Consider the following 71,922-nt stretch of genomic DNA (forward strand, 5'->3'; position numbering starts at 1 on the left):
CAAAGTGCGGATGCATTCATTAAAGCGATGGATTCGTGTTTTTTATCTAATATAGACATTGATATCGCCAGAAAAGACATACATGGTTTGAAACAAGGAAGAGCCACTGTAAGGCAGTATCATTCTCGCTTTTTTGCATTGGTCAACGCGCTGGGTTGGGAGAAACATTCTGCTCCAGTCAGAGACCTTTTTTGGGAAGGATTGAATGCAAATTTGAAAGACGAAATTGCAAGGGGGGAGAGACCCCAGAGCACTCAGGAAGTGGTCCAGAAGGCTCTGACAATCGGGGTGCGTCTGGAAGAACGTCCATGGAGCAAAGAAGAAGGGCGTTGGGGACGCACGCCAGCGAGAGTGCCCGCCCTCTTGCCCAGGGATGCAGCACGTGCGCAATCCACGCCTCCGCTGGGAGGAGGAGAAGAGCCGATGGAGATTGGCGGTGCTAGGGCTCAGTCAGCAACCAGAGCCTTAACACCGGGAGCAGTCAAAGCGAAGCCGCCTAGAGGGAACAGGAAGTGCTACATCTGCGACAGTGCTCAGCACATGGCGAAAGAGTGTCCCCAGAGGCTCCACAAGCACACTGCAGCCTCCGCAACAGTAACGGAAGCAAATCAGCAGAGAGAACCACAGCAGGGAAACAACAGAGTCTGGCTGGAAACAGAGGCACTGGGGCCCAGCCAGATGAGTCAGTGAAGCAGTCCCCAGAAATTTTGCAGCCCACAGACCCCCTCCCGCCCAAACCAGTGGTGCAGCTCACCGCATCGCTCCAGCTACCCAATGGCCTCACAATGGAAGTGCCTATTACTATTGACTCTGGCAGTAATGCAGACTTTATAGGACTGGAGTTCATTCAACAACACAACATAGCGCTACTGCCAGCCACGCTGCCCCTGAAGGTTGTCACGGTGGGTGGCAGGGAGTTGCTGGGGGGGCAGGTGGTACAGCAAACGCCGCCGATGGTGATGCAAATTGGGAATCACAGGGAAGTCATCAGCTTCAATGTCACCCAATTGTCGGACACGCCTGTAGTATTGGGCATGAGTTGGCTGTACAGGCACAGTCCAGCATTGGCTTGGTACCAACGCCAACTGACTTTCGGCTCCTCCTACTGTGCGGAACATTGCATTATACCTAGCCCAGAAGGGGAAGAGGATGACCCGCAGTTACAATTGGGCACGCTGCAAGCAGTGCCACTCAAGTACGCGGAGTTTTTGGAGGTTTTCTGCGAGAAGGAAGCGGACAAGCTACCTCCCCACAGGTCCTATGACTGCCAGATTGACCTCCTGCCGGGGGCGACGCTGCCGACCGGGAAACTGTATTCCATGTCTGAAGACGAACTGCAGGAACTCAGGGAGTTCATAAATCACAATTTGAAGCGCGGTTTCATCCGGGAGTCGAGAGCAGTGGGGGGCAGTCCCGTATTCTTTGTGAAGAAAAAGGACACGCCCCAAAAAAGACTTGTGGTGGACTATAGAATTTTGAACTCGAAAACCAAGCCCTCAGCCTTCCCCATGCCCAAGATAGACGACCTGCTCGCGACTGTGAGGAAAGGACGCGTTTTCACCAAGTTGGACCTGCGAGGGGCGTACAACCTGATTCGCATACGGGAGGGCGACGAGTGGAAGACGGCCATGTTCACGCCACTGGGCACCTATGAATACAGAGTTATGCCCTTCGGATTACAAAATGGCTCTCACTGCTTTCAAGCCTTCATGCATCATGTGTTGGCGGGACTCCTCTACAAGAAGTGCGTCTGCTTCCTGGACGACATCCTGATATTTTCAGCATCGCGAGAGGCTCATGAGAGGGATGTCAAGGAAGTTCTGCAGAGACTGCAGGAGCACAGACTGTACGCCAAGCTGGAGAAGTGCCAGTTCGACATGACGGAGGTGGATTTCCTGGGCTACAAATTGTCGGACAAGGGGCTCGCCATGGACAGCGCCAAGGTTCGCTCAGTATTGGACTGGAAGAGCCCACGCAATCGGAAGGAAGTCCAGCGGTTTGTCGGCTTTGCCAACTTTTACCGCAAGTTCATCAAGGGGTTCGCTATGCAGACGGCGGCCATCACCGACACGCTCAGCTCCAAGAAGAAGAAATTCACCTGGACGGAGCAAGCGGAGCAGTCCTTTCAGAAACTCAAGCGTCTCTTCGCGTCCGAAGAGCAGCTACTGCATGTGAATCCCAGCAGACCGATGAGGGTGGAGACAGACGCCTCAGACAGGGCCGTGGGAGCTGTCCTGTTGCAACAAGACCCGCATGGGGACTGGAGACCGTGCGCCTTCTACTCCAGGAAGCTCAGCAAGTCAGAGCAGAACTACACCATCTGGGACAGGGAGTTGCTAGCTATTCATGCAGCGTTCAAGGCATGGCGGCACTTCCTTATCGGAGCCAAACACACAGTGCAGGTCCGCACGGACCACAAGAACCTGGAGTACTGGCGCACGGCAAGGTTCCTGAACCAGAGGCACATTAGATGGGCGGAGTTCTTCGCGGACTTCGACTTCAGGATAGAGTACATCCCAGGCGACAACAACGTCATGGCGGATGCACTGTCCAGGAAGCCGCAATACCTCGAGGAGGCGGCACCGTCGGCGGCCAAGCACATTTTCGCACCGGAAGCGTGGGCGTGCGCTTCGGCAACCGTGGACCTGGATGCCGTACGTCGCGCGCTGCAGGAGGACCCCTTCGCACAAGCCAAGATGGAGGAGGTGCACAGGGGCAAGGCGAAGGACGACGAGTTCCAGATAAGAGACGGGTTGCTCATCCGCAAGGGGGCACTCTACGTACCGGGAGACGACCTCCGCGCAAGGGTACTGCAGCAGTTACACGACGCTCCCACCGCCGGGCACTTTGGCAAAGAGAAGACTGTAGAATTAGTAGCCAGAGATTTTTGGTGGCCCAAGATGTGGGGGGAAGTCGCAGATTACGTCTCGAGGTGCGACACCTGCCAGAGGGCCAAGTCAGTGCACAAACCGCCGGCGGGACTGCTGGAACCGCTGCAGACACCGCTCGAACCGTGGGAGAGGGTGGCCCTGGACTTTGTCACGGATCTGCCCAGTTCGAGGGGCAAGACAGCAGTGCTAGTGGTGGTGGACATGTTCACCAAAATGGCACACTTCATTCCGTGAGCGAAGGTGGCCACGGCGGAACAGACCGCCAAACTGTTCATAGACCACGTGTTCAAGGTCCACGGTCTACCAAGGTCTATCCTGTCCGACCGGGGGCGGCAGTTCATCTCGAACTTCTGGCAGAAGCTGATGGGCATCCTGAACGTCAAGATCAATCTAGCGTCGGCGAGACACCCACAGACCAATGGACAAGCGGAGAGGGTCAACGCCATCATGCAGCAGTACCTGAGATGCTACGCTAACCAGCAACCTGCAACATGGGTAGACTACCTACCACTCGCCGAGTTTGCTTACAACAATACGAAGCACGTGTCTACGGGGGTGACACCGTTCTTCGCCAACAACGGGAGGCATCCCAGAACCTTCCCGGGATTAGAGAGAGTGGGGGAGGGGGAGCCACAGGCAGCGGAAGCCTTAGCGTCAGAGTTGCAGGAGGTCCACGAACAGCTTAGGAGGCAGTTAGAACTAGCAAAGCATGCATACAAACTGCAGGCTGACAGACACAGAAGAGCGGGGGAAGACATACAGGTGGGAGACTGGGTTTGGTTAGCAGCTCAGGCAGTGCCGGCCAGATCGTTAGCCAAGAAGAAGCTCGGGCATAAGCAGCTAGGGCCTTACCAAGTCCAGGCACAGGTCAATCCAGTGGCCTTCTGGTTGACACTTCCGGAGGGATCCAGAATGCACCCGGTTTTCCATAGATCAGTGCTCACGCCTTATAAAGCACCTCACAGATTTCAGGAGCCAGGCACGGCACCAGACCCGCTCAGAGAAACGCCCAGAAAGGGGGGGTCGCCAACGGGGGAGCACATCAATGAGGTCACAGAGATTTTAGACTCGAGATGGGGGGAAGAGGGAGTAGAATATCTCCTCGCCAGAGAAGGTACCCCGGCCAGTGCCAACAGTTGGGTGCCGGACTATGCCTTGGAGGAGCCTCTGCTCAAAGAAGAATTTCATGCCCTCTTCCCACACAGGCCAATGCCAGCCGAGTATTTCGACGACTGGCTTTTCACACCCACACTTTCAACCAGCACATTCCAGGGGTTCGCCTCGGACGAGGAACCGGCACCAGACACACGCTCTCCGGAGGGATCACCCTCGGGGTCTGCCTCAGACCGCTCTTATTGGTGGGACGATCAACCAGAGGAGCAGTGGCGCAGGAAGTGGCTGGGGGGTCCTTGGCAGGCAACACCCTCAGATGAGAACGGGGGAGAGACGGACATGGACGTGTTGGGGGAGGACGTTGGGTTCGAGCACGGAGGCAGAGAGATGGAGGCAGAGGAGATCGACGTCGACGAGAGCACGGAGAACGAGCCGGACTTATCCGGCTGGATGTACGACACGGGGGATGAACTGTATCCGGCACTCACCCCCACAACGACGGAGCACCCAGTACCCACACCGGAAGGAGGGGAGGGGGGAAGGGGGGGCTTCGAGGGGGGGTGGATGTCAGGGGCTCAGGAGCAGAGGCACAGGAGAGGGAGGAAATAGAGACCGAGGTGAAGGAATCTGAAGGAAATGTTAGCGATGACAGCCGTCCGAGGTCTCTGAGTCTCTCCAGCGACTCGGAGGATTCACAGAAAGGGGCTCCCATGGTCAGAGCAAGGGGGGTGCCTAGGGGGACACCCCAGGAAGAAGGGGCTAGAGGGGACTCAGAGAGCAGCAGTTGGAAATCAGGACCAGCTTATCCACCAGAGCGCAGTAGGGGGGAGGAGTCCCAGGCATCGGGATCAGGCGGCGCACCGCCAGCGGGAGGACATGAGTCAGGATTGGCCACGCCTCCATCGGAGAGCGAGGAAACGGTCAAAAGGAAGGTCGGAGACTGGGCGCGCGCGCCAAGTTCAAATGTACAAGAGGGCGGCGCAGTGGGCAGCCCGGATAGGGAGCCAGGTCCTAAAGTTCGCCGAAAGGAGGGAGGAGACTCAGGGGGGTCAGCGTCAGAAGAGTCCAGGAAGGAAGGGACCCCGGGGGGTAGAAGGACCCAGAGGAGAAAGGAGAGACGGAAGAGGTGGAGTAAGGTTAGAGTCTTAAACTGGTGTACAGGGGGCAGAGACTCAGATGGAGCTTCGCCGGTCTAGCCTCTAGACGTAGAGATGCACGCTAGGGCTTGAAAATGGAAACTGTACTTCAATAAAGATTTTTGTACATTACTACCGGCTAGCGTTGGTCCTCTGTGAGCTGGGACCTGGAGGCAGTCTCTGACAGATACCCTTAATTATCCTGGTTCTGTAAAATCAACGCCAACTAGCTTGGATTATATGCGTGAGCTACGAGCAATAACACGGTAGTTCAGTATTGTCTGCACTGGTAAGTTTAAAGGACCCAAAGATGCCTATAATATAAGCAGCTATGCAGCAAGCTAGAGGTAGAATTATAAATTGTAACCCAGCAATACAGCAGTGAAAAATGATAAATTGACTTATGCAACAAACCTATAAGCAAAGCAAAGCTCCCCAGAGCCCTTAAGCACTATTATCAAAATCAACCAAATGAATTAAATTGCCAGATTAAATATATACTTACAAACTAACAGATGAAATGCCAGAAAGAGATGAACGTAGAAGAGGCATGAGCTATTTACTTTAAACCTGTATGCACAGATTATTTTGCAGGCGAAGAAGCCCTTTAATAAATCAAATGATATAAAACCCGGATCTCTTTTTCCTTATAACTATGAATTGACTATACCAAATTATAAAACTTAATGCCTAGGCAGAGAGTAAATGACACAGCTCCTCAGAGCACCGCAAGCTGAATGAAATAATTTGAATTCCAATATACTGTGCACTAATGCTTCAATTTAATTTAAATGCGTTTCGTATATTCCCAGAATGAAATTCTCAAGAGTGTAAGTATAAACAAAAGCAGTCAAATTAATTAGAGGATATCAATTCTAAGATCAGCCTAGCCAGAGACGCTGTAGCCAGCTCTATACAAGCTTATGGGGCTCCCTGCAGCCCCTTGTGCGCTCTTATTTAAGCTAGGCTCTTTTAGTAATTGCGCTATCATCCTTTGTTTATATTGCTTATGTTTATTACCTTTGTTTATATTGCTTTTGAATTTAAAACCAACGAGAAAGTGAGGGGCACTCGAAAAGGAGATAGCTCCCACGTGGTTTTGCCTCTCCTAAAATGGCTGCCACCGCAAGGCCACGTGGGCAATCAAAATGGCGGCTGTGATGCGTTCCCGTTGCCTAGCGACAATGAACACGTGCGAAAACACTTAACGCTAGCCCTTTAACACTGAAAAATTCCGCAGCCTCAAGAGCAAAACCTGCAGGCATTCCCCATGTACCCCTTATGAACGTTAATTATTCCCCTGGTTTTCTCGCCGGTTAAGCTTAAAAGGGAGGGTTTGTAAAATTACTTCCCACGTGGAATGCCTATAGTAAAATGGCGGCCGCGCGGAAAGGCACGTGGGCAGATGAAATGGCGGCCGAGGCATGCTGGTTGCCCGGCAACGGCATAGCTGCTTTCCAAGTCTAAACTTCCGCGCGAAATTAAAACAGCCTGTAGAGGAAGCGATGCTCTGCGGAAGCCACTCACCCCCTCAAGAATGCTGCTTTGGGTTTGGGTTCCATCTGCATAAAAAGAAGATGATAAAGCTCTGATGGGGCTTATATCAAATTGGTGTTTTGGCGGTTAGAATGCACATTCACCAAAAATCGCAGTAAAATGTTTGTTATCAGCCCAAATCAATTATAGGTGATTTGCTTCCATCTCAATCAAAAGAGCATGAATAAGCTTTAATTGTTCTTTCCGTGTTCATTCACAAACAAATAGCAAAGCAAATAAGTCTAAACTAGGAAAAAGAGGATGTTTTGGGTTCCAACTACATAGAAAGAAGAATCTTGGCTTTCGCTTATTTCAAGTTGTGTTCTTTAGTGTTAATGCAACATTGACCCAGAAATCGCAAAGTGCATGTAATGAGACAAAAATAACAAAACACCAGCTTTTCGCTTCCATATGTGTAGAAAGAAGACGAATAAGCTTTGGGGTTAGAAAGCACATTCTCCCAAAAATCAAACTGAAGTGTATGTTATAAGCCAAAATCGGGCATAGGTGTTTTAGTTCCATCTCAATGAAAAGGGGATGAATAAACTTGGATTGTTTTATTCGGTGTTCACTCACCCACAAGTAGCAAAACAAAGTGTAATAAGTCTAAACTAGGCAAAAGAGGATGGTTTGGGTTTCATCTACTTAGAAAGAAGAATCTTGGCTTTCACTTATTTCAAGTCGTGTTCTTTGGTGAAAATGCAACATTAACCCAGAAATCGCAAAGTGTATGTAAGGAGACGAAAATAACAAAACACCGTCTTTTCGCTTCCATATGTGAAGAAATAAGACAAATAAGCTTTGATTGAGCTTATTTCAATTCGTATGGTGATTTTTGGGTGTGCACTAGAATCACCTCCAACCAAATAAAAATGGTGTTGTCGGTTCCATCTGCATAAGAAGAAGATGATAAAGCTGTGTTTGGGCTTATTTCCAATTGTTGTTTTTGGGGTTAGAAAGCACATTCACCCAAAATCAAACTGAAGTGTATGTTGTAAGCCAAAATCAAGCATAGGTGTTTTAGTTCCATCTCAATCGAAAGAGCACGAATACGATTTAATTGTTCTTTCCGTGTACATTCACACATAATTAGCAAAGCAAAGTGTAATGTCTAAACTAGGCAAAAGAGGATGTTTTGTGTTTCATCTTCTTAGAAAGAAGAATCTTGGCTTTCACATATTTCAAGTCGTGTTCTTTGGTGAAAATGCAACATTAGCCCAGAAATCGCAGTGTTTGTAATGAGACCAAAATAACAAAACACCGTCTTTTCGCTTCCATATGTGAAGAAAGAAGACAAATAAGCTTCGATTGAGCTTATTTCAATTCGCAAGGTGTTTTTTGGGTGTGCACTAGAATCACCTCGAACCAAAGCAAAAAGGAGTTTTGGCTTCCATCTACATAAAAACAAGATGATAAAGCTCTGATTGGGCTCATTTCCAATTGTTGTTTTTGGGGTTAGAAAGCACATTCACCCAAATATCAAACTGAAGTGTATGTTGTAAGCCAAAATCAAGCATAGGTGTTTTAGTTCCATCTCAATCGAAAGAGCACGAATAAGCTTTAATTGTTCTTTCCGTATATTCACACATAATTAGCAAAGCAAAGTGTAATAAGTCTAAACTAGGCAAAAGAGGATGTTTTGGGTTTCATGTACTTAGAAAGAAGAATCTTGGCTTTCACTTATTTCAAGTCGTGTTCTTTGGTGAAAATGCAACATTAGCCCAGAAATCGCAAAGTGTATGTAATGAGACCAAAATAACAAAACACCCTCTTTTCGCTTCCATATGTGAAGAAAGAAGACAAATAAGTTTTGATTGAACTTATTTCAATTCGCATGGTGCTTCTTGGGCTTGCACCAGAATCACCCCTAACAAAATAAAAATGGTGTTTTCGGTTCCATCTGCATAAGAAGAAGATGATAAAGCTGTGATTGGGTTTATTTCCCGTTACTGTTTTTGGGTTTAGAATGCATTCACCCAAAAATCGCAGTTAAATGTTTGTTAGCAGCCCAAATCAAGCATAGCTGCTTTGGTTCCATCTTTCCGTGTTCATTCACACACAATTAGCAAAGCAAAGTGTAATGTCTAAACTAGGCAAAAGAGGATGTTTTGGGTTTCATTTACTTAGAAAGAAGAATATTGGATTTCACTGATTTCAAGTTGTGTTCTTTGGTGAAAATGCAACATTAGCCCAGAAATCGCAAAGTGTATGTAATGAGACCAAAATAACAAAACACCGTCTTTTCGCATCCATATGTGATGAAAGAAGACAAATAAGCTTTAATTGAAATTTCAATTCGCATGGTGCTTCTTGGGTGTGCACCAGAATCACCCCTAACCAAATCAAAAATGGTTTTTTCGGTTCCATCTGCATAAGAAGAAGATGATAAAGCTGTGATGGGGTTTATTTCCCGTTGCTGTTTTTGGGTTTAGAATGCATTCACCCAAAACTCGCAGTTAAATGTTTGTTAGCAGCCCAAATCAAGCATAGCTACTTTGGTTCCATCTCAATCGAAAGAGCACGAATAAGCTTTAATTGTTCTTTCCGTGTTCATTCACACACAATTTAGCAAAGCAAAGTGTAATAAGTCTAAACTTATCACCTCCAATCACCTCCAATCAAATAAAATGGTGTTTTCTGTTCCATCTGCATAAGAAGAAGCTGTGATTGGGTTTATTTCCCGTCGCTGTTTTTGGGGTTAGAATGCATTCACCCAAAAATCGCAGTTAAATGTTTGTTAGCAGCCGAAATCAATCATAGCTGCTTTGGTTCCATCTCAATCGAAAGAGCACGAATAAGCTTTAATTGTTCTTTCCGTGTTCATTCACACACAATTAGCAAAGCAAAGTGTAATAAGTCTAAACTAGGCAAAAGAGGATGTTTTGGGTTTCATTTACTTAGAAAGAAGAATAATGGATTTCACTTATTTCAAGTTGTGTTCTTTGGTGAAAATGCAACATTAGCCCAGAAATCGCAAAGTGTATGTAATGAGACCAAAATAACAAAACACCGTCTTTTCGCTTCCATATGTGAAGAAATAAGACAAATAAGCTTTGATTGAGCTTATTTCAATTCGTATGGTGTTTTTTGGGTGTGCACTAGAATCACCTCCAACCAAATAAAAATGGTGTTTTCGGTTCCATCTGCATAAGAAGAAGATGATAAAGCTGCGGTTTATTTCCCGTTGCTGTTTTTGGGTTTAGAATGCATTCACCCAAAAATCGCAGTTAAATGTTTGTTAGCAGCCCAAATCAAGCATAGCTGCTTTGGTTCCATCTCAATCGAAAGAGGACGAATAAACGTGGATTGTTTCATTCGGTGTTCACTCACCCACAAGTAGCAGAGCAAAGTGTAATAAGTCTAAACTAGGCAAAAGAGGATGGTTTGGGTTTCATCTACTTAGAAAGAAGAATCTTGGATTTCACTTATTTCAAGTTGTGTTCTTTGGTGAAAATGCAACATTAGCCCAGGAATCGCAAAGTGTATGTAATGAGACCAAAATAACAAAACAACGTCTTTTCGCTTCCATATGTGAAGAAAGAAGACAAATAAGCTTTCATTGAGCTTATTTCAATTCGCAAGATGTTTTTTGGGTGTGCACTAGAATCACCTCCAACCAAAGCAAAAAGGAGGTTTGGGTTCCATTTGTAGATGGAAGAAAAAGAAGATGATAAAGCTTATTTCCAATTGTTGTTTTTGGCGTTAGAAAGCACACTCACCCCAAAATCAAACTGAAGTGTATAAGCCAAAATCAATATATAGGTGTTTTAGTTCCCTCTCAATGAAAAGAGGACGAATAAACTTGGATTGTTTTATTCGGTGTTCACACACCCACAAGTAGCAAAGCAAAGTGTAATAAGTCTAAGCTAGGCAAAAGAGGATGGTTTGGGTTTCATCTACTTAGAAAGAAGAATCTTGGATTTCACTTATTTCAAGTTGTGTTCTTTGGTGAAAATGCAACATTAGCCCAGGAATCGCAAAGTGTATGTAATGAGACGAAAATAACAAAACACCGCCTTTTCGCTTCCATATGTGAAGAAAGAAGACAAATAAGCTTTGATTGAGCTTATTTCAATTCGTGTGGTGTTTTTTGGGTGTGCACTAGAATCACCTCCAATCAAATAAAAATGGTGTTGTCGGTTCCATCTGCATAAGAAGAAGATGATAAAGCTGTGTTTGGGCTTATTTCCAATTGTTGTTTTTGGGGTTAGAAAGCACATTCACCCAAAATCAAACTGAAGTGTATGTTGTAAGCCAAAATCAAGCATAGGTGTTTTAGTTCCATCTCAATCGAAAGAGCACGAATACGATTTAATTGTTCTTTCCGTGTACATTCACACATAATTAGCAAAGCAAAGTGTAATGTCTAAACTAGGCAAAAGAGGATGTTTTGTGTTTCATCTTCTTAGAAAGAAGAATCTTGGCTTTCACATATTTCAAGTCGTGTTCTTTGGTGAAAATGCAACATTAGCCCAGAAATCGCAGTGTTTGTAATGAGACCAAAATAACAAAACACCGTCTTTTCGCTTCCATATGTGAAGAAAGAAGACAAATAAGCTTCGATTGAGCTTATTTCAATTCGCAAGGTGTTTTTTGGGTGTGCACTAGAATCACCTCGAACCAAAGCAAAAAGGAGTTTTGGCTTCCATCTACATAAAAACAAGATGATAAAGCTCTGATTGGGCTCATTTCCAATTGTTGTTTTTGGGGTTAGAAAGCACATTCACCCAAATATCAAACTGAAGTGTATGTTGTAAGCCAAAATCAAGCATAGGTGTTTTAGTTCCATCTCAATCGAAAGAGCACGAATAAGCTTTAATTGTTCTTTCCGTATATTCACACATAATTAGCAAAGCAAAGTGTAATAAGTCTAAACTAGGCAAAAGAGGATGTTTTGGGTTTCATGTACTTAGAAAGAAGAATCTTGGCTTTCACTTATTTCAAGTCGTGTTCTTTGGTGAAAATGCAACATTAGCCCAGAAATCGCAAAGTGTATGTAATGAGACCAAAATAACAAAACACCCTCTTTTCGCTTCCATATGTGAAGAAAGAAGACAAATAAGTTTTGATTGAACTTATTTCAATTCGCATGGTGCTTCTTGGGCTTGCACCAGAATCACCCCTAACAAAATAAAAATGGTGTTTTCGGTTCCATCTGCATAAGAAGAAGCTGTGATTGGGTTTATTTCCCGTTGCTGTTTTTGGGGTTAGAATGCATTCACCCAAAAATCGCAGTTAAATGTTTGTTAGCAGCCCAAATCAAGCATAGCTGCTTTGGTTCCATCTTTCCGTGTTCATTCACACACAATTAGCAAAGCAAAGTGTAATGTCTAAACTAGGCAAAAGAGGATGTTTTGGGTTTCATTTACTTAGAAAGAAGAATATTGGATTTCACTGATTTCAAGTTGTGTTCTTTGGTGAAAATGCAACATTAGCCCAGAAATCGCAAAGTGTATGTAATGAGACCAAAATAACAAAACACCGTCTTTTCGCATCCATATGTGATGAAAGAAGACAAATAAGCTTTAATTGAAATTTCAATTCGCATGGTGCTTCTTGGGTGTGCACCAGAATCACCCCTAACCAAATCAAAAATGGTTTTTTCGGTTCCATCTGCATAAGAAGAAGATGATAAAGCTGTGATGGGGTTTATTTCCCGTTGCTGTTTTTGGGTTTAGAATGCATTCACCCAAAAATCGCAGTTAAATGTTTGTTAGCAGCCCAAATCAAGCATAGCTACTTTGGTTCCATCTCAATCGAAAGAGCACGAATAAGCTTTAATTGTTCTTTCCGTGTTCATTCACACACAATTTAGCAAAGCAAAGTGTAATAAGTCTAAACTTATCACCTCCAATCACCTCCAATCAAATAAAATGGTGTTTTCTGTTCCATCTGCATAAGAAGAAGCTGTGATTGGGTTTATTTCCCGTCGCTGTTTTTGGGGTTAGAATGCATTCACCCAAAAATCGCAGTTAAATGTTTGTTAGCAGCCGAAATCAATCATAGCTGCTTTGGTTCCATCTCAATCGAAAGAGCACGAATAAGCTTTAATTGTTCTTTCCGTGTTCATTCACACACAATTAGCAAAGCAAAGTGTAATAAGTCTAAACTAGGCAAAAGAGGATGTTTTGGGTTTCATTTACTTAGAAAGAAGAATAATGGATTTCACTTATTTCAAGTTGTGTTCTTTGGTGAAAATGCAACATTAGCCCAGAAATCGCAAAGTGTATGTAATGAGACCAAAATAACAAAACACCGTCTTTTCGCTTCCATATGTGAAGAAATAAGACAAATAAGCTTTGATTGAGCTTATTTCAATTCGTATGGTGTTTTTTGGGTGTGCACTAGAATCACCTCCAACCAAATAAAAATGGTGTTTTCGGTTCCATCTGCATAAGAAGAAGATGATAAAGCTGCGGTTTATTTCCCGTTGCTGTTTTTGGGTTTAGAATGCATTCACCCAAAAATCGCAGTTAAATGTTTGTTAGCAGCCCAAATCAAGCATAGCTGCTTTGGTTCCATCTCAATCGAAAGAGGACGAATAAACGTGGATTGTTTCATTCGGTGTTCACTCACCCACAAGTAGCAGAGCAAAGTGTAATAAGTCTAAACTAGGCAAAAGAGGATGGTTTGGGTTTCATCTACTTAGAAAGAAGAATCTTGGATTTCACTTATTTCAAGTTGTGTTCTTTGGTGAAAATGCAACATTAGCCCAGGAATCGCAAAGTGTATGTAATGAGACCAAAATAACAAAACAACGTCTTTTCGCTTCCATATGTGAAGAAAGAAGACAAATAAGCTTTCATTGAGCTTATTTCAATTCGCAAGATGTTTTTTGGGTGTGCACTAGAATCTCCTCCAACCAAAGCAAAAAGGAGGTTTGGGTTCCATTTGTAGATGGAAGAAAAAGAAGATGATAAAGCTTATTTCCAATTGTTGTTTTTGGCGTTAGAAAGCACACTCACCCCAAAATCAAACTGAAGTGTATAAGCCAAAATCAATATATAGGTGTTTTAGTTCCCTCTCAATGAAAAGAGGACGAATAAACTTGGATTGTTTTATTCGGTGTTCACACACCCACAAGTAGCAAAGCAAAGTGTAATAAGTCTAAGCTAGGCAAAAGAGGATGGTTTGGGTTTCATCTACTTAGAAAGAAGAATCTTGGATTTCACTTATTTCAAGTTGTGTTCTTTGGTGAAAATGCAACATTAGCCCAGGAATCGCAAAGTGTATGTAATGAGACGAAAATAACAAAACACCGCCTTTTCGCTTCCATATGTGAAGAAAGAAGACAAATAAGCTTTGATTGAGCTTATTTCAATTCGTGTGGTGTTTTTTGGGTGTGCACTAGAATCACCTCCAATCAAATAAAAATGGTGTTGTCGGTTCCATCTGCATAAGAAGAAGATGATAAAGCTGTGTTTGGGCTTATTTCCAATTGTTGTTTTTGGGGTTAGAAAGCACATTCACCCAAAATCAAACTGAAGTGTATGTTGTAAGCCAAAATCAAGCATAGGTGTTTTAGTTCCATCTCAATCGAAAGAGCACGAATACGATTTAATTGTTCTTTCCGTGTACATTCACACATAATTAGCAAAGCAAAGTGTAATGTCTAAACTAGGCAAAAGAGGATGTTTTGTGTTTCATCTTCTTAGAAAGAAGAATCTTGGCTTTCACATATTTCAAGTCGTGTTCTTTGGTGAAAATGCAACATTAGCCCAGAAATCGCAGTGTTTGTAATGAGACCAAAATAACAAAACACCGTCTTTTCGCTTCCATATGTGAAGAAAGAAGACAAATAAGCTTCGATTGAGCTTATTTCAATTCGCAAGGTGTTTTTTGGGTGTGCACTAGAATCACCTCGAACCAAAGCAAAAAGGAGTTTTGGCTTCCATCTACATAAAAACAAGATGATAAAGCTCTGATTGGGCTCATTTCCAATTGTTGTTTTTGGGGTTAGAAAGCACATTCACCCAAATATCAAACTGAAGTGTATGTTGTAAGCCAAAATCAAGCATAGGTGTTTTAGTTCCATCTCAATCGAAAGAGCACGAATAAGCTTTAATTGTTCTTTCCGTATATTCACACATAATTAGCAAAGCAAAGTGTAATAAGTCTAAACTAGGCAAAAGAGGATGTTTTGGGTTTCATGTACTTAGAAAGAAGAATCTTGGCTTTCACTTATTTCAAGTCGTGTTCTTTGGTGAAAATGCAACATTAGCCCAGAAATCGCAAAGTGTATGTAATGAGACCAAAATAACAAAACACCCTCTTTTCGCTTCCATATGTGAAGAAAGAAGACAAATAAGTTTTGATTGAACTTATTTCAATTCGCATGGTGCTTCTTGGGCTTGCACCAGAATCACCCCTAACAAAATAAAAATGGTGTTTTCGGTTCCATCTGCATAAGAAGAAGCTGTGATTGGGTTTATTTCCCGTTGCTGTTTTTGGGGTTAGAATGCATTCACCCAAAAATCGCAGTTAAATGTTTGTTAGCAGCCCAAATCAAGCATAGCTGCTTTGGTTCCATCTTTCCGTGTTCATTCACACACAATTAGCAAAGCAAAGTGTAATGTCTAAACTAGGCAAAAGAGGATGTTTTGGGTTTCATTTACTTAGAAAGAAGAATATTGGATTTCACTGATTTCAAGTTGTGTTCTTTGGTGAAAATGCAACATTAGCCCAGAAATCGCAAAGTGTATGTAATGAGACCAAAATAACAAAACACCGTCTTTTCGCATCCATATGTGATGAAAGAAGACAAATAAGCTTTAATTGAAATTTCAATTCGCATGGTGCTTCTTGGGTGTGCACCAGAATCACCCCTAACCAAATCAAAAATGGTTTTTTCGGTTCCATCTGCATAAGAAGAAGATGATAAAGCTGTGATGGGGTTTATTTCCCGTTGCTGTTTTTGGGTTTAGAATGCATTCACCCAAAAATCGCAGTTAAATGTTTGTTAGCAGCCCAAATCAAGCATAGCTACTTTGGTTCCATCTCAATCGAAAGAGCACGAATAAGCTTTAATTGTTCTTTCCGTGTTCATTCACACACAATTTAGCAAAGCAAAGTGTAATAAGTCTAAACTTATCACCTCCAATCACCTCCAATCAAATAAAATGGTGTTTTCTGTTCCATCTGCATAAGAAGAAGCTGTGATTGGGTTTATTTCCCGTCGCTGTTTTTGGGGTTAGAATGCATTCACCCAAAAATCGCAGTTAAATGTTTGTTAGCAGCCGAAATCAATCATAGCTGCTTTGGTTCCATCTCAATCGAAAGAGCACGAATAAGCTTTAATTGTTCTTTCCGTGTTCATTCACACACAATTAGCAAAGCAAAGTGTAATAAGTCTAAACTAGGCAAAAGAGGATGTTTTGGGTTTCATTTACTTAGAAAGAAGAATAATGGATTTCACTTATTTCAAGTTGTGTTCTTTGGTGAAAATGCAACATTAGCCCAGAAATCGCAAAGTGTATGTAATGAGACCAAAATAACAAAACACCGTCTTTTCGCTTCCATATGTGAAGAAATAAGACAAATAAGCTTTGATTGAGCTTATTTCAATTCGTATGGTGTTTTTTGGGTGTGCACTAGAATCACCTCCAACCAAATAAAAATGGTGTTTTCGGTTCCATCTGCATAAGAAGAAGATGATAAAGCTGCGGTTTATTTCCCGTTGCTGTTTTTGGGTTTAGAATGCATTCACCCAAAAATCGCAGTTAAATGTTTGTTAGCAGCCCAAATCAAGCATAGCTGCTTTGGTTCCATCTCAATCGAAAGAGGACGAATAAACGTGGATTGTTTCATTCGGTGTTCACTCACCCACAAGTAGCAGAGCAAAGTGTAATAAGTCTAAACTAGGCAAAAGAGGATGGTTTGGGTTTCATCTACTTAGAAAGAAGAATCTTGGATTTCACTTATTTCAAGTTGTGTTCTTTGGTGAAAATGCAACATTAGCCCAGGAATCGCAAAGTGTATGTAATGAGACCAAAATAACAAAACAACGTCTTTTCGCTTCCATATGTGAAGAAAGAAGACAAATAAGCTTTCATTGAGCTTATTTCAATTCGCAAGATGTTTTTTGGGTGTGCACTAGAATCACCTCCAACCAAAGCAAAAAGGAGGTTTGGGTTCCATTTGTAGATGGAAGAAAAAGAAGATGATAAAGCTTATTTCCAATTGTTGTTTTTGGCGTTAGAAAGCACACTCACCCCAAAATCAAACTGAAGTGTATAAGCCAAAATCAATATATAGGTGTTTTAGTTCCCTCTCAATGAAAAGAGGACGAATAAACTTGGATTGTTTTATTCGGTGTTCACACACCCACAAGTAGCAAAGCAAAGTGTAATAAGTCTAAGCTAGGCAAAAGAGGATGGTTTGGGTTTCATCTACTTAGAAAGAAGAATCTTGGATTTCACTTATTTCAAGTTGTGTTCTTTGGTGAAAATGCAACATTAGCCCAGGAATCGCAAAGTGTATGTAATGAGACGAAAATAACAAAACACCGCCTTTTCGCTTCCATATGTGAAGAAAGAAGACAAATAAGCTTTGATTGAGCTTATTTCAATTCGTGTGGTGTTTTTTGGGTGTGCACTAGAATCACCTCCAATCAAATAAAAATGGTGTTGTCGGTTCCATCTGCATAAGAAGAAGATGATAAAGCTGTGTTTGGGCTTATTTCCAATTGTTGTTTTTGGGGTTAGAAAGCACATTCACCCAAAATCAAACTGAAGTGTATGTTGTAAGCCAAAATCAAGCATAGGTGTTTTAGTTCCATCTCAATCGAAAGAGCACGAATACGATTTAATTGTTCTTTCCGTGTACATTCACACATAATTAGCAAAGCAAAGTGTAATGTCTAAACTAGGCAAAAGAGGATGTTTTGTGTTTCATCTTCTTAGAAAGAAGAATCTTGGCTTTCACATATTTCAAGTCGTGTTCTTTGGTGAAAATGCAACATTAGCCCAGAAATCGCAGTGTTTGTAATGAGACCAAAATAACAAAACACCGTCTTTTCGCTTCCATATGTGAAGAAAGAAGACAAATAAGCTTCGATTGAGCTTATTTCAATTCGCAAGGTGTTTTTTGGGTGTGCACTAGAATCACCTCGAACCAAAGCAAAAAGGAGTTTTGGCTTCCATCTACATAAAAACAAGATGATAAAGCTCTGATTGGGCTCATTTCCAATTGTTGTTTTTGGGGTTAGAAAGCACATTCACCCAAATATCAAACTGAAGTGTATGTTGTAAGCCAAAATCAAGCATAGGTGTTTTAGTTCCATCTCAATCGAAAGAGCACGAATAAGCTTTAATTGTTCTTTCCGTATATTCACACATAATTAGCAAAGCAAAGTGTAATAAGTCTAAACTAGGCAAAAGAGGATGTTTTGGGTTTCATGTACTTAGAAAGAAGAATCTTGGCTTTCACTTATTTCAAGTCGTGTTCTTTGGTGAAAATGCAACATTAGCCCAGAAATCGCAAAGTGTATGTAATGAGACCAAAATAACAAAACACCCTCTTTTCGCTTCCATATGTGAAGAAAGAAGACAAATAAGTTTTGATTGAACTTATTTCAATTCGCATGGTGCTTCTTGGGCTTGCACCAGAATCACCCCTAACAAAATAAAAATGGTGTTTTCGGTTCCATCTGCATAAGAAGAAGCTGTGATTGGGTTTATTTCCCGTTGCTGTTTTTGGGGTTAGAATGCATTCACCCAAAAATCGCAGTTAAATGTTTGTTAGCAGCCGAAATCAAGCATAGCTGCTTTGGTTCCATCTCAATCGAAAGAGCACGAATAAGCTTTAATTGTTCTTTCCGTGTTCATTCACACACAATTAGCAAAGCAAAGTGTAATAAGTCTAAACTAGGCAAAAGAGGATGTTTTGGGTTTCATTTACTTAGAAAGAAGAATAATGGATTTCACTTATTTCAAGTTGTGTTCTTTGGTGAAAATGCAACATCAAACTGAAGTATGCTTGTTTTGGGCTGCTAACAAATATTTAACTGCGAATTTTGACCAAAACACCTTTTTGCTTTGGTTGGAGGTGATTCTAGTGCACACCCAAAAAACATCTTTCGAATGGAAATAAGCTCAATCAAAGCTTATTTTTCTTCTTTCTTCACATATGGAAGCGAAAGGACGGTTTTGTTATTTTCGTCTCATTACATACACTTTGCAATTTCTGGGCTAACGTTGCATTTTCACCAAAGAACACAACTTGAAATAAGTGAAATCCAAGATTCTTCTTTCTAAGTAAATGAATCCCAAAACATCCTCTTTTGCCTAGTTTAGACTTATTACACTTTGCTCTGCTACTTGTGGGTGAGTGAACACCGAATGAAACAATCCACGTTTATTCGTCCTCTTTCGATTGAGATGGAACCAAAGCAGCTATGCTTGATTTGGGCTGATAACAAACATTTAACTGCGATTTTTGGGTGAATGCATTCTAACCCCAAAAACAGCAACGGGAAATAAACCCCATCACAGCTTTATCATCTTCTTCTTATGCAGATGGAACTGAAAACACCATTTTGATTTGGTTAGGGGTGATTCTGGTGCACACCCAAGAAGCACCATGCATATTCAAATAAGTTCAATCAAAGCTTATTTGTCTTCTTTCTACACATATGGAAGCGAAAAGACGGTGTTTTGTTTTTTTGGTCTCATTACATACACTTTGCAATTTCTGGGTTAATGTTGCATTAACACTAAAGAACACAATTTGAATCTTGGCGAAAGCCAAGATTCTTCTTTCTATGTAGTTGGAACCCAAAACATCCTCTTTTGCCTAGTTTAGACATTACACTTTGCTTTGCTATTTGTTTGTGAATGAACACGGATAGAACAATTAAAGCTTATTCGTGCTCTTTCGATTGAGATGGAACCAAAACACCTATAATTGATTTGGGCTTATAACAAACATTTAACTGCGATTTTTGGTGAATGTGCATTCTAACCACTAAAACACCAATTTGATATAAGCCCACTCAGAGCTTTATCATCTTCTTTTTATGCAGATGGAACCCAAAACGCCATCTCTCTCGCTGCTCTACCTGGAGCTCCGGGCAGCTGAAGGGGAGATTGTGTGCGACTCCTCTCTGGAATGCTATAATTTGTGTTTTGTATGCCTGCTGCTATCTGTTAACCTTATGCAAATAAAGCATTGCTTATTCTTCATCCACTGGCGTGCTTATTGGCTCCAGATCCAGAAATAACCCTGCCCTTGACGGAACATATACAGTGCTTTTTTCGGGGGGGGGGGGGACGCAGAGGAATGCATAAAACATTTTGTGAATGTACTTTTGTCCATTTACTATATTTATTTTTCCCGGTTTGAACTATAAAATGGTTATTTTCTTGAGTCAAAATGAGAGTAGACCCAATCATTTTTTTAGAAAAGAAGCACTGCATATATATACACACATATACATATATCCATTTTATTTTTATATATTTATTATATATATACACACACATATACATATATCCATTTTATTTTTATATATTTACAAACGGACACCTATATCTAGGTATGTATATTCTTGTATATAAACTTCCGTGGCCCACCCGCACCATCCCTCCGCCAAGGTGCACGAGAGGAAGGCCACTGGGGGAGAAAGGCAGGTGAGGGCGGGGCGGGGGGCAGGGCTGCACCCTGGGGAGAGCGGGGTCGAGAGAGCAACGTCGCAGCGCCTCTTCCGCTCTTTCCCCTCCCCTTACTGTGCTCATGCCTCTCCTCCGCTGGCACCTCCTTCCGGTAATCCTACCCTCGCCAAACATGGCGGCAGCACAGCCTCTTCCGCCCTTTACTCTCCCCTTCCTGTCCTCTTGCCTCTCCTCCAGTGGCACCTCCTTCCGGTAATCCTACCCTCGCCAAACATGGCGGCAGCACAGCCTCTTCCGCCCTTTCCTCTCCCCTTCCTGTCCTCTTGCCTCTCCTCCGGTGGCACCTCCTTCCGGTACCCCTGCCCTCGCCCAACATGGCGGCAGCACAGCCTCCTCCGCCCTTCCGAACAAGGAGTGCAGAAAAAGGTGAAACTGCCATGAAAAGGAGAGGAGGAGTGTGTGAGTGAGAGTGAGACAGGGAGCATCCTAGTAGAGATGGAAGGGGAACCCAAGGGTCATCTAGTCCAACCCTCTGCAAAGAAGCTCAGAGCTACAATTCCCAGGTCTTCTTTGGGAATTCTATGGGAAGTAAGAGTTTCTACATTCATGAGCATTCACTTAGAGTGCGCTCATGTTTTTACCTTTTATTGAAAGTGGCCACTAGTGACTTGGGTGGAGTATAAATAATAAAATTATATTGCTAATTTAACCCTAACCCTAAGTAATAAAATTAAATTTCTCCTTCTGCTGTTCTTCTCTTACCGTAACGCAACCCCAACTCTAACTCCTAATCCTATTCCAACTCAAACCCAACTCTCACTGTAACCCTCTGCTTCTTTATGATTTGTTTCTGTGTTTCTGGTGTTTTGGCTTGGTTATGTCATAAAATTGAAGAAATACCACCAGAAGCACAAAAACCAAGAAATATTCCCAAAATGAGGCAAAACCAGGAGACATGAAAACCAAGCCAAATCAATGGAAAAGAAACAATCTCACCCAAAACCGCAGAACCATTCAAAGTAAAAGAAGCAAAACAATTAAATGCAAAAAAAAGCAAAACCACCCCAAATTAAACAAACCAGCAGAAAACAAAAAAGAAGCAGTAAAGCCACCAATTACAAAGAAACTGGAAACCAGTTTTTAAAAAGCAAAATGCAATTTATGGGAGTCCAAAAGCACTTCAAGCAACAGAAATTAACCAACATAGCATACTAGTTTTCACTTAGTCTTGGGTTTCTGGTGAATGTGCTTTGTTTGCAGCTGGCTTCATTTCTTTTCCATTGGTTTAGCTTGTTTTTTGGACTTTTGCTTTATTGCTTCTTTTGAGAAGTTTTCTTGTTTTTGCATTCTGGTGGTGTCAGGGCCGCCCCTGAACCCCTGACAGGTGGTAATACTTTTGAATGCTTTGGGGGTTTCTGGTGAATCTGCTTTGTTTGGGATTAGTTGGCTTCTTTGCCAGTTTCCATTGATGTTGCTTTTACATGGTTCTTCTGCTTCTTTTCAGTAGGTTTTTGTGTTTTTAGTGGTTGACTTCATTGTTGGAATGGTCATTTCTGGTGGTTTTGCTTCATTTCTGGTGGTTTTCCTTTTATTCTTGGGATTATCAGATCTCATACAAATTAATATTCTCAAAGGTGCAAAACCCAAAAAACCTAGAAAGGAAGCAAACTCACCATCAATCCAGCACCCAATCTGTTATGTACTAACCTTGGGTCCTAGAATGCAACAACTGATTGGTCTTTTCCTGCAGGCCAATCAGGCTCCAAGAGGGAAGCAGAGTTAGCCAGTCAGACGGTACTCATTGTGTAAATAATGTATATAAAAGCATGAGGGGGGGGGCAATAAAGAGCATGAAATACATACAAGACTCTGAGTATATTTCACAATTGTAATTTATATAAAAGAATCTATGAAACGAAAACCACAGAAAAAATTCAACATAATCCCCAAAACAAACAAGAAACAACAGAAACAAACCACATCCACAAAAGATGAGAAAACCAATTGAATAGAACCACAAGAAACCCACGCAGTAAACATCTCAGGGAAAAGCGAAATCACCCCAGGCACCATGCAAAACTAAGGTTTAACTGGCTTTGGGGTTTCTGCACAATTTACTTTTTCCCTCTTGTTGGGGGTTTCTGGTGGTATTTCTTCTGCTTCTCACATTTCTGCTTCTTTTCAATTGGTTTTGGGATTCTGGTGAATTTGGTAATGATTTGATTGAAGTCTCTGTCTGGCAATTTTCCTTTTTCATGAATTCCTTCCTTGTTGGGTTTCTGGTATCTCACTTTTGGTTTTCACATTTCTCTTAGTTTTGCTACGTTTCAGGTAGTTTGCTTACTTTTGGGAATTATCCAGTCTCATAAAAATGAAGTGTCAGAGCTGCCCGAGGTCCCAGCTCACAAAGGACCAACGCCAGTTCATTGTTATATAAAACAGTCTTTATTGAAGTTCAATTTCACTTTCACAGCCGCGGCGCGCAGCTCTACGTCTCAAACTCTAGACCTCCGAAGCTCCGTCTGAATCTCCTCCCCCCAGACACCAGTTTAAGACTCTAGCCTTGCTCCACCTCTTCCTTTGCTCTTTCCTCCTTTGGTTCCGCCTGTCCGCTGGGGTCTTGCCCTTCCTAGACTCTTCTGACGCTGAGTCCCCTGAGTCTTCCCCCTGCTTCCGGCGGGCTTTAGGACCTGGTTCCCAATCCGGGTTTTCTGCTGTCCTGTGCGCCTGTACATTCGAACTTGGCGCGCGCGCCCAGCCCGCCACCTTCCTCCTGACCGTTACACTGCTCCTGTCACTGCTTCCCCCTTCGGGGAGGTTAGCTGGACCTGATGTCCACTCCATTCCCCCGCTCTCCGATAGAGGCGTGGTCAGCCCTGACTCATCTTCTCTCTCTGCTGGAGGAGACGCTGGCCCTGACACATGGGACTCTTCCCCCCCCCCCACTGCGCTCTGGTGGGGAAGCTGGTCCTGATCTCCCACTGCTGCTTTGGGAGTCTCCGCTGGCCCCTTGCTTCTGTTGCGTCTCCCCTGGGACCCCCCTTGCCCTGACCATAGGCGCTCCCTTCTGGGAATCTTCTGATTCGCTGGAGAGGCTAATGGAATCTCTCGGGTCACTGTCATTCTCCCCTCCACTGCCCTCAGATTCTTCCCCTTCGCTCTCCATTTCCTCTCTCCCCTGTGCCTCTGCTCCTGAGCCCCTGACATCCATCACCCCCTCGAAGCCCCCCTCCCCCTCTTCGGGTGTGGGTTCCGGGTGCTCCAGTGCTGTGGGGGTGAGTGCGGGATACCGTTATTTCCCCCTGGTATGCAGCCGGCCAGCTGGATCCGGCCAGCCCGTAGTGGTCTCGTCGACATCGATCTCCTCTGCTTCCATCTCTCTGCAGTTGTGCTCGAACCCAGGGTCTTCCCCCAAGACGTCCATGTCCTTCCCTCCCCCTGTCTCCTCGGGTGATGCTGCGTGTAAGGGTCCCCTCAGCAGTTCCCTGCTCCACCCCACCTCCGGTTGATTGTCCCACCAATAAGAGCGGTCTGTGCCAAACCCCGAGAGTGACCCCTCTGGGGAGCTTGTGTCTGGCGCCGTTTCCTCAGCTGATGAGAACCCCTGGAACGTGCTGGCTGAGAGTGTGGGTGTGAAAAGCCAGTCATCGAAAAAATCTGCTGGCATAGGTCTGTGTGGGAAGAGTGCATGGAACTCGTCTTTGAGGTAGTGCTCCTCCACGGCATAGTACGGTACCCACCTGTTGGCGCTGGCCGGGGCACCTTCCCTGGCGAGGAGATATTCAACTCCCTCTTTCCCCCATCTCAAGTCTAAAATCTCCGTGACCTCGTTGAGTGGCGCCGCCCTCGGTGACCCCTCCCCTGTTGGCGATTTGCTGAGTAGGTCTGGTGCGTCCCTTCGCGCCTGAAACCTGTGGGGTTCCTTGTAGGGTGTGAGCACTGACCTATGAAAGACCGGGTGCATTCTGGAGCCCTCCGGGAGCGTTAACCGGTAGGCCACTGGATTGATTTGTGCCTCAACTTGGTAAGGCCCTAGCTGCTTGTGTCTGAGCTTCTTCTTAGCTAACGTTCTGGCCGGCACTGCCTGGGCTGCTAACCAGACCCAGTCCCCCACCAGGATGTCTTCCCCGACTCTCCTGTGCCTGTCTGCCTGCATTTTGTAGGCGTGTTTTGCTAGTTCCAAGTGCCTTCGGAGTTGCTCGTGGACCTCCTACAACTCTGCTGCCAAGTGTTCTGCTCCCCGTGGCTCCCCCTCCCCCGTCGTCTCTAACCCGGGAAGGTTCTGGGATGCCGCCCATTGTTGGCGAAGAACGGTGTCACCCCTGTAGACCCGTGCTTCGTGTTGTTGTAGGCAAACTCGGCCAGCGGTAGGTAGTCCACCCAGGTCGAGCGCTGTTGGTTCGCGTAGCATCGCAGATACTGCTGCATGATGGCGTTGACCCTCTCCACTTGTCCGTTGGTCTGCGGGTGTCGTGCCGACGCTAAGTTGATCTTGACGTTCAGGATGCCCAGCAGCTTCTGCCAGAAGCTCGAGATGAATTGGCGACCGCGGTCAGACAGGATGAACAGCTTGGCGGTCTGTTCCGCTGTGGCCACCTTCACGCAAGGAATGAAGTGCGCCATCTTGGTGAACAGGTCTACGACCACGAGTACCGCTGTCTTGCCTCGCGAGCTGGGCAGATCTGTGACAAAGTCCAGGGCCACTTTCTCCCACGGTTCGAGCGGCGTCTGTAGCGGTTCCAGCAGTCCCGCCGGCGCCCTGTGTACTGGTTTGGCCCTTTGGCATGTGTCGCACCGAGCGACGTAATCCGCGACTTCTCCCCTCATCTTGGGCCACCAAAAGTCTCTGGCTACTAATTCCGCCGTCTTGTCCTTGCCGAAGTGCCCAGCGCTGGGCGCGTCGTGTAACTGCTGCAGGACTTTCGCGCGGAGGTCGTCTCCTGGCACATAGAGAGCCCCTTTGCGGATGAGCAGTCCGTCGCGTATCTGGAACTCTCCGTCCTTCACTGTGCCTCTTTGCACCTCCTCCATCTTGGATTGAGCGAACGAATCCGTCTGCAGCGCGTGACGCACCGCGTCCAGGTCCACGGTGGCTGAAGCGCACGCCCACGCTTTCGGTGCGAAAATGTGTTTGGCCGCCACCAGTGCCGCTTCCTCGAGATACTGCGGCTTCCTGGATAGTGCATCCGCCATGATGTTGTTGTCTCCCGGGATGTATTCTATTCGGAAGTCGAAATCCGCAAAGAACTCCGCCCAGCGGATGTGTCTCTGGTTCAGGAACCGTGCCGTGCGCCAGTACTCCAGGTTCTTATGGTCCGTGCGGACCTGCACTGTGTGTCTGGCTCCAATGAGGAAGTGCCGCCACGCCTTGAAGGCTGCATGAATGGCCAGCAACTCTCGGTCCCAGATGGTGTAGTTCTGTTCCGACTTGCTGAGTTTCCTGGAGTAGAATGTGCATGGCCTCCAATCCCCTTGCGGGTCTTGCTGCAACAGGACCGCCCCACCGCTCTGTCCGAGGCGTCCGTTTCAACCCTCATTGGTTTGCTGGGGTTTATGTGTAGCAGCTGTTCTTCGGACGCGAAGAGACGCTTGAGCCTCCGAAAGGACTGCTCCGCCTGGTCCGTCCAGGTGAACTTCTTCTTTTTGGAGCTGAGGGTGTCCGTGATGGCCGCCGTCTCCATCGCGAACCCCTTGATGAATTTGCAATAAAAGTTGGCGAATCCGACGAACTTCTGGACCTCCTTCCGATTGTGCGGGCTCTTCCAGTCCAACACCGAGCGGACCTTGGTGCTGTCCATGGCGAGTCCCTTGTCGGACAGCTTGTAGCCCAGGAAATCCACCTCCGTCATGTCGAACTGGCACTTTTCCAGTTTGGCGTAAAGTCTGTGCTCCCGTAGTCTCTGCAGGACCTCCTTGACGTCTCCCTCGTGAGCCTCTTGTGATTCCGAGAAGATCAGGATGTCGTCTAGGAAGCAGACGCACTTTTTGTAGAGGAGTCCCGCTAACACGTGGTGCATAAAAGCTTGGAAACAATGGGAGCCATTTTGGAGACCAAACGGCATAACTCGATATTCATAGGTGCCTAAAGGCGTAAACATGGCCGTCTTCCACTCATCGCCCTCCCGCATGCATATAAGGTTGTACGCCCCTCGTAGATCCAACTTGGTGAAGATTCGTCCCTCCCTCACCGTCACGAGCAGGTCGTCAATCTTGGGCATGGGGAATGCTGTGGGCTTTGTCCTGGAATTGATGATTCTATAATCAACTACCAGCCTCCGTTGGGGCGTGTCTTTCTTCTTCACGAAGAACACGGGACTGCCCCCCCACTGCTTTGGATTCTTGGATGAATCCCCGCTTCAAGTTGTGATCTATGAACTCCCTCAGTTCTTGCAGTTCGTCTTCAGACATGGAATACAGTTTTCCAGTCGGCAGCGTCGCCCCCGGCAGGAGGCCAATCTTGCAGTCGTAGGGCCTGTGGGGAGGCAGCTTGTCCGCTTCCTTCTCGCAGAAGACCTCCAAAAACGCCTTGTACTTGTTCAGTACCGCTTGCACCATGCCTAGGTGTAGCTGTGGTTCATCCTCTTGCCCTTCCTCTTCCTGGCTGGTCCGGATGCAGTGTTCCGCGCAGTAGGAGGAGCAGAAGGTCAATTGACGCTGGTACCATGCTAAAGCCGGGCTGTGCCTATCCAGCCAACTCATGCCCAACACTATGGGCGTGTCCGACAGGTGGGTGACGTTGAAGCTGATGACTTCGCGGTGATTTCCAATTTGCATTACCATAGGGGGTGTTTGCTGTACCACCTGTCCTCCCAGTAGCTTTCTGCCATCGACCGTGACTACGTTTAGGGGCATCGTGGCTGGTAGGAGCGCTATGCGATGTTGCTTGATGAAGTTCACTCCTACAAAGTCTGCGTTACTGCCAGAGTCAATGGTAATAGGGACTTCCAGGGTGAGTCCATTGGGCAGCTGGAGCGATGCGGTGAGTTGTACCACTGGTTTGGGTGGGAGGGGGTCTGTGGGCTGTAAAATCTCTGGGGACTGCTTCACTGACTCGCCTGGCTGGGCCCCAGTGCCTCTGCCTCCAACCAGGCTTCGTCGTTTCCCTGTAGCTGTTCCCCCTGCTGAACTGCTCCTCTTACTGTTGCTGAGGCTGCAGTGTGCCTCTGGATCCTCTGGGGACACTCTTTGGCCATGTGTTGTGCACTGTCGCAGATATAGCACTTCCTGTTCCCTCTAGGAGCCTTCACCTTGACTGCTCCTGGTGTTTGGGCTCTGGTCGCTGTCTGATCCCTAGCACCACCTATCTCCATCGGCTCCTCTCCCCGCCCCAGGGGAGGCGTGGATTGCGCGCACCCTGTCTCTCTGGGTAGGAAGGGAGTTGTTCTGGCTGGTGTGCGCGCCATACCTCCCTCATTCCTGCTCCAAGGGCGTTCTTCCAGGCGCACGCCTATCGCCAGCGCTCTCTGGACGACTTCTGTGGTGCTGTTAGGTCTCTCCCCCCTCGCCAGCTCATCTTTCACGGACCCATTTAGTCCCTCCCAGAACAGATCCCTGACGGCAGCGGAGTCCTTTTCCCAGCCCAGCACATTTACTAACGCAAAAAAGCGGGAGTGATATTGTCTCACAGTGGCTTTGCCCTGCTTCAGTCCATGCATTTCCCTCCTGGCCACATCCACATCTACCGTTGATTTAAAACAATCGTCCATAGCCTTGATAAATGCCTTTGAATCTTGGAGGGCGGGATCATTTTCGCGCCATAAGTTGTGCAGCCACGATTTAGCTTCCCCATGCAGATGAGTTATTATGAAGCCTACTTTCTCCTCCTCATCTCTAAAGTCTCTCCGAAGCAAATTGAGCGCGAAAACTATGTCTGCTCTGAAGTTAGGATACTGCTGTAGGTTCCCGTCGAAGTGGGCTACGATGCTGCCCCCCCTCTTCCCGAGGCCAACTCCCTCCGGCTTGCGTCCCGGCAGCCCCTCTTTGCCCACACTTTCCCACCTGGTCTGCAGATCCTGGCAGAGCGCTACTGCTTCTTCCTCTCTCTTTCTGGATGCTGCTACTTCTGCGTAAAGCGTCGTGACTGCTTCTTGCAGCTCTTTCACCTTCTCCTCTGTAGTCATCTTTGCCTATCTTCGTGAGCTCGCAAAACACCAAGTTTTGCCCCTCGCTGCGCCAACTCGCGCTGCGAGGGTTCAATTATGTGAAACGGAGCTTACTGTCAGAGCTGCCCGAGGTCCCAGCTCACAAAGGACCAAGCCAGTTCGTTGTTATATAAAACAGTCTTTATTGAAGCTCAATTTCACTTTCACAGCCGCGGCGCGCAGCTCTACGTCTCAAACTCTAGACCGCCGAAGCTTCGTCTGAATCTCCTCCCCCCAGACACCAGTTTAAGACTCTAGCCTTGCTCCACCTCTTCCTTTGCTCTTTCCTCCTCTGGTTCCGCCTGTCCGCTGGGGTCTTGCCCTTCCTAGACTCTTCTGACGCTGAGTCCCCTGAGTCTTCCCCCTGCCTCCGGCGGGCTTTAGGACCTGGTTCCCAATCCGGGTTTTCTGCTGTCCCGCGCGCCTGTACATTCGAACTGGGCGCACGCGCCCAGCCCGCCGCCTTCCTCCTGACCGTTACACTGCTCCTGTCACTGCTTCCCCCTTCGGGGAGGCTAGCTGGACCTGACGTCCCCTCCGTTCCCCCGCTCTCCGATAGAGGCGTGGTCAGCCCTGACTCATCTTCTCTCTCTGCTGGAGGAGATGCTGGCCCTGACACATGGCACTCTCCCCCCCCCCCCCCACTGCGCTCTGGTGGGGAAGCTGGTCCTGATCTCCCACTGCTGCTTTGGGAGTCTCCGCTGGCCCCTTGCTTCTGTTGCGTCTCCCCTGGGACCCCCCTTGCCCTGACCATAGGCGCTCCCTTCTTGGAATCTTCTGATTCGCTGGAGAGGCTCATGGAATCTCTCGGGTCACTGTCATTCTCCCCTCCACTGCCCTCAGATTCTTCCCCTTCGCTCTCCATTTCCTCTCTCCCCTGTGCCTCTGCTCCTGAGCCCCTGACATGAAGCAATATCATTAGAAGCTTAAAAAGCATGAAAAAAACCCCCAGGCACTAACCCTAACCCTGAACGTCCACCTATCCCCTGCCCTAGCCCTAACCCTAATCCTGACATTCTGGTCATCCATCTTGGGGATAACAATCTGGTGAGGTAAATTCAGTTGAGATCACTAAATATCTCCATCAGCTGTGCTTCCTCATCCCTGAGCTTATCATAGTTTGGTTTGGAATGTTGTAGAGGTGCTTATGGAGTGGGGGCAGCCTTCCTAAGAAGGTGGATGGGCAAGACACAAAGCTAATCATTCTACAACGATGTTTGTGTTTGAGAATGTGGGTGCTTATATCCCTCATGGCAGAATTATGTTCTGTGCCCAACAGTTGTATAGACCTGGTGGTATGCATCTTTCTGATTTGGGTTGTGACATCTTTCTGATTTGGGTTGGGTTCTTAAGGATCTGCAAAGAGCTCTGTTTGAGCACTTGTGTGTTTGTGGGTAGAGGTGAACAAGCACACCTGCCCAGACAATTTGATTTGGTTACATTGGTCGAATCTGACTAGTTTTGCCGATCCTCAAGTTGTTATATTTAATAAATACAACCTATTTATCCACTTTTGGTTGTCTTGACTCTTCCTCCTGATGTGCTAGGAACCACTCCGTTTGGGGGGCACTGCAAAACATGCGGTTTTTACTGCAAACATTTTGCCAGACTTTGGCCTTGATTTGGAGTGAATCAGGCGATGTTGGGTTTTGGGGTGACCTTATGACCCCTGTCACTTACTTGGTTTGTCGGGCAAAATGCTAAAAAAATTCTACAATGTCTGGCAAAATGCTACAAGACTTTTGCCAGACTTTGGCACCAGTTTGGAGTGAACCGGACAATGATGGGTTTTTGATATTAATTATGAACCCCGGTTTGATGTATCAATTACTCTGTTTATGGGGTGTTACAAAATGTGGGGGGTTTGCTGCAAAACTTTTACCAAACATTAGTTTTGATGGGATCCCAGATTTGGGGGTTTGTAGTTAAATGAAGCATTCTTTCAGTGCTGCTCGGGAAATGTGCAGTTTCCGTCAGATCAAACTAATACTACTGGATAAAATTATATGGTTGTTGATTATCAGACAGTTCTCCCATTTATCAAGGAAAACGTCTGTTATGGGTGGCTTTTGCTTGGTGTGTGTGACTGTTGACAGACAGATTTGAAAAGGAACACAGCTTCCTCTGTTTGTCTCGCAGTAACTTACTGGCCTTTTTGATTATGCAGTCGGCTCGCCCAACACTTCCAGTTGGATTCCGAGGACAGGAAATGATTCTGCTAAAGGCTTTCTGTGAATATACCGGTAATTCCAGTTGATTTGATTTAATGGTCACATAAAGGCACTTTCTTTGGTTATAAAATGATGTTGTGAGTCTTATATCTGAGCAGTCAATAAACTCCCTCCCCCACAGAAACGCTTGTCTTCTTCTTCTGCTTGGCATCCATACAGTACTTACATGTTTGTTTAAAGAAAGACTAACCCCACCCCGAACCCCACCTCCAGCTTTCATCTTATTATTCTAGTGACTAGTCAGTGTTCATAGCAACACTTGCTTTTGTTCCTAGACAAACTGCCCTGAAAGACAGTTACTATGAACTACATGTGTCTTCTTGATATATAAGGTTGTTGCTAGTTTCTGAAAAACACTTCTTTATCTTTCAACAAGAAATAAATGAATAGGAGGCTGCTCTAAGGAAGAAGTGTGATTGCATCTGGAATATCAGACTCTCTGTATTTTTATTTATTTACTTGATTTAGGGGTGGCCACTTCACCCCCTGGCTATGCCCATGTCCCCAACTAACTGAGCTTCTTGGGATCATCCTGCCATGCTGTGAGCTACTACATTATCCTGCACTTTACAGAACCTTCCTTAAAGAATAAAAAACTGAGGCAAATTTCCAGTCTAAACAGGCTACACAAAAAGAAACAGCAGCGATTCTTTATGTTTGACTTGTGCTTGAGCGCCTGATATCTCAGAAAATCAACATCAGTGTTGGGGTGGGTGGGTCAGGGCATTTCCAAAATGTTATGATAGATGGAGCCATGGATGTGGCCAAGGGGGGCCAACTAAATAAAAATACATAGCTAACTGAGGTTCTGACCCCCTAACAAAAGGCCTGCCTCCACTAACAAAAATCCTGGCTACGCCCATGGATGAAGCCAACTACAGTAACTCTGGTTTTGTCCCCACCCAGAAGTGTAGCATGTGTGGGCCGTGGGGGCACAAATTTGTGTCAGGGGCACAAACAGGTGCCCCCACAGCAGGCTCCCTCATTGGTGCCTGGCTCCACGTGAGAAGGAGCTGACCTAAGCTGCAGTGCTTCTGCTGGCCACAGCTCTGTCCTTAGGTTAGGCCTGACCCAGGGAAGAGAGCAGGAGGGTGGGTGGCTGCAGTGCACCTCGCTCCCAGTCACAGCAGCAGCTCCGCCTCCGGGTCGTGTCTGACCTGGCGCACTCAAGGAGCCTGAGCAGCAGCTTCCCTGCCCCTCTCCTCCCCTGGACAGGGGCATGTGGGGCATGCCCCTCCCCCCTCGTTGAGTTCTGCAAAGGCAGCCCTGAGACTGAGGAGGAAGGAGCTCACTGCTCATGCCAACCCTAGAGAGGATGTAAGAAAGAAGCAGGCTGTTGGAGGACAGCCAAGAAACAATTGAGCTTGGTGGAGCAGTGCCCCAGTCCCCCTTAAGGACGAGCCTCCACTGACAGGGAGCAAGAAGGAATTTGAAATGGGGAACTACAATATTGGCATGGGAACTACAATAGCTCAATGTTGCAATTTGTCTACCCTACTTAATATTTACCATTAAGGAAAGTATAAAGTCATGGAGTAAATCCTTTCAGGTTGTTGATGTGAAGCAGCAGACCTCAATCTGATACTGCAAATGTTATAGAATTATTGAATATTCAGAAGTATACCTCTCCACCACTCCTTAGTCAGGCTAGTTTTGGGCATTTATGGCAAGATTATCCCAAGTGGAAAGGAATAATGTATTTTCACTGTTATGTATTCAGTGGTCTGTCTTTGCTTCCCATTGTCTCAGGAATTGGGTAATTACCATCTCAAAGGAATGGCCAGACTACCAGGAAAGGCAATCAGATAAGGCATTATCAGATAACCTGGCAGACAGGAAAAACAACATTCAAATTTCTATTGTAGAAATTTTCCTTTTCTGTGATGTAGGTATGATGTTTGTGGGGGTGGTCTTGAGCTCCAGGGCAGGGAATTTCAAAATGGCAAGCACACATTGTTTGCGGTCCTCCTCCTCTCTCCTGCGTGTGGGTGGAGCACCCTGTTGCAACAGTTTAATAAAGATCAGGCTTACTAGCTGCTTTGCTTCTCAATATTCTCTGGTTGGCCTCTGTTATTTTCTCCTACCGATGGAGAACCTACAAGGTTCTCCAATACATAAAGGAATAAGGGCAGATTTTGTTTACAACAACACAAAGCCATCTGAAACTGTCAAATAAACTGCAAGAGCAGCAATGGAAAATTGCTTTCACACACTAAAAGTTCCCTGCAACTAGAAAGCCAGCAAAGCAGGGGAAAGGCTAGCTTTTTTAATTGACAAGTACCTTCTCTATGATGTGCTAGGCTTTGGTTTTTACGCATAGAAGTGTTATTCCTCACCTGTAGCTTGAGGTAGTATGGTCCATTTGGCCACCTCATTCTGCTGCATATGGAGAGTGCTGGAATTTTTAATTCTTAAGGAAACATTGTGTCTATTTTTCCCACATGAGATGTTTCTTTACTTATATCAATAATGTTATGAAAGACTTGTAGCATGCTTCAAGCTGATTAGCACTTGGTGGCTGTGAAGCTTTAAATACAAAACAGACACATAGTGAAAAGATTTCTACACACTGAATTTTTTATTTATTTCACAGAGCAATTGCTTTCAGCTTTGCAGAGGAGCCCGTAGTATCCAAACTACAGTACTTCCGTGAGAGCTGTGAAGCAGAGCTCCCTCCACTGGCTCTGCAGTGACAGGACAGCTCCCTCGGGCCTCCTCTCCCCACAACTGTTATCTGGGGCAGCCATCAGTGGGAGAGCTTTGCTGGAGGTCCAGCTCCTGAACTGTGCCAGCTGGTCAACATAGGAACAACTGTTTAGTGATTTGTGACTGAGATTTGATATTCCTCTTCCCTCCCTGCCCCCTTTGCCTGTGGGTAGGGACCATCTTGCTTTGATTGCATTTAAGTTGTCTGGTGGCCTTGTTGGCTGAACAGCGAGGCACAAATGTTCCAAATAAATAAATCTCTATACACAGTATAGAAAATTAGTGATCTTTGTAATGTGTGATTTTGTAGTACTACTTTGTAGTAGGGTGGCCAGATACCACATAGTATTTGAGCAAGAACAGAAGACCAAATAAGTGAATAAGGCTAAAACCGGAGTGGGGGGTTGGGGGTGCAAATGTGATTTACAAATCATAGAATCATAGAGTTGGAAGAGACCACAAGGGCCATCGAGTCCAACCCCCTGCCAAGCAGGAAACACCATCAGAGCACTCCTGACATATGGTTGTCAAGCCTCTGCTTAAAGACCTCCAAAGAAGGAGACTCCACCACACTCCTTGGCAGCAAATTCCACTGTCGAACAGCTCTTACTGTCAGGAAGTTCTTCCTAATGTTTAGGTGGAATCTTCTTTCTTGTAGTTTGAATCCATTGCTCCGTGTCTGCTTCTCTGGAGCAGCAGAAAACAACCTTTCTCCCTCCTCTATATGACATCCTTTTATATATTTGAACATGGCTATCATATCACCCCTTAACCTCCTCTTCTCCAGGCTAAACATGCCCAGCTCCCTTAGCCGTTCCTCATAAGGCATTGTTTCCAGGCCTTTGACCATTTCGGTTGCCCTCCTCTGGACACGTTCCAGTTTGTCAGTGTCCTTCTTGAACTGTGGTGCCCAGAACTGGACACAGTACTCCAGGTAAGGTCTGACCAGAGCAGAATACAGTGGCACTATTACTTCCCTTGATCTAGATGCTATACTCCTATTGATGCAGCCCAGAATTGCATTGGCTTTTTTAGCTGCCGCGTCACACTGTTGGCTCATGTCAAGTTTGTGGTCAACCAAGACTCCTAGATCCTTTTCACATGTACTGCTCTCAAGCCAGGTGTCCCCCATCTTGTATTTGTGCCTCTCATTTTTTTTGCCCAAGTGCAATACTTTACATTTCTCCCTGTTAAAGTTCATCTTGTTTGTTTTGGCCCAGTTCTCTAATCTGTCAAGGTCGTTTTGAAGTGTGATCCTGTCCTCTGGGGTGTTGGCCACCCCTCCCAGTTTGGTGTCATCTGCAAATTTGATCAGGATGCCCTTGAGTCCATCATCCAAGTCGTTGATAAAGATATTGAATAAGACCGGGCCCAAGACAGAACCCTGTGGCACCCCACTAGTCACTCTTCTCCAGGATGAAGAGAAACCATTGATGAGCACCCTTTGGGTTCGTTCGGTCAGTCAGCCAGTTACAAATCTACTGAGTGGTAGCATAGTCAAGACCGCATTTTACCAGCTTCTCTACAAGAATATCATGGGGCACCTTGTCGAATGCCTTGCGTCAAGGCATCAAGGTAGGCTACATCCACTGCGTTCCCTTCATCTACCAGGCTTGTAATTCTGTCAAAAAACGAGATCAGGTTAGTCTGACATGACTTATTTTTCAGAAATCCATGCTGACTATTGGTGATCACAGCATTCCTTTCTAGGTGCTCACAGACTGTTTGCTTAATGATCTGCTCCCGAATCTTCCCTGGTATTGATGTCAGACTGACTGGGTGATAATTATTTGGGTCCTCTCTTTTCCCCTTTTTGAAAATAGGGACAACATTTGCCCTCCTCCAGTCTGCCGGGACATCGCCTGTTCTCCAGGTATTCTCAAAGATGACTGCCAGTGGTTCTGAGATCACATCTGCCAGTTCTTTTAATACTCTTGGATGCAGTTCATCTGGCCCTGGAGACTTGAATACATCTAAACTAGTTATTCTGGGCTGTGTTTCCTCGGCTGAATCATTTGCTCCAAATTCTTCAGGTCGGGCATTGTTTTCTTTATCGGAGAAGATTGAGGCAAAGAAGGCATTGAGGAGTTCAGCCCTTTCTGTGTCCCCTGTTTGCATTTCACCATCTTCTCCTCTGAGTGACCCCACTGTTTCTTTGTTCTTCCTTTTGCTACGGACATACCCATAATAGCCTTTTAACCTCTCTAGCAAGCCTGAGTTCATTCTGTGCTTTAGCTTTTCTGACTTTCTGTCTACATGTGCTGGCTATTTGTTTGAATTCCTCTTTGGTCGTTTGCCCCTTTTCCATTTTTTGTACACATCCTTTTTTAATCTTAACTCAGTTAAAAGTTCTTTAGATAGCCACCCTGGCTTCTTTAGGCACCTTCCATGTTTCCGTCTCATTGGTATTGCCTGAAGTTGTGCTTTTACTATCTCCCTCTTAACAGACTCCCAGCCATCATGAACTCCCTTTCCTTTTAGTATTACAGTCCATGGGATCTCACCCAGCACTTCCCTAAGTTTTATGAAGTCGGCTTTCTTAAAGTCAAGAAATTGAGTCCTAGTATGCTTGGCTCCTCCTTTCCGCTGTATAGTAAACTTCAGAAGAGCATGATCACTCGTGCCTAATGATCCTTCCACTTCTACCCCACTAACCAGGTCATCAACATTGGTTAGGACCAGATCTAAAATGGCTGTTCCTCTTGTTGCTTCTCCCACTTTCTGGACAATGAAGTTGTCTGCAAGGCCAGTGAGGAATCTGTTTGACCGTATGCTCTTGGCTGAGTTTGACATCCAACAAATATCCGGGTAATTGAAGTCCCCCATTACTACTATCTCCCTTCCTTTTGCATGCTTGGCCATCTGTTCCAGGAAGGCATCATCTATGTCCTCCGTTTGGCTTGGGGATCTATAGTAAACTCCCACAATGAGGTCTCTGTTATAGAAATAGATTGTATCCCTCCATTATTACATTCCAATCGTGGGACTTATCCCACCAGGTTTCAGTGATTCCTATTATGTCATATTTAGTTTGCTGTACCAAGAGCTCAAGCTCATCTTGTTTATTTCCCATGCTTTGCGCATTAGTGTACAGACATTGAAGTCCATTAATCATTCCCCCATGTCTCTTATTTAAGGATTTTTTCCTCCCACCACTAGGTCTGCGTGCTGTTTGCTCCATTTGGTCTATGACATTTGGATGATCATCTTCATCAATTGATAGACTCCTACCTTCAGGAGCACTGTCTCCCTCCCCCACATTAGTCAGTTTAAAGCCCTCCTGATGAGGTTTCTGAGATTTTTGGCAAAAACATTCCTCCCAACCGTTGTGAGGTGCAGCCCATCGCTTGCCAGAAGTCCATCTTCAAGAAACTGCAGTCCGTGATCTAAGAATCCAAACCGTTCCTGTTTACACCATTTGCGAAGCCAGCTGTTCACTTCCACTATTTTTCCCTCTCTCCCTGGGCCACGTCGTTCAACTGGGAGGACAGATGAGATGACAATTTGTGCATTTAATTGCTTCAATTTCCTGCTCAGAGCCTTGTAGTCTCTTTTGATCTTCTGGAGGCTATTGCTTGCAGTGTCATTGGCTCCCACATGAACCATGAGGAAGAGGTATTTGTCAGTGGGTTTTATGATTCCTTGCAGTCGTTCAGTTACATCTTGGATCTTAGCCCCAGGGAGACAGCACACCTCCTAAGACATCTTGTCAGGCCCACGGACCACTGCTTCTGTTCCCCTCAGTAGGGAATCCCCTATCACCACTACACGCCTCCTCTTAGGTTTAGTCGGGGTTCTTGCGTGAGCTGTTCGTTCCAAGGTCGCCTGCACATTCCCGGAGGACTGACTTTGCTGCTCGTCTTTGAGAGATCCTCAAATGGAGTCTGTTCTTCGTCTTCCATGCTAGGGGAGAGGACTTCAAAGCGATTGTGTATTTCTAAACAATCAGAGCGAACCCTGGGCCTCCTACTTCTTTGAGTCACGTTTCTCCATATATCTGGCACCTGTGTTGGTGAACTAGCCTCCTTCTCAGGGGAGTCCCCTGTCTCCTCCTTGGTGGAGACGGTGTTCTCTGTTGCTTCCAAGAAGAGCTGCAGCTCTCTAATTCTTTGGAGCGTAGCTACATGTTCCTCCAGTTGCTGGACTTTGTCTTCTAAGAGGGCAATCAACATACAATTGCTGCAGGTAAAGCTGCCTGCAACCTTTGGCAAGATGGCAAACATTGTGCAGGAACCGCAGGCGACTGCAGCTGTTCCCTCACCCTCCATCTTGAAAACGTGTCGTTGGGGGTGGCTACAGTGGTCCTCCATCTTAAAAAGCGTGAAGACAGGACAAATAACCCCCCCCAAAAAAACCTAGGTCTCCCCCAACAAACGTTTGAGACTAGCTCCCCTAAATCTAAAAGATGGATCAAACTGCGTGCACCGCCAGGCGCACGCCGCTGCCCTGCAAGCTCTCATAAGCTCCTCCCACAGCTAATCACCTGACTCAACAGAAACCCTGCCCCCTCTGACCTTTGCACAGGGAGAGCAGCTAATCAGCCACAAACACACACACAAGAAAACCCTTATGTGCTATAAGAAATTATGTGCTATAAGAAACCAAGAAACCTCCTGCTGGGTCAGACCAAAAGCCAAGAGCCTTTCTTCCTCCAGTACCCAATCAGATGCCTCCAGGAAAGCCAGCAACAATTGTTGCTCCCCAGCAACTAGAATTCAGAGACATACTGCCTTTGTACAAGGATCTATCACTTCTCCTTTGGGCAGACCACTCCTCCATGATTTTGTCTGATTCCTCTATAAGCCAGTGACCATGAGCACATCCTGTGGCTTTTTAGTACCATGCATTCATTATGCATAGCATGAATAAATACTTTGTCCTATTCTGCTGCCCACTTATTCCAATCCAAATTGTACATTTTAAAAACTTCTCTATAAGTTAAGAATGCACATGATTTGCAGTGCATGTTTACTCAGGAGTAAAACTTAAGTTTAGTAGGACTTGCCTAGGAGTGTATATAAGACGACAGCCATATTCTGCTTTTGTTGGTCATGGGGAAATGCGCTGAACTATTGATTCTATATGGATGCTTCAGTTGCGAATCCTGCACTGCACTACATGACCCTTGGGGTGCCTTCCAACTCTATGATTCTATGAGTCCCTCCCCATGGTTGCTGACCCACTTTCTGGTGCCTGAGATTTCATCAGTTATTTTGCACACACTTTGAAGGCTCTTCTTTTACTAGAATCCTTTCGTTGAAATGAAACCTGAGGTTACCCAGATGCTGAATTCTACATCCACCCTCTAAATTTTGATGGCTTTTCCTTCACTTGCCCCACCTAAGTCACGCTTGGTCCCAGACAAAAACAAAACTTTATGGTCCAATACTGTGGTGAAATTTATCAGTGTGAATTGTTTTCTTCATTTTTTGGGAACAGATGTGGTGAAGCAGTGGGGGGAAATAAGTGCCTGCTTACTGCTGACCAAAGGGAATATCAACAAGAATTGAAAAAGAACTACAAGAAGTTGAAAGAGAACCTCAGACCAATGATTGAGAGGAAGATCCCAGAGCTGTGTAAACCTATTGTGAAAGTTAACAGTATTTCAAGGTATAAGAATAGCCCTTTCCCCCACATGCCCAATAAGCATAGCAAAATACAACATAGGATGGGGGGAAGCAATATGGTTCACTCCAGATGATCAGCCTCAGTTATCATGGCCAATGGTCATTTTCTTATTTATTTTAGGGGCTTATTCTAGTTTTAGGAAATATGAAAATCTGCCTCCACAGAACAGTTAAGAGCAGCTTCATGAAAAGGAGCTATCTACTTGCAGTGGATCAAATACTAGAGGATATGCAAATGTTGTTTGAAGTCGAAAGATTTCCCTTCTTTCTGTACTCAACAATCACATCTTCTAAGGGAGGGGATATTGAAACTACTTGCAGAAAAACTGATATTTTATTATAAATTGACATGGATATTTGCACGCACAGAGAAAACAGCTTTGTGTTTTCTCTAAATTCTAAAGGCCAGTTCACAATATTGCATTGTCAACACAATGTTCCCTCTATGTATGTATGTATGTATGTATGGGTATCTATGAAACTTCATCTGTGGATGTTTGACCATACCAAGCTCAAGGAAATGTTCCTGAATGCAACCCAAAGCCCCTTCTGCGCAATCATGAATTTGCATCAATGTTACATATAAGCACATTCACCAAGCAGCAGATACGAACAGTTAACCAAAACAAATCAACCCATTTTTTAAGCACATTTCTATTGCATTTATTGTGATAAGAAACTTACAGACATTTGTATCTAGATTCCAACTTATATAAAATTATTGTTGTTTGAATGGGAATAATCTTATTGCTTGATGGAAAGTACTGCAATGGATGGATCTGGTAATAACTTTTCTCATGGAAGTGGATGCCATTATGCTTTTTAACAAGTAAGATAAATTTGCAGGAGGATAAAGCAATGCTCTGTAATATTTAAATCTCATTGGATGGAGGCCACACAGATGCAAAATGGAGACCACTCAAGTGAGAACAATAAAACTCCATTTACTGCAAAAGTTATATTTCTTCCTATGGGCTACAGGGATTCATTCTCGTTACAGATAGGTAGCCGTGTTGGTCTGCCATAGTCAAAACAAAACAAAATTCTTTCCAGTAGCACCTTAAAGACAAACTAAGTTAGTTCTTGGTATGAGCTTTCGTGTGCATGCACACTTCTTCAGATACACTGAAACAGAAGTTGCCAGATCCTTCTATATAGTGAGAAGGTGGGGAGGGGTATTACTCAGAAGGGTGGTGGGAATGGGTGATTGGCAGATAGGGATTCATTCTAGTTAGAATATTTTATTATTGTAATTATAATTGTTATTTAAAAGTAGCACTATATTTCTTCTAATACTTGAAATACAGTGTTGGTTCCTGACTTTTATTTTTGCTTCATGTTGGGTGGGACTCATTTCCCTTCAGTTCAGTGTTCACGAGAGGCAAGGTAAAAACTTTGCAAATTTGTATACATAAATGTATATGGTAGGGACGCGGGTGGCGCTGTGGTCTAAGCCACTGAGCCTCTTGGGCTTGCTGATCAGAAGGTCGGTAATTCGAATCCCTGTGACAGGGTGAGCTCCCATTGCTATCGGGCACCTGCTCTCTCTCCAAACCTGGCTTTCCATCAACAAGGCCCCCAAGAATGGTGATGTTTGGATAAGGGGCCTTACGCACCACCGCTCGATCCAAGGCTTTCCTAGCCCTATTTGTGGCTATCGGGCACCTGCTCTCTCTCCAAACCTGGCTTTCCATCAACAAGGCCCAAAGAATGGTGATGTTTGGATAAGAGGTCAGCGCATTCCCCTCCGAGAAATCCAAGATATATTGATGTAGTAAAGGTGCAGCCTGAGACCGGAATTGATGGCGCGGACCCTGGCCCAATGCACAATGCTGTGCCCGCTTATCCAGATGCACGCCCTCATAGCTCCTGCACCCTAGGGTCCCCGTTAACGGCATGGTTTCTATCCCAGTGGACAGTGCAGGGCCTATAATCCCAAATGTGCACCACAACGTCACCTGAAAGCAAAAGAAGGTAACGAAGCCAGGTCAAGTATACTGTGAACAATCTCAAGGTCTTACAATATATCCCTTAAATGCATCAGACTTCCACTGCCCCCAAGTCCTTCATCCTTTCAGCTGAGAGTCCCAAATGCAGTGCTGTGGTGGCGGCCCCAATCCTAAAGGAGTTAGCCGCGAATTCAGCTGAGGATAAACCGCAGGCAGCCATCTCTCTTTGCATAATGCGCGTGGACTGGTGCCGTGCAAGGCGGGAGCCATCCAAATGTATAAGGAATGGACCTGAGACGGTTGGTCTCACGTGCATGAAATGTTTAGTGTCCTTTACCGCTGATCGGTTTTGGAACATTGGACATGCAGGACTAAATTGGATCTGGACAAGGTCATGTCTCTCAAACTAACCCCGGGCAGCGGATTCTGGTTGGCCCTTACAAACTACTTCGCCAATGCGCATAGCACCAAAGGCAATGGAGTATGCAGCTGAAAATAACCGGGCCTTGTCCTCGGACCAACAGTTACTTCTTATTTTATTTTATTTAAATTATTTTTATTTTATTTAATTATTTGGAATTGGCATAGAATGTCATAAGGGCCTTCTACCATCACTTTTAGGAGGCTGCAGCCTGCGCCAGCCCTACAACAACAACAATAATAATAGTAATAATAATAATAAGTTATTATTTGTACCCCGCCCATCTGGATGTGTTTCCCCAGCCACTCTGGGCGGCTTCCATAGAAATCAAACATACACTAAAATATCACACATTTTTTAAAAAAACCACAACTTCCCTGAACAGCAGCCCTACAGTGCCCTTCACACTAAGAAGTCCACGCCAGGGTCTATGGATTAAACAACCTTACAGAAAAAGGGAGATTGCCGCCTACTGGATGTTTAAGAGTCTTTGCTGCACGACCCCAGCACCCTCCAATGTACCAAGTATTGCAGAGCTTCAGCCTTGGTAGGAGGTGTGTCAAGCCTAGGATTTTCTAGTTTGCCTTGAGGTGTGTCAAGCCTAGCATTTATTCATTCATTTTTTTATATTTTATATTTATTTATTTATTTATTTATTTATTTACCTTGGAACTTGGAACTTTATGAAGTCCAACCAAGCCTTTTTATAAGATCTAAGCGTGGACAGGGCTCCTGAAGCTAATACTCCTTTCAGGACATCACGTTCCCAAGGCTCCAAGGGTGCTCCCGGAATGGCTGTGGCAATTTGCTGCGCCTGAGCATCCGTGATCTCACTGTTAACCCTAGGGGTAAATTTGGTAGAGAAATAGATGTTTAACTCTAAGCACAAAAGGACAAAGGTCCGGGGCAGATCTGCCACTCTAGGAGAGTGTGATAATTGCTTTGACAGGACACTGACAACCGTTTGATTGTCGGTCCAGAAGCATACCTGGTGATTCCTGAACTCGTCAGCACACAAATGCCATTGTACTTTTCCAGGAACTTCAACCCAACCTTCAGGTCTGACTTGACCACTTTAGAGAGGCGCACTCAGTGTTGCGGAGCACGCAGTCCCGCTGACAGCTTAGCCAATCGCCCACAAAAGGGAACACTACCCAGCATGCAAAGTTGAGGTGACCGAAGCGCGAATTGACTCTGGCCAAGGGTTCTTGAGGGGAATTTGCAGAATTAATGCAAGCCTCTCCCTTGGTAGGCGGGATGTCTGTGCAATTGTGTACAATTCAATACCCAAAATAGGTTATGGTCAAAAGTGGACCCTCTGTTTTGTCGGCCACCAAAGGTACCCCAAGCTCCTCAGCCAGGGAGGTGAAAGCCTTTGCTCTTTCCTCCTCTGGTTCCGCTTGTCCGCTGGGGTCTTGCCCTTCCTAGACTCTTCTGACGCTGAGTCCCCTGAGTCTTCCCCCTGCCTCCGGCGGGCTTTAGGAGCTGGTTCCCAATCCGGGTTTTCTGCTGTCCCGCACGCCTGTACATTCGAACTGGGCGCGCGCGCCCAGCCGGCAACCTTCCTCCTGACCGTTACACTGCTCCTGTCACTGCTTCCCCCTTCGGGGAGGCTAGCTGGACCTGACCTCCCCTCCGTTCCCCCACTCTCCGATAGAGGCGTGGTCAGCCCTGACTCATCTTCTCTCCCCGCTGGAGGAGACGCTGGCCCTGACACATGGGACTCTTCCCCCCCACTACGCTCTGGTGGGGAAGCTGGTCCTGATCTCCCGCTGCTGCTTTGGGAGTCCCCGCTGGCCCCTTGTTTCTGGTGCGTCCCCCCTGGGACCCCCCTTGCCCTGACCATCGGCGCCCCCTTCTGGGAATCTTCTGATTTGCTGGAGAAGCTCATCGAATATCTCGGGTCACTGTCATACTCCCCTACGCTGCCCTCAGATTCTTCCCCTTCGCTCTCCATTTCCTCTCTCCCCTGTGCCTCTGCTCCTGAGCCCCTGACAGCGCCCCTGCTGAACCTTCGCATACGCTTTATAGCCTGATCAAAGGAGGCATACTTCACAGAACAAGGCTTCTGTGGTATTGCATCATTGACTGAGCCACCTCTAGGGTAGGATAGGTTGTGGATCATAGGATACTCTCCTGGAGACAATGCCTAAAGATGAAATGAGTAAACCTGCTATAGGTGGCTCCCTGAAGGGGCCGGCCACCCTCCCGGCCAGACATTTCTTTAATTTCTTTTTTGCAATAGCTGGCATTTCCCAATGAAACGAGGATCTTGAAGCACTAACAGAAACTCTTCCCAGGGTACTTTGCTGCCTCTATTTTAGGTTATTTATCGAGAAGAGTTCTAAGAGGTGAGAGCTTAACAAAAGAGAACACCACAGTCAAGGGCCAAATTCATACCAGTTTGTGGCTGTTCTTTTTGGCGGGTCTGTGAGCTTTTCAAGACCCCTGGTGGAAATGCCCCCTGCTGCCCGGAAAGGGGTGTTTACCTTTAAAACATGAAGACACTGGGTGGTTACCTAGGCACTTCTCACCTTCATGCGCATACTTACAATTTGGCCCCTGGCACACACCCGTGTTGTACTCCCAGCAAACCTCATGGTGAGAGACTCGCTTAGCTTCAAATCTTCCAACTTTCCTTTTTCCACATAGGGACCCATATGCTCCATCCAGTCATTCTGGTCGCTCGGAACCCAGCAGGTGGTGGGCAGCAGGAAGCTATTCTGAATTGTCCTCGGCATCAGAAGGCTTACTTCTTTTGCTCTTCTTGGCCGAATGCTTCTGCTTACTTAGACTTCTTTCTCCCTTGCCCATCATTGGAGACTGGTGCTGTTCTGCAGCCGCTGCCACTTCCTGTTGCCCCTGCGCCTCTTCCTCCGATGATGTTTCGGAACCCCCTTCCGCGGTAAAGACTGAGGTTGTGAATGCTGTAGAATACAGGGAAAGTCTGGGGTATACTGAGAGGCAGAAAGGTTATAATTGTGAGCATGAGCCCTACCTCCCGAGGATCTGTCATTGGAAACCCAGGGACACGTAGACTGTAATTATGTGTGAGGATGCATAAATGGATTGCTACCCGAATGTGGAACCCTAAATAAGGAGGCCAAAGTGCAAGGGAGCTCCTCATTGCTGGACGGAAGAACTCACTATTTGGGGGCCATGGGCCTGAATTGCTGGTAAAAGGTTTCAAAAGCAGAGGAAACACTGACTAGGCCTGTGGGTTTCAGGGCACAGGAGGCTACCCTGACCCATCTTGGACAAAGGACCCACTGTTGAGTCATTGGCTGCTCTCAGCACTGCTGCGGTGGCCGCGGAGGTGCTGGGGCAGTCCACAACGTTAGGTGGCGTATCTGGGATGCATTCTTGGGTGAGCGCCAGAGGTGCCGCTGCCACCTGGTCTGCGGGCCTATATTGCCTATAAAATGTCTAAAAAGCATTGAAAAACTGTGCCAAAGCCTGTGGGTTACTAGGCACTACGAAGGCCTGAGGCCCCTCTTGGTTCCCTTGTGCCCCCCCCCCCCCAGATACAGCAGGCATTACAAAGCTTGGGACCCCTCCTGGTTCCCTTGTGCCACCCCAGATATAGCGGCATTTTGCTGGTTCTCTTGAGCAGACATAGTTTGATACCCTTAATTATCCTGGTTCTGTAAAATCAACGCCAACTAGCTTGGATTATATGCGTGAGCTGCGAGCAATAACACGGTAGTTCAGTATTGTCTGCACTGGTAAGTTTAAAGGACCCAAAAATGCCTATAATATAAGCAGCTATGCAGCAAGCTAGAGGTAGAATTATAAATTGTAACCCAGCAATACAGCAGTGAAAAATGATAAATTGACTTATGCAACAAACCTATAAGCAAAGCAAAGCTCCCCAGAGCCCTTAAGCACTATTATCAAAATCAACCAAATGAATTAAATTGCCAGATTAAATATATACTTACAAACTAACAGATGAAATGCCAGAAAGAGATGCACGTAGAAGAGGCATGAGCTATTTACTTTAAACCTGTTTGCACAGATTATTTTGCAGGCGAAGAAGCCCTTTAATAAATCAAATGATATAAAACCCGGATCTCTTTTTCCTTATAACTATGAATTGACTATACCAAATTATAAAACTTAATGCCAAGGCAGAGAGTAAATGACACAGCTCCTCAGAGCACCGCAAGCTGAATGAAATAATTTGAATTCCAATATACTGTGCACTAATGCTTCAATTTAATTTAAATGCTGTCAGGGGCTCAGGAGCAGAGGCACAGGAGAGGGAGGAAATAGAGACCGAGGGGGAGGAATCTGAAGGAAATGTTAGCGATGACAGCCGTCTGAGGTCTCGGAGTCTCTCCAGCGACTCGGAGGATTCACAGAAAGGGGCTCCCATGGTCAGAGCAAGGGGGTGCCTAGGGGGACACCCCAGGAAGAAGGGGCTAGAGGGGACTCAGAGAGCAGCAGTTGGAAATCAGGACCAGCTTATCCACCAGAGCGCAGTAGGGGGGAGGAGTCCCAGGCATCGGGATCAGGCGGCGCACCGCCAGCGGGAGGACATGAGTCAGGATTGGCCACGCCTCCATCGGAGAGCGAGGAAACGGTCAAAAGGAAGGTCGGAGACTGGGCGCGCGCGCCAAGTTCAAATGTACAAGAGGGCGGCGCAGTGGGCAGCCCGGATAGGGAGCCAGGTCCTAAAGCCCGCCGAAAGGAGGGAGGAGACTCAGGGGGGTCAGCGTCAGAAGAGTCCAGGAAGGAAGGGACCCCGGGGGGTAGAAGGACCCAGAGGAGAAAGGAGAGACGGAAGAGGTGGAGTAAGGTTAGAGTCTTAAACTGGTGTACAGGGGGCGGAGACTCAGATGGAGCTTCGCCGGTCTAGCATCTAGACGTAGAGATGCCTGCTAGGGCTTGAAAATGGAAACTGTACTTCAATAAAGACTTTTGTACATTACTACCGGCTAGCGTTGGTCCTCTGTGAGCTGGGACCTGGAGGCAGTCTCTGACAGTAAGCTCCATCTCCCTTTCATCAGTTTTCTTCACCAAAAACCTCGCTACGTGAGTGGACGCAGTGAGAGAAGAAGATTGGTACTTCGCGAGCTCACAAAAGTCAAGCGAGATGACTACAGAACAGCAAATAGCAGCCCTGCAAAATGCAGTGACACAACTCAACGCGGAGATAATCGCATCCAGGAAGAGGGAAGACGAAGCGGCTGCCGCCTGCAGGGATCTCCAAGCCAGGTTGGAAGTGCTTACTAAGCAGGGGCAACCGGGACCCAAATCAGAGGGGATTGGGCTGGGGAAGAGAGGAGGCAGCCTTGTATCTCATTTCGATGGGAATTTACAGCAGTACCCCAACTTCCGAGCAGACGTGCTATTTGCGCTGCAACTGCTGGATAAAGACTTTAGAGATGAGCAAGAGAAGGTGGGGTTTATCTTATCTCATTTGCATGGAGACGCTAAAGCGTGGCTGCGTAATCTGTGGAGAGATAAGGATCCGGCGCTCCAAAGTGCGGATGCATTCATTAAAGCGATGGATTCGTGTTTTTTATCTAATATAGACATTGATATCGCCAGAAAAGACATACATGGTTTGAAACAAGGAAGAGCCACTGTAAGGCAGTATCATTCTCGCTTTTTTGCATTGGTCAACGCGCTGGGTTGGGAGAAACATTCTGCTCCAGTCAGAGACCTTTTTTGGGAAGGATTGAATGCAAATTTGAAAGACGAAATTGCAAGGGGGGAGAGACCCCAGAGCACTCAGGAAGTGGTCCAGAAGGCTCTGACAATCGGGGTGCGTCTGGAAGAACGTCCATGGAGCAAAGAAGAAGGGCGTTGGGGACGCACGCCAGCGAGAGTGCCCGCCCTCTTGCCCAGGGATGCAGCACGTGCGCAATCCACGCCTCCGCTGGGAGGAGGAGAAGAGCCGATGGAGATTGGCGGTGCTAGGGCTCAGTCAGCAACCAGAGCCTTAACACCGGGAGCAGTCAAAGCGAAGCCGCCTAGAGGGAACAGGAAGTGCTACATCTGCGACAGTGCTCAGCACATGGCGAAAGAGTGTCCCCAGAGGCTCCACAAGCACACTGCAGCCTCCGCAACAGTAACGGAAGCAAATCAGCAGAGAGAACCACAGCAGGGAAACAACAGAGTCTGGCTGGAAACAGAGGCACTGGGGCCCAGCCAGATGAGTCAGTGAAGCAGTCCCCAGAAATTTTGCAGCCCACAGACCCCCTCCCGCCCAAACCAGTGGTGCAGCTCACCGCATCGCTCCAGCTACCCAATGGCCTCACAATGGAAGTGCCTATTACTATTGACTCTGGCAGTAATGCAGACTTTATAGGACTGGAGTTCATTCAACAACACAACATAGCGCTACTGCCAGCCACGCTGCCCCTGAAGGTTGTCACGGTGGGTGGCAGGGAGTTGCTGGGGGGGCAGGTGGTACAGCAAACGCCGCCGATGGTGATGCAAATTGGGAATCACAGGGAAGTCATCAGCTTCAATGTCACCCAATTGTCGGACACGCCTGTAGTATTGGGCATGAGTTGGCTGTACAGGCACAGTCCAGCATTGGCTTGGTACCAACGCCAACTGACTTTCGGCTCCTCCTACTGTGCGGAACATTGCATTATACCTAGCCCAGAAGGGGAAGAGGATGACCCGCAGTTACAATTGGGCACGCTGCAAGCAGTGCCACTCAAGTACGCGGAGTTTTTGGAGGTTTTCTGCGAGAAGGAAGCGGACAAGCTACCTCCCCACAGGTCCTATGACTGCCAGATTGACCTCCTGCCGGGGGCGACGCTGCCGACCGGGAAACTGTATTCCATGTCTGAAGACGAACTGCAGGAACTCAGGGAGTTCATAAATCACAATTTGAAGCGCGGTTTCATCCGGGAGTCGAGAGCAGTGGGGGGCAGTCCCGTATTCTTTGTGAAGAAAAAGGACACGCCCCAAAAAAGACTTGTGGTGGACTATAGAATTTTGAACTCGAAAACCAAGCCCTCAGCCTTCCCCATGCCCAAGATAGACGACCTGCTCGCGACTGTGAGGAAAGGACGCGTTTTCACCAAGTTGGACCTGCGAGGGGCGTACAACCTGATTCGCATACGGGAGGGCGACGAGTGGAAGACGGCCATGTTCACGCCACTGGGCACCTATGAATACAGAGTTATGCCCTTCGGATTACAAAATGGCTCTCACTGCTTTCAAGCCTTCATGCATCATGTGTTGGCGGGACTCCTCTACAAGAAGTGCGTCTGCTTCCTGGACGACATCCTGATATTTTCAGCATCGCGAGAGGCTCATGAGAGGGATGTCAAGGAAGTTCTGCAGAGACTGCAGGAGCACAGACTGTACGCCAAGCTGGAGAAGTGCCAGTTCGACATGACGGAGGTGGATTTCCTGGGCTACAAATTGTCGGACAAGGGGCTCGCCATGGACAGCGCCAAGGTTCGCTCAGTATTGGACTGGAAGAGCCCACGCAATCGGAAGGAAGTCCAGCGGTTTGTCGGCTTTGCCAACTTTTACCGCAAGTTCATCAAGGGGTTCGCTATGCAGACGGCGGCCATCACCGACACGCTCAGCTCCAAGAAGAAGAAATTCACCTGGACGGAGCAAGCGGAGCAGTCCTTTCAGAAACTCAAGCGTCTCTTCGCGTCCGAAGAGCAGCTACTGCATGTGAATCCCAGCAGACCGATGAGGGTGGAGACAGACGCCTCAGACAGGGCCGTGGGAGCTGTCCTGTTGCAACAAGACCCGCATGGGGACTGGAGACCGTGCGCCTTCTACTCCAGGAAGCTCAGCAAGTCAGAGCAGAACTACACCATCTGGGACAGGGAGTTGCTAGCTATTCATGCAGCGTTCAAGGCATGGCGGCACTTCCTTATCGGAGCCAAACACACAGTGCAGGTCCGCACGGACCACAAGAACCTGGAGTACTGGCGCACGGCAAGGTTCCTGAACCAGAGGCACATTAGATGGGCGGAGTTCTTCGCGGACTTCGACTTCAGGATAGAGTACATCCCAGGCGACAACAACGTCATGGCGGATGCACTGTCCAGGAAGCCGCAATACCTCGAGGAGGCGGCACCGTCGGCGGCCAAGCACATTTTCGCACCGGAAGCGTGGGCGTGCGCTTCGGCAACCGTGGACCTGGATGCCGTACGTCGCGCGCTGCAGGAGGACCCCTTCGCACAAGCCAAGATGGAGGAGGTGCACAGGGGCAAGGCGAAGGACGACGAGTTCCAGATAAGAGACGGGTTGCTCATCCGCAAGGGGGCACTCTACGTACCGGGAGACGACCTCCGCGCAAGGGTACTGCAGCAGTTACACGACGCTCCCACCGCCGGGCACTTTGGCAAAGAGAAGACTGTAGAATTAGTAGCCAGAGATTTTTGGTGGCCCAAGATGTGGGGGGAAGTCGCAGATTACGTCTCGAGGTGCGACACCTGCCAGAGGGCCAAGTCAGTGCACAAACCGCCGGCGGGACTGCTGGAACCGCTGCAGACACCGCTCGAACCGTGGGAGAGGGTGGCCCTGGACTTTGTCACGGATCTGCCCAGTTCGAGGGGCAAGACAGCAGTGCTAGTGGTGGTGGACATGTTCACCAAAATGGCACACTTCATTCCGTGAGCGAAGGTGGCCACGGCGGAACAGACCGCCAAACTGTTCATAGACCACGTGTTCAAGGTCCACGGTCTACCAAGGTCTATCCTGTCCGACCGGGGGCGGCAGTTCATCTCGAACTTCTGGCAGAAGCTGATGGGCATCCTGAACGTCAAGATCAATCTAGCGTCGGCGAGACACCCACAGACCAATGGACAAGCGGAGAGGGTCAACGCCATCATGCAGCAGTACCTGAGATGCTACGCTAACCAGCAACCTGCAACATGGGTAGACTACCTACCACTCGCCGAGTTTGCTTACAACAATACGAAGCACGTGTCTACGGGGGTGACACCGTTCTTCGCCAACAACGGGAGGCATCCCAGAACCTTCCCGGGATTAGAGAGAGTGGGGGAGGGGGAGCCACAGGCAGCGGAAGCCTTAGCGTCAGAGTTGCAGGCGGTCCACGAACAGCTTAGGAGGCAGTTAGAACTAGCAAAGCATGCATACAAACTGCAGGCTGACAGACACAGAAGAGCGGGGATATACAGGTGGGAGACTGGGTTTGGTTAGCAGCTCAGGCAGTGCCGGCCAGATCGTTAGCCAAGAAGAAGCTCGGGCATAAGCAGCTAGGGCCTTACCAAGTCCAGGCACAGGTCAATCCAGTGGCCTTCTGGTTGACACTTCCGGAGGGATCCAGAATGCACCCGGTTTTCCATAGATCAGTGCTCACGCCTTATAAAGCACCTCACAGATTTCAGGAGCCAGGCACGGCACCAGACCCGCTCAGAGAAACGCCCAGAAAGGGGGGGTCGCCAACGGGGGAGCACATCAATGAGGTCACAGAGATTTTAGACTCGAGATGGGGGGAAGAGGGAGTAGAATATCTCCTCGCCAGAGAAGGTACCCCGGCCAGTGCCAACAGTTGGGTGCCGGACTATGCCTTGGAGGAGCCTCTGCTCAAAGAAGAATTTCATGCCCTCTTCCCACACAGGCCAATGCCAGCCGAGTATTTCGACGACTGGCTTTTCACACCCACACTTTCAACCAGCACATTCCAGGGGTTCGCCTCGGACGAGGAACCGGCACCAGACACACGCTCTCCGGAGGGATCACCCTCGGGGTCTGCCTCAGACCGCTCTTATTGGTGGGACGATCAACCAGAGGAGCAGTGGCGCAGGAAGTGGCTGGGGGGTCCTTGGCAGGCAACACCCTCAGATGAGAACGGGGGAGAGACGGACATGGACGTGTTGGGGGAGGACGTTGGGTTCGAGCACGGAGGCAGAGAGATGGAGGCAGAGGAGATCGACGTCGACGAGAGCACGGAGAACGAGCCGGACTTATCCGGCTGGATGTACGACACGGGGGATGAACTGTATCCGGCACTCACCCCCACAACGACGGAGCACCCAGTACCCACACCGGAAGGAGGGGAGGGGGGAAGGGGGGGCTTCGAGGGGGGGTGGATGTCAGGGGCTCAGGAGCAGAGGCACAGGAGAGGGAGGAAATAAAGACCGAGGTGAAGGAATCTGAAGGAAATGTTAGCGATGACAGCCGTCCGAGGTCTCTGAGTCTCTCCAGCGACTCGGAGGATTCACAGAAAGGGGCTCCCATGGTCAGAGCAAGGGGGGTGCCTAGGGGGACACCCCAGGAAGAAGGGGCTAGAGGGGACTCAGAGAGCAGCAGTTGGAAATCAGGACCAGCTTATCCACCAGAGCGCAGTAGGGGGGAGGAGTCCCAGGCATCGGGATCAGGCGGCGCACCGCCAGCGGGAGGACATGAGTCAGGATTGGCCACGCCTCCATCGGAGAGCGAGGAAACGGTCAAAAGGAAGGTCGGAGACTGGGCGCGCGCGCCAAGTTCAAATGTACAAGAGGGCGGCGCAGTGGGCAGCCCGGATAGGGAGCCAGGTCCTAAAGTTCGCCGAAAGGAGGGAGGAGACTCAGGGGGGTCAGCGTCAGAAGAGTCCAGGAAGGAAGGGACCCCGGGGGGTAGAAGGACCCAGAGGAGAAAGGAGAGACGGAAGAGGTGGAGTAAGGTTAGAGTCTTAAACTGGTGTACAGGGGGCGGAGACTCAGATGGAGCTTCGCCGGTCTAGCCTCTAGACGTAGAGATGCACGCTAGGGCTTGAAAATGGAAACTGTACTTCAATAAAGATTTTTGTACATTACTACCGGCTAGCGTTGGTCCTCTGTGAGCTGGGACCTGGAGGCAGTCTCTGACAGATACCCTTAATTATCCTGGTTCTGTAAAATCAACGCCAACTAGCTTGGATTATATGCGTGAGCTACGAGCAATAACACGGTAGTTCAGTATTGTCTGCACTGGTAAGTTTAAAGGACCCAAAGATGCCTATAATATAAGCAGCTATGCAGCAAGCTAGAGGTAGAATTATAAATTGTAACCCAGCAATACAGCAGTGAAAAATGATAAATTGACTTATGCAACAAACCTATAAGCAAAGCAAAGCTCCCCAGAGCCCTTAAGCACTATTATCAAAATCAACCAAATGAATTAAATTGCCAGATTAAATATATACTTACAAACTAACAGATGAAATGCCAGAAAGAGATGAACGTAGAAGAGGCATGAGCTATTTACTTTAAACCTGTATGCACAGATTATTTTGCAGGCGAAGAAGCCCTTTAATAAATCAAATGATATAAAACCCGGATCTCTTTTTCCTTATAACTATGAATTGACTATACCAAATTATAAAACTTAATGCCTAGGCAGAGAGTAAATGACACAGCTCCTCAGAGCACCGCAAGCTGAATGAAATAATTTGAATTCCAATATACTGTGCACTAATGCTTCAATTTAATTTAAATGCGTTTCGTATATTCCCAGAATGAAATTCTCAAGAGTGTAAGTATAAACAAAAGCAGTCAAATTAATTAGAGGATATCAATTCTAAGATCAGCCTAGCCAGAGACGCTGTAGCCAGCTCTATACAAGCTTATGGGGCTCCCTGCAGCCCCTTGTGCGCTCTTATTTAAGCTAGGCTCTTTTAGTAATTGCGCTATCATCCTTTGTTTATATTGCTTATGTTTATTACCTTTGTTTATATTGCTTTTGAATTTAAAACCAACGAGAAAGTGAGGGGCACTCGAAAAGGAGATAGCTCCCACGTGGTTTTGCCTCTCCTAAAATGGCTGCCACCGCAAGGCCACGTGGGCAATCAAAATGGCGGCTGTGATGCGTTCCCGTTGCCTAGCGACAATGAACACGTGCGAAAACACTTAACGCTAGCCCTTTAACACTGAAAAATTCCGCAGCCTCAAGAGCAAAACCTGCAGGCATTCCCCATGTACCCCTTATGAACGTTAATTATTCCCCTGGTTTTCTCGCCGATTAAGCTTAAAAGGGAGGGTTTGTAAAATTACTTCCCACGTGGAATGCCTATAGTAAAATGGCGGCCGCGCGGAAAGGCACGTGGGCAGATGAAATGGCGGCCGAGGCATGCTGGTTGCCCGGCAACGGCATAGCTGCTTTCCAAGTCTAAACTTCCGCGCGAAATTAAAACAGCCTGTAGAGGAAGCGATGCTCTGCGGAAGCCACTCACCCCCTCAAGAATGCTGCTTTGGGTTTGGGTTCCATCTGCATAAAAAGAAGATGATAAAGCTCTGATGGGGCTTATATCAAATTGGTGTTTTGGCGGTTAGAATGCACATTCACCAAAAATCGCAGTAAAATGTTTGTTATCAGCCCAAATCAATTATAGGTGATTTGCTTCCATCTCAATCAAAAGAGCATGAATAAGCTTTAATTGTTCTTTCCGTGTTCATTCACAAACAAATAGCAAAGCAAATAAGTCTAAACTAGGAAAAAGAGGATGTTTTGGGTTCCAACTACATAGAAAGAAGAATCTTGGCTTTCGCTTATTTCAAGTTGTGTTCTTTAGTGTTAATGCAACATTGACCCAGAAATCGCAAAGTGCATGTAATGAGACAAAAATAACAAAACACCAGCTTTTCGCTTCCATATGTGTAGAAAGAAGACGAATAAGCTTTGGGGTTAGAAAGCACATTCTCCCAAAAATCAAACTGAAGTGTATGTTATAAGCCAAAATCGGGCATAGGTGTTTTAGTTCCATCTCAATGAAAAGGGGATGAATAAACTTGGATTGTTTTATTCGGTGTTCACTCACCCACAAGTAGCAAAACAAAGTGTAATAAGTCTAAACTAGGCAAAAGAGGATGGTTTGGGTTTCATCTACTTAGAAAGAAGAATCTTGGCTTTCACTTATTTCAAGTCGTGTTCTTTGGTGAAAATGCAACATTAACCCAGAAATCGCAAAGTGTATGTAAGGAGACGAAAATAACAAAACACCGTCTTTTCGCTTCCATATGTGAAGAAATAAGACAAATAAGCTTTGATTGAGCTTATTTCAATTCGTATGGTGTTTTTTGGGTGTGCACTAGAATCACCTCCAACCAAATAAAAATGGTGTTGTCGGTTCCATCTGCATAAGAAGAAGATGATAAAGCTGTGTTTGGGCTTATTTCCAATTGTTGTTTTTGGGGTTAGAAAGCACATTCACCCAAAATCAAACTGAAGTGTATGTTGTAAGCCAAAATCAAGCATAGGTGTTTTAGTTCCATCTCAATCGAAAGAGCACGAATACGATTTAATTGTTCTTTCCGTGTACATTCACACATAATTAGCAAAGCAAAGTGTAATGTCTAAACTAGGCAAAAGAGGATGTTTTGTGTTTCATCTTCTTAGAAAGAAGAATCTTGGCTTTCACATATTTCAAGTCGTGTTCTTTGGTGAAAATGCAACATTAGCCCAGAAATCGCAGTGTTTGTAATGAGACCAAAATAACAAAACACCGTCTTTTCGCTTCCATATGTGAAGAAAGAAGACAAATAAGCTTCGATTGAGCTTATTTCAATTCGCAAGGTGTTTTTTGGGTGTGCACTAGAATCACCTCGAACCAAAGCAAAAAGGAGTTTTGGCTTCCATCTACATAAAAACAAGATGATAAAGCTCTGATTGGGCTCATTTCCAATTGTTGTTTTTGGGGTTAGAAAGCACATTCACCCAAATATCAAACTGAAGTGTATGTTGTAAGCCAAAATCAAGCATAGGTGCTTTAGTTCCATCTCAATCGAAAGAGCACGAATAAGCTTTAATTGTTCTTTCCGTATATTCACACATAATTAGCAAAGCAAAGTGTAATAAGTCTAAACTAGGCAAAAGAGGATGTTTTGGGTTTCATGTACTTAGAAAGAAGAATCTTGGCTTTCACTTATTTCAAGTCGTGTTCTTTGGTGAAAATGCAACATTAGCCCAGAAATCGCAAAGTGTATGTAATGAGACCAAAATAACAAAACACCCTCTTTTCGCTTCCATATGTGAAGAAAGAAGACAAATAAGTTTTGATTGAACTTATTTCAATTCGCATGGTGCTTCTTGGGCTTGCACCAGAATCACCCCTAACAAAATAAAAATGGTGTTTTCGGTTCCATCTGCATAAAAAGAAGATGATAAAGCTGTGATTGGGTTTATTTCCCGTTACTGTTTTTGGGTTTAGAATGCATTCACCCAAAAATCGCAGTTAAATGTTTGTTAGCAGCCCAAATCAAGCATAGCTGCTTTGGTTCCATCTTTCCGTGTTCATTCACACACAATTAGCAAAGCAAAGTGTAATGTCTAAACTAGGCAAAAGAGGATGTTTTGGGTTTCATTTACTTAGAAAGAAGAATATTGGATTTCACTTATTTCAAGTTGTGTTCTTTGGTGAAAATGCAACATTAGCCCAGAAATCGCAAAGTGTATGTAATGAGACCAAAATAACAAAACACCGTCTTTTCGCTTCCATATGTGATGAAAGAAGACAAATAAGCTTTAATTGAAATTTCAATTCGCATGGTGCTTCTTGGGTGTGCACCAGAATCACCCCTAACCAAATCAAAAATGGTTTTTTCGGTTCCATCTGCATAAGAAGAAGATGATAAAGCTGTGATGGGGTTTATTTCCCGTTGCTGTTTTTGGGTTTAGAATGCATTCACCCAAAAATCGCAGTTAAATGTTTGTTAGCAGCCCAAATCAAGCATAGCTACTTTGGTTCCATCTCAATCGAAAGAGCACGAATAAGCTTTAATTGTTCTTTCCGTGTTCATTCACACACAATTTAGCAAAGCAAAGTGTAATAAGTCTAAACTTATCACCTCCAATCACCTCCAATCAAATAAAATGGTGTTTTCTGTTCCATCTGCATAAGAAGAAGCTGTGATTGGGTTTATTTCCCGTCGCTGTTTTTGGGGTTAGAATGCATTCACCCAAAAATCGCAGTTAAATGTTTGTTAGCAGCCGAAATCAATCATAGCTGCTTTGGTTCCATCTCAATCGAAAGAGCACGAATAAGCTTTAATTGTTCTTTCCGTGTTCATTCACACACAATTAGCAAAGCAAAGTGTAATAAGTCTAAACTAGGCAAAAGAGGATGTTTTGGGTTTCATTTACTTAGAAAGAAGAATAATGGATTTCACTTATTTCAAGTTGTGTTCTTTGGTGAAAATGCAACATTAGCCCAGAAATCGCAAAGTGTATGTAATGAGACCAAAATAACAAAACACCGTCTTTTCGCTTCCATATGTGAAGAAATAAGACAAATAAGCTTTGATTGAGCTTATTTCAATTCGTATGGTGTTTTTTGGGTGTGCACTAGAATCACCTCCAACCAAATAAAAATGGTGTTTTCGGTTCCATCTGCATAAGGAGAAGATGATAAAGCTGCGGTTTATTTCCCGTTGCTGTTTTTGGGTTTAGAATGCATTCACCCAAAAATCGCAGTTAAATGTTTGTTAGCAGCCCAAATCAAGCATAGCTGCTTTGGTTCCATCTTTCCGTGTTCATTCACACACAATTAGCAAAGCAAAGTGTAATGTCTAAACTAGGCAAAAGAGGATGTTTTGGGTTTCATTTACTTAGAAAGAAGAATAATGGGTTTCACTTATTTCAAGTTGTGTTCTTTGGTGAAAATGCAACATTAGCCCAGAAATCGCAAAGTGTATGTAATGAGACCAAAATAACAAAACAACGTCTTTTCGCTTCCATATGTGAAGAAAGAAGACAAATAAGCTTTCATTGAGCTTATTTCAATTCGCAAGATGTTTTTTGGGTGTGCACTAGAATCACCTCCAACCAAAGCAAAAAGGAGGTTTGGGTTCCATTTGTAGATGGAAGAAAAAGAAGATGATAAAGCTTATTTCCAATTGTTGTTTTTGGCGTTAGAAAGCACACTCACCCCAAAATCAAACTGAAGTGTATAAGCCAAAATCAATATATAGGTGTTTTAGTTCCCTCTCAATGAAAAGAGGACGAATAAACTTGGATTGTTTTATTCGGTGTTCACACACCCACAAGTAGCAAAGCAAAGTGTAATAAGTCTAAGCTAGGCAAAAGAGGATGGTTTGGGTTTCATCTACTTAGAAAGAAGAATCTTGGATTTCACTTATTTCAAGTTGTGTTCTTTGGTGAAAATGCAACATTAGCCCAGGAATCGCAAAGTGTATGTAATGAGACGAAAATAACAAAACACCGCCTTTTCGCTTCCATATGTGAAGAAAGAAGACAAATAAGCTTTGATTGAGCTTATTTCAATTCGTGTGGTGTTTTTTGGGTGTGCACTAGAATCACCTCCAATCAAATAAAAATGGTGTTTTCGGTTCCATCTGCATAAGAAGAAGCTGTGATTGGGTTTATTTCCCGTTGCTGTTTTTGGGGTTAGAATGCATTCACCCAAAAATCGCAGTTAAATGTTTGTTAGCAGCCGAAATCAATCATAGCTGCTTTGGTTCCATCTCAATCGAAAGAGCACGAATAAGCTTTAATTGTTCTTTCCGTGTTCATTCACACACAATTAGCAAAGCAAAGTGTAATAAGTCTAAACTAGGCAAAAGAGGATGTTTTGGGTTTCATTTACTTAGAAAGAAGAATAATGGATTTCACTTATTTCAAGTTGTGTTCTTTGGTGAAAATGCAACATTAGCCCAGAAATCGCAAAGTGTATGTAATGAGACCAAAATAACAAAACACCGTCTTTTCGCTTCCATATGTGAAGAAATAAGACAAATAAGCTTTGATTGAGTTTATTTCAATTCGTGTGGTGTTTTTTGGGTGTGCACTAGAATCACCTCCAACCAAATAAAAATGGTGTTTTCGGTTCCATCTGCATAAGAAGAAGATGATAAAGCTGTGATTGGGTTTATTTCCCGTTGCTGTTTTGGGGGTTAGAATGCATTCACCCAAAAATCGCAGTTAAATGTTTGTTAGCAGCCCAAATCAAGCATAGCTGCTTTGGTTCCATCTTTCCGTGTTCATTCACACACAATTAGCAAAGCAAAGTGTAATGTCTAAACTAGGCAAAAGAGGATGTTTTGGGTTTCATTTACTTAGAAAGAAGAATAATGGGTTTCACTTATTTCAAGTTGTGTTCTTTGGTGAAAATGCAACAGTAGCCCAGAAATCGCAAAGTGTATGTAATGAGACCAAAATAACAAAACAACGTCTTTTCGCTTCCATATGTGAAGAAAGAAGACAAATAAGCTTTCATTGAGCTTATTTCAATTCGCAAGATGTTTTTTGGGTGTGCACTAGAATCACCTCCAACCAAAGCAAAAAGGAGGTTTGGGTTCCATTTGTAGATGGAAGAAAAAGAAGATGATAAAGCTTATTTCCAATTGTTGTTTTTGGCGTTAGAAAGCACACTCACCCCAAAATCAAACTGAAGTGTATAAGCCAAAATCAATATATAGGTGTTTTAGTTCCCTCTCAATGAAAAGAGGACGAATAAACTTGGATTGTTTTATTCGGTGTTCACACACCCACAAGTAGCAAAGCAAAGTGTAATAAGTCTAAGCTAGGCAAAAGAGGATGGTTTGGGTTTCATCTACTTAGAAAGAAGAATCTTGGATTTCACTTATTTCAAGTTGTGTTCTTTGGTGAAAATGCAACATTAGCCCAGGAATCGCAAAGTGTATGTAATGAGACGAAAATAACAAAACACCGCCTTTTCGCTTCCATATGTGAAGAAAGAAGACAAATAAGCTTTGATTGAGCTTATTTCAATTCGTGTGGTGTTTTTTGGGTGTGCACTAGAATCACCTCCAATCAAATAAAAATGGTGTTTTCGGTTCCATCTGCATAAGAAGAAGCTGTGATTGGGTTTATTTCCCGTTGCTGTTTTTGGGGTTAGAATGCATTCACCCAAAAATCGCAGTTAAATGTTTGTTAGCAGCCGAAATCAATCATAGCTGCTTTGGTTCCATCTCAATCGAAAGAGCACGAATAAGCTTTAATTGTTCTTTCCGTGTTCATTCACACACAATTAGCAAAGCAAAGTGTAATAAGTCTAAACTAGGCAAAAGAGGATGTTTTGGGTTTCATTTACTTAGAAAGAAGAATAATGGATTTCACTTATTTCAAGTTGTGTTCTTTGGTGAAAATGCAACATTAGCCCAGAAATCGCAAAGTGTATGTAATGAGACCAAAATAACAAAACACCGTCTTTTCGCTTCCATATGTGAAGAAATAAGACAAATAAGCTTTGATTGAGCTTATTTCAATTCGTGTGGTGTTTTTTGGGTGTGCACTAGAATCACCTCCAACCAAATAAAAATGGTGTTTTCGGTTCCATCTGCATAAGAAGAAGATGATAAAGCTGTGATGGGGTTTATTTTCCGTTGCTGTTTTTGGGGTTAGAATGCATTCACCCAAAAATCGCAGTTAAATGTTTGTTAGCAGCCCAAATCAATCATAGCTGCTTTGGTTCCATCTTTCCGTGTTCATTCACACACAATTAAAGCAAAGTGTAATGTCTAAACTAGGCAAAAGAGGATGTTTTGGGTTTCATTTACTTAGAAAGAAGAATAATGGGTTTCACTTATTTCAAGTTGTGTTCTTTGGTGAAAATGCAACATTAGCCCAGAAATCGCAAAGTGTATGTAATGAGACCAAAATAACAAAACAACGTCTTTTCGCTTCCATATGTGAAGAAAGAAGACAAATAAGCTTTCATTGAGCTTATTTCAATTCGCAAGATGTTTTTTGGGTGTGCACTAGAATCACCTCCAACCAAAGCAAAAAGGAGGTTTGGGTTCCATTTGTAGATGGAAGAAAAAGAAGATGATAAAGCTTATTTCCAATTGTTGTTTTTGGCGTTAGAAAGCACACTCACCCCAAAATCAAACTGAAGTGTATAAGCCAAAATCAATATATAGGTGTTTTAGTTCCCTCTCAATGAAAAGAGGACGAATAAACTTGGATTGTTTTATTCGGTGTTCACACACCCACAAGTAGCAAAGCAAAGTGTAATAAGTCTAAGCTAGGCAAAAGAGGATGGTTTGGGTTTCATCTACTTAGAAAGAAGAATCTTGGATTTCACTTATTTCAAGTTGTGTTCTTTGGTGAAAATGCAACATTAGCCCAGGAATCGCAAAGTGTATGTAATGAGACGAAAATAACAAAACACCGCCTTTTCGCTTCCATATGTGAAGAAAGAAGACAAATAAGCTTTGATTGAGCTTATTTCAATTCGTGTGGTGTTTTTTGGGTGTGCACTAGAATCACCTCCAATCAAATAAAAATGGTGTTTTCGGTTCCATCTGCATAAGAAGAAGCTGTGATTGGGTTTATTTCCCGTTGCTGTTTTTGGGGTTAGAATGCATTCACCCAAAAATCGCAGTTAAATGTTTGTTAGCAGCCGAAATCAATCATAGCTGCTTTGGTTCCATCTCAATCGAAAGAGCACGAATAAGCTTTAATTGTTCTTTCCGTGTTCATTCACACACAATTAGCAAAGCAAAGTGTAATAAGTCTAAACTAGGCAAAAGAGGATGTTTTGGGTTTCATTTACTTAGAAAGAAGAATAATGGATTTCACTTATTTCAAGTTGTGTTCTTTGGTGAAAATGCAACATTAGCCCAGAAATCGCAAAGTGTATGTAATGAGACCAAAATAACAAAACACCGTCTTTTCGCTTCCATATGTGAAGAAATAAGACAAATAAGCTTTGATTGAGCTTATTTCAATTCGTGTGGTGTTTTTTGGGTGTGCACTAGAATCACCTCCAACCAAATAAAAATGGTGTTTTCGGTTCCATCTGCATAAGAAGAAGATGATAAAGCTGTGATGGGGTTTATTTTCCGTTGCTGTTTTTGGGGTTAGAATGCATTCACCCAAAAATCGCAGTTAAATGTGTGTTAGCAGCCCAAATCAATCATAGCTGCTTTGGTTCCATCTTTCCGTGTTCATTCACACACAATTAAAGCAAAGTGTAATGTCTAAACTAGGCAAAAGAGGATGTTTTGGGTTTCATTTACTTAGAAAGAAGAATAATGGGTTTCACTTATTTCAAGTTGTGTTCTTTGGTGAAAATGCAACATTAGCCCAGAAATCGCAAAGTGTATGTAATGAGACCAAAATAACAAAACAACGTCTTTTCGCTTCCATATGTGAAGAAAGAAGACAAATAAGCTTTCATTGAGCTTATTTCAATTCGCAAGATGTTTTTTGGGTGTGCACTAGAATCACCTCCAACCAAAGCAAAAAGGAGGTTTGGGTTCCATTTGTAGATGGAAGAAAAAGAAGATGATAAAGCTTATTTCCAATTGTTGTTTTTGGCGTTAGAAAGCACACTCACCCCAAAATCAAACTGAAGTGTATAAGCCAAAATCAATATATAGGTGTTTTAGTTCCCTCTCAATGAAAAGAGGACGAATAAACTTGGATTGTTTTATTCGGTGTTCACACACCCACAAGTAGCAAAGCAAAGTGTAATAAGTCTAAGCTAGGCAAAAGAGGATGGTTTGGGTTTCATCTACTTAGAAAGAAGAATCTTGGATTTCACTTATTTCAAGTTGTGTTCTTTGGTGAAAATGCAACATTAGCCCAGGAATCGCAAAGTGTATGTAATGAGACGAAAATAACAAAACACCGCCTTTTCGCTTCCATATGTGAAGAAAGAAGACAAATAAGCTTTGATTGAGCTTATTTCAATTCGTGTGGTGTTTTTTGGGTGTGCACTAGAATCACCTCCAATCAAATAAAAATGGTGTTTTCGGTTCCATCTGCATAAGAAGAAGCTGTGATTGGGTTTATTTCCCGTTGCTGTTTTTGGGGTTAGAATGCATTCACCCAAAAATCGCAGTTAAATGTTTGTTAGCAGCCGAAATCAATCATAGCTGCTTTGGTTCCATCTCAATCGAAAGAGCACGAATAAGCTTTAATTGTTCTTTCCGTGTTCATTCACACACAATTAGCAAAGCAAAGTGTAATAAGTCTAAACTAGGCAAAAGAGGATGTTTTGGGTTTCATTTACTTAGAAAGAAGAATAATGGATTTCACTTATTTCAAGTTGTGTTCTTTGGTGAAAATGCAACATCAAACTGAAGTATGCTTGTTTTGGGCTGCTAACAAATATTTAACTGCGAATTTTGACCAAAACACCTTTTTGCTTTGGTTGGAGGTGATTCTAGTGCACACCCAAAAAACATCTTTCGAATGGAAATAAGCTCAATCAAAGCTTATTTTTCTTCTTTCTTCACATATGGAAGCGAAAGGACGGTTTTGTTATTTTCGTCTCATTACATACACTTTGCAATTTCTGGGCTAACGTTGCATTTTCACCAAAGAACACAACTTGAAATAAGTGAAATCCAAGATTCTTCTTTCTAAGTAAATGAATCCCAAAACATCCTCTTTTGCCTAGTTTAGACTTATTACACTTTGCTCTGCTACTTGTGGGTGAGTGAACACCGAATGAAACAATCCACGTTTATTCGTCCTCTTTCGATTGAGATGGAACCAAAGCAGCTATGCTTGATTTGGGCTGATAACAAACATTTAACTGCGATTTTTGGGTGAATGCATTCTAACCCCAAAAACAGCAACGGGAAATAAACCCCATCACAGCTTTATCATCTTCTTCTTATGCAGATGGAACTGAAAACACCATTTTGATTTGGTTAGGGGTGATTCTGGTGCACACCCAAGAAGCACCATGCATATTCAAATAAGTTCAATCAAAGCTTATTTGTCTTCTTTCTACACATATGGAAGCGAAAAGACGGTGTTTTGTTTTTTTGGTCTCATTACATACACTTTGCAATTTCTGGGTTAATGTTGCATTAACACTAAAGAACACAATTTGAATCTTGGCGAAAGCCAAGATTCTTCTTTCTATGTAGTTGGAACCCAAAACATCCTCTTTTGCCTAGTTTAGACATTACACTTTGCTTTGCTATTTGTTTGTGAATGAACACGGATAGAACAATTAAAGCTTATTCGTGCTCTTTCGATTGAGATGGAACCAAAACACCTATAATTGATTTGGGCTTATAACAAACATTTAACTGCGATTTTTGGTGAATGTGCATTCTAACCACTAAAACACCAATTTGATATAAGCCCACTCAGAGCTTTATCATCTTCTTTTTATGCAGATGGAACCCAAAACGCCATCTCTCTCGCTGCTCTACCTGGAGCTCCGGGCAGCTGAAGGGGAGATTGTGTGCGACTCCTCTCTGGAATGCTATAATTTGTGTTTTGTATGCCTGCTGCTATCTGTTAACCTTATGCAAATAAAGCATTGCTTATTCTTCATCCACTGGCGTGCTTATTGGCTCCAGATCCAGAAATAACCCTGCCCTTGACGGAACATATACAGTGCTTTTTTCGGGGGGGGGGGGGACGCAGAGGAATGCATAAAACATTTTGTGAATGTACTTTTGTCCATTTACTATATTTATTTTTCCCGGTTTGAACTATAAAATGGTTATTTTCTTGAGTCAAAATGAGAGTAGACCCAATCATTTTTTTAGAAAAGAAGCACTGCATATATATACACACATATACATATATCCATTTTATTTTTATATATTTATTATATATATACACACACATATACATATATCCATTTTATTTTTATATATTTACAAACGGACACCTATATCTAGGTATGTATATTCTTGTATATAAACTTCCGTGGCCCACCCGCACCATCCCTCCGCCAAGGTGCACGAGAGGAAGGCCACTGGGGGAGAAAGGCAGGTGAGGGCGGGGCGGGGGGCAGGGCTGCACCCTGGGGAGAGCGGGGTCGAGAGAGCAACGTCGCAGCGCCTCTTCCGCTCTTTCCCCTCCCCTTACTGTGCTCATGCCTCTCCTCCGCTGGCACCTCCTTCCGGTAATCCTACCCTCGCCAAACATGGCGGCAGCACAGCCTCTTCCGCCCTTTACTCTCCCCTTCCTGTCCTCTTGCCTCTCCTCCAGTGGCACCTCCTTCCGGTAATCCTACCCTCGCCAAACATGGCGGCAGCACAGCCTCTTCCGCCCTTTCCTCTCCCCTTCCTGTCCTCTTGCCTCTCCTCCGGTGGCACCTCCTTCCGGTACCCCTGCCCTCGCCCAACATGGCGGCAGCACAGCCTCCTCCGCCCTTCCGAACAAGGAGTGCAGAAAAAGGTGAAACTGCCATGAAAAGGAGAGGAGGAGTGTGTGAGTGAGAGTGAGACAGGGAGCATCCTAGTAGAGATGGAAGGGGAACCCAAGGGTCATCTAGTCCAACCCTCTGCAAAGAAGCTCAGAGCTACAATTCCCAGGTCTTCTTTGGGAATTCTATGGGAAGTAAGAGTTTCTACATTCATGAGCATTCACTTAGAGTGCGCTCATGTTTTTACCTTTTATTGAAAGTGGCCACTAGTGACTTGGGTGGAGTATAAATAATAAAATTATATTGCTAATTTAACCCTAACCCTAAGTAATAAAATTAAATTTCTCCTTCTGCTGTTCTTCTCTTACCGTAACGCAACCCCAACTCTAACTCCTAATCCTATTCCAACTCAAACCCAACTCTCACTGTAACCCTCTGCTTCTTTATGATTTGTTTCTGTGTTTCTGGTGTTTTGGCTTGGTTATGTCATAAAATTGAAGAAATACCACCAGAAGCACAAAAACCAAGAAATATTCCCAAAATGAGGCAAAACCAGGAGACATGAAAACCAAGCCAAATCAATGGAAAAGAAACAATCTCACCCAAAACCGCAGAACCATTCAAAGTAAAAGAAGCAAAACAATTAAATGCAAAAAAAAGCAAAACCACCCCAAATTAAACAAACCAGCAGAAAACAAAAAAGAAGCAGTAAAGCCACCAATTACAAAGAAACTGGAAACCAGTTTTTAAAAAGCAAAATGCAATTTATGGGAGTCCAAAAGCACTTCAAGCAACAGAAATTAACCAACATAGCATACTAGTTTTCACTTAGTCTTGGGTTTCTGGTGAATGTGCTTTGTTTGCAGCTGGCTTCATTTCTTTTCCATTGGTTTAGCTTGTTTTTTGGACTTTTGCTTTATTGCTTCTTTTGAGAAGTTTTCTTGTTTTTGCATTCTGGTGGTGTCAGGGCCGCCCCTGAACCCCTGACAGGTGGTAATACTTTTGAATGCTTTGGGGGTTTCTGGTGAATCTGCTTTGTTTGGGATTAGTTGGCTTCTTTGCCAGTTTCCATTGATGTTGCTTTTACATGGTTCTTCTGCTTCTTTTCAGTAGGTTTTTGTGTTTTTAGTGGTTGACTTCATTGTTGGAATGGTCATTTCTGGTGGTTTTGCTTCATTTCTGGTGGTTTTCCTTTTATTCTTGGGATTATCAGATCTCATACAAATTAATATTCTCAAAGGTGCAAAACCCAAAAAACCTAGAAAGGAAGCAAACTCACCATCAATCCAGCACCCAATCTGTTATGTACTAACCTTGGGTCCTAGAATGCAACAACTGATTGGTCTTTTCCTGCAGGCCAATCAGGCTCCAAGAGGGAAGCAGAGTTAGCCAGTCAGACGGTACTCATTGTGTAAATAATGTATATAAAAGCATGAGGGGGGGGGCAATAAAGAGCATGAAATACATACAAGACTCTGAGTATATTTCACAATTGTAATTTATATAAAAGAATCTATGAAACGAAAACCACAGAAAAAATTCAACATAATCCCCAAAACAAACAAGAAACAACAGAAACAAACCACATCCACAAAAGATGAGAAAACCAATTGAATAGAACCACAAGAAACCCACGCAGTAAACATCTCAGGGAAAAGCGAAATCACCCCAGGCACCATGCAAAACTAAGGTTTAACTGGCTTTGGGGTTTCTGCACAATTTACTTTTTCCCTCTTGTTGGGGGTTTCTGGTGGTATTTCTTCTGCTTCTCACATTTCTGCTTCTTTTCAATTGGTTTTGGGATTCTGGTGAATTTGGTAATGATTTGATTGAAGTCTCTGTCTGGCAATTTTCCTTTTTCATGAATTCCTTCCTTGTTGGGTTTCTGGTATCTCACTTTTGGTTTTCACATTTCTCTTAGTTTTGCTACGTTTCAGGTAGTTTGCTTACTTTTGGGAATTATCCAGTCTCATAAAAATGAAGTGTCAGAGCTGCCCGAGGTCCCAGCTCACAAAGGACCAACGCCAGTTCATTGTTATATAAAACAGTCTTTATTGAAGTTCAATTTCACTTTCACAGCCGCGGCGCGCAGCTCTACGTCTCAAACTCTAGACCTCCGAAGCTCCGTCTGAATCTCCTCCCCCCAGACACCAGTTTAAGACTCTAGCCTTGCTCCACCTCTTCCTTTGCTCTTTCCTCCTTTGGTTCCGCCTGTCCGCTGGGGTCTTGCCCTTCCTAGACTCTTCTGACGCTGAGTCCCCTGAGTCTTCCCCCTGCTTCCGGCGGGCTTTAGGACCTGGTTCCCAATCCGGGTTTTCTGCTGTCCTGTGCGCCTGTACATTCGAACTTGGCGCGCGCGCCCAGCCCGCCACCTTCCTCCTGACCGTTACACTGCTCCTGTCACTGCTTCCCCCTTCGGGGAGGTTAGCTGGACCTGATGTCCACTCCATTCCCCCGCTCTCCGATAGAGGCGTGGTCAGCCCTGACTCATCTTCTCTCTCTGCTGGAGGAGACGCTGGCCCTGACACATGGGACTCTTCCCCCCCCCCACTGCGCTCTGGTGGGGAAGCTGGTCCTGATCTCCCACTGCTGCTTTGGGAGTCTCCGCTGGCCCCTTGCTTCTGTTGCGTCTCCCCTGGGACCCCCCTTGCCCTGACCATAGGCGCTCCCTTCTGGGAATCTTCTGATTCGCTGGAGAGGCTAATGGAATCTCTCGGGTCACTGTCATTCTCCCCTCCACTGCCCTCAGATTCTTCCCCTTCGCTCTCCATTTCCTCTCTCCCCTGTGCCTCTGCTCCTGAGCCCCTGACATCCATCACCCCCTCGAAGCCCCCCTCCCCCTCTTCGGGTGTGGGTTCCGGGTGCTCCAGTGCTGTGGGGGTGAGTGCGGGATACCGTTATTTCCCCCTGGTATGCAGCCGGCCAGCTGGATCCGGCCAGCCCGTAGTGGTCTCGTCGACATCGATCTCCTCTGCTTCCATCTCTCTGCAGTTGTGCTCGAACCCAGGGTCTTCCCCCAAGACGTCCATGTCCTTCCCTCCCCCTGTCTCCTCGGGTGATGCTGCGTGTAAGGGTCCCCTCAGCAGTTCCCTGCTCCACCCCACCTCCGGTTGATTGTCCCACCAATAAGAGCGGTCTGTGCCAAACCCCGAGAGTGACCCCTCTGGGGAGCTTGTGTCTGGCGCCGTTTCCTCAGCTGATGAGAACCCCTGGAACGTGCTGGCTGAGAGTGTGGGTGTGAAAAGCCAGTCATCGAAAAAATCTGCTGGCATAGGTCTGTGTGGGAAGAGTGCATGGAACTCGTCTTTGAGGTAGTGCTCCTCCACGGCATAGTACGGTACCCACCTGTTGGCGCTGGCCGGGGCACCTTCCCTGGCGAGGAGATATTCAACTCCCTCTTTCCCCCATCTCAAGTCTAAAATCTCCGTGACCTCGTTGAGTGGCGCCGCCCTCGGTGACCCCTCCCCTGTTGGCGATTTGCTGAGTAGGTCTGGTGCGTCCCTTCGCGCCTGAAACCTGTGGGGTTCCTTGTAGGGTGTGAGCACTGACCTATGAAAGACCGGGTGCATTCTGGAGCCCTCCGGGAGCGTTAACCGGTAGGCCACTGGATTGATTTGTGCCTCAACTTGGTAAGGCCCTAGCTGCTTGTGTCTGAGCTTCTTCTTAGCTAACGTTCTGGCCGGCACTGCCTGGGCTGCTAACCAGACCCAGTCCCCCACCAGGATGTCTTCCCCGACTCTCCTGTGCCTGTCTGCCTGCATTTTGTAGGCGTGTTTTGCTAGTTCCAAGTGCCTTCGGAGTTGCTCGTGGACCTCCTACAACTCTGCTGCCAAGTGTTCTGCTCCCCGTGGCTCCCCCTCCCCCGTCGTCTCTAACCCGGGAAGGTTCTGGGATGCCGCCCATTGTTGGCGAAGAACGGTGTCACCCCTGTAGACCCGTGCTTCGTGTTGTTGTAGGCAAACTCGGCCAGCGGTAGGTAGTCCACCCAGGTCGAGCGCTGTTGGTTCGCGTAGCATCGCAGATACTGCTGCATGATGGCGTTGACCCTCTCCACTTGTCCGTTGGTCTGCGGGTGTCGTGCCGACGCTAAGTTGATCTTGACGTTCAGGATGCCCAGCAGCTTCTGCCAGAAGCTCGAGATGAATTGGCGACCGCGGTCAGACAGGATGAACAGCTTGGCGGTCTGTTCCGCTGTGGCCACCTTCACGCAAGGAATGAAGTGCGCCATCTTGGTGAACAGGTCTACGACCACGAGTACCGCTGTCTTGCCTCGCGAGCTGGGCAGATCTGTGACAAAGTCCAGGGCCACTTTCTCCCACGGTTCGAGCGGCGTCTGTAGCGGTTCCAGCAGTCCCGCCGGCGCCCTGTGTACTGGTTTGGCCCTTTGGCATGTGTCGCACCGAGCGACGTAATCCGCGACTTCTCCCCTCATCTTGGGCCACCAAAAGTCTCTGGCTACTAATTCCGCTGTCTTGTCCTTGCCGAAGTGCCCAGCGCTGGGCGCGTCGTGTAACTGCTGCAGGACTTTCGCGCGGAGGTCGTCTCCTGGCACATAGAGAGCCCCTTTGCGGATGAGCAGTCCGTCGCGTATCTGGAACTCTCCGTCCTTCACTGTGCCTCTTTGCACCTCCTCCATCTTGGATTGAGCGAACGAATCCGTCTGCAGCGCGTGACGCACCGCGTCCAGGTCCACGGTGGCTGAAGCGCACGCCCACGCTTTCGGTGCGAAAATGTGTTTGGCCGCCACCAGTGCCGCTTCCTCGAGATACTGCGGCTTCCTGGATAGTGCATCCGCCATGATGTTGTTGTCTCCCGGGATGTATTCTATTCGGAAGTCGAAATCCGCAAAGAACTCCGCCCAGCGGATGTGTCTCTGGTTCAGGAACCGTGCCGTGCGCCAGTACTCCAGGTTCTTATGGTCCGTGCGGACCTGCACTGTGTGTCTGGCTCCAATGAGGAAGTGCCGCCACGCCTTGAAGGCTGCATGAATGGCCAGCAACTCTCGGTCCCAGATGGTGTAGTTCTGTTCCGACTTGCTGAGTTTCCTGGAGTAGAATGTGCATGGCCTCCAATCCCCTTGCGGGTCTTGCTGCAACAGGACCGCCCCACCGCTCTGTCCGAGGCGTCCGTTTCAACCCTCATTGGTTTGCTGGGGTTTATGTGTAGCAGCTGTTCTTCGGACGCGAAGAGACGCTTGAGCCTCCGAAAGGACTGCTCCGCCTGGTCCGTCCAGGTGAACTTCTTCTTTTTGGAGCTGAGGGTGTCCGTGATGGCCGCCGTCTCCATCGCGAACCCCTTGATGAATTTGCAATAAAAGTTGGCGAATCCGACGAACTTCTGGACCTCCTTCCGATTGTGCGGGCTCTTCCAGTCCAACACCGAGCGGACCTTGGTGCTGTCCATGGCGAGTCCCTTGTCGGACAGCTTGTAGCCCAGGAAATCCACCTCCGTCATGTCGAACTGGCACTTTTCCAGTTTGGCGTAAAGTCTGTGCTCCCGTAGTCTCTGCAGGACCTCCTTGACGTCTCCCTCGTGAGCCTCTTGTGATTCCGAGAAGATCAGGATGTCGTCTAGGAAGCAGACGCACTTTTTGTAGAGGAGTCCCGCTAACACGTGGTGCATAAAAGCTTGGAAACAATGGGAGCCATTTTGGAGACCAAACGGCATAACTCGATATTCATAGGTGCCTAAAGGCGTAAACATGGCCGTCTTCCACTCATCGCCCTCCCGCATGCATATAAGGTTGTACGCCCCTCGTAGATCCAACTTGGTGAAGATTCGTCCCTCCCTCACCGTCACGAGCAGGTCGTCAATCTTGGGCATGGGGAATGCTGTGGGCTTTGTCCTGGAATTGATGATTCTATAATCAACTACCAGCCTCCGTTGGGGCGTGTCTTTCTTCTTCACGAAGAACACGGGACTGCCCCCCCACTGCTTTGGATTCTTGGATGAATCCCCGCTTCAAGTTGTGATCTATGAACTCCCTCAGTTCTTGCAGTTCGTCTTCAGACATGGAATACAGTTTTCCAGTCGGCAGCGTCGCCCCCGGCAGGAGGCCAATCTTGCAGTCGTAGGGCCTGTGGGGAGGCAGCTTGTCCGCTTCCTTCTCGCAGAAGACCTCCAAAAACGCCTTGTACTTGTTCAGTACCGCTTGCACCATGCCTAGGTGTAGCTGTGGTTCATCCTCTTGCCCTTCCTCTTCCTGGCTGGTCCGGATGCAGTGTTCCGCGCAGTAGGAGGAGCAGAAGGTCAATTGACGCTGGTACCATGCTAAAGCCGGGCTGTGCCTATCCAGCCAACTCATGCCCAACACTATGGGCGTGTCCGACAGGTGGGTGACGTTGAAGCTGATGACTTTGCGGTGATTTCCAATTTGCATTACCATAGGGGGTGTTTGCTGTACCACCTGTCCTCCCAGTAGCTTTCTGCCATCGACCGTGACTACGTTTAGGGGCATCGTGGCTGGTAGGAGCGCTATGCGATGTTGCTTGATGAAGTTCACTCCTACAAAGTCTGCGTTACTGCCAGAGTCAATGGTAATAGGGACTTCCAGGGTGAGTCCATTGGGCAGCTGGAGCGATGCGGTGAGTTGTACCACTGGTTTGGGTGGGAGGGGGTCTGTGGGCTGTAAAATCTCTGGGGACTGCTTCACTGACTCGCCTGGCTGGGCCCCAGTGCCTCTGCCTCCAACCAGGCTTCGTCATTTCCCTGTAGCTGTTCCCCCTGCTGAACTGCTCCTCTTACTGTTGCTGAGGCTGCAGTGTGCCTCTGGATCCTCTGGGGACACTCTTTGGCCATGTGTTGTGCACTGTCGCAGATATAGCACTTCCTGTTCCCTCTAGGAGCCTTCACCTTGACTGCTCCTGGTGTTTGGGCTCTGGTCGCTGTCTGATCCCTAGCACCACCTATCTCCATCGGCTCCTCTCCCCGCCCCAGGGGAGGCGTGGATTGCGCGCACCCTGTCTCTCTGGGTAGGAAGGGAGTTGTTCTGGCTGGTGTGCGCGCCATACCTCCCTCATTCCTGCTCCAAGGGCGTTCTTCCAGGCGCACGCCTATCGCCAGCGCTCTCTGGACGACTTCTGTGGTGCTGTTAGGTCTCTCCCCCCTCGCCAGCTCATCTTTCACGGACCCATTTAGTCCCTCCCAGAACAGATCCCTGACGGCAGCGGAGTCCTTTTCCCAGCCCAGCACATTTACTAACGCAAAAAAGCGGGAGTGATATTGTCTCACAGTGGCTTTGCCCTGCTTCAGTCCATGCATTTCCCTCCTGGCCACATCCACATCTACCGTTGATTTAAAACAATCGTCCATAGCCTTGATAAATGCCTTTGAATCTTGGAGGGCGGGATCATTTTCGCGCCATAAGTTGTGCAGCCACGATTTAGCTTCCCCATGCAGATGAGTTATTATGAAGCCTACTTTCTCCTCCTCATCTCTAAAGTCTCTCCGAAGCAAATTGAGCGCGAAAACTATGTCTGCTCTGAAGTTAGGATACTGCTGTAGGTTCCCGTCGAAGTGGGCTACGATGCTGCCCCCCCTCTTCC

The 71,922-nt window shown here is 46.0% G+C and overlaps 2 long non-coding RNA genes across 2 annotated transcripts in view; both read left to right on the forward strand.

The window, feature by feature from the left end:
- The first annotated feature begins 20,620 nt into the window (after nucleotides 1–20,620).
- LOC114589720 (uncharacterized) lies at nucleotides 20,621–33,648 on the forward strand. Its single transcript, XR_013390942.1, has 2 exons — nucleotides 20,621–20,712; nucleotides 33,252–33,648. It is a non-coding gene; the product is annotated as an uncharacterized LOC114589720 (long non-coding RNA).
- A 30,670-nt stretch (nucleotides 33,649–64,318) lies between these two features.
- LOC144325765 (uncharacterized) overlaps nucleotides 64,319–71,922 on the forward strand; it is a 13,026-nt gene continuing 5,422 nt past the window's right edge. Inside the window, exon 1 of the long non-coding RNA XR_013390953.1 lies at nucleotides 64,319–64,410. This is a non-coding gene — a long non-coding RNA (uncharacterized LOC144325765). The remainder of the gene's footprint in view (nucleotides 64,411–71,922) is intronic.

The sequence above is a fragment of the Podarcis muralis genome, chromosome 16 (assembly GCF_964188315.1).
Source record: "Podarcis muralis chromosome 16, rPodMur119.hap1.1, whole genome shotgun sequence".
Lineage (NCBI taxonomy): Eukaryota > Metazoa > Chordata > Lepidosauria > Squamata > Lacertidae > Podarcis > Podarcis muralis.